We start from the raw sequence: 72089 nt of genomic DNA, 5'->3' as shown, positions 1-72089 counted from the left end.
ATTCTTGCTGATAGTGTGCCTGCTGAGCACTATAAGCAAGCTCTGATGGAGAGTCGTCGGTTGAGGGAGAAGGAGCAAGACACTCAGATGGAGTTGTACAAAGCTCAGGCTGATAAGCTGCACTTGGCCCATCAACTCAGGGAGGTGCAAGGAGAGGATGCTAGCAGAGCAAGAGGTAAGAAGAGGTCATATGAGGAGATGGAGTCTATGTTAGATGCGGAGCATAGGGAATGTCTGAGGCTGCAGAGAGCAGAAGCCAGTTATCAGAAGAAGATCAGAGACTTGGAGAAGCAACTCAGAGATAAAGACATCCAGTTGAAGAAGAAAGAGATGGAGTTGAGACAGAAGTCAAAGGATTATCTTGAAGGAGAAGTCTTGGAGCTGAGAAGACAGTTGAAAGAGAAGATCACTCCTTTACCAGATTGCTCAGAATGTTCGCTGTTGATAGACCAGTGTCATTACTTGAAGACCCTCATTCCGGAGGACCGTCTGCTATAGACTGTATCCTTGATTGTATTTTGTTGAGAATCACCTCCAGGCTTGTTGGATAGGATTCATTTGCGTGTAAGCCATCTCTTGGATCTTTTTGTTGAGAATCACCTCCAGGCTTGTTGGATGGGATTCTTTTTCTTTGTATGTTGTTTATTCAGATTTTCTGTTGACATTGGTTGTATGCCTTTTATCCTTATGTATATATAAGGATGTCAGCATTTCCTTGTATCTGTTTGTTCTCTTGTTGCTGCAGGTTGCCATCTTTTCAGGATGGGTCAGGCTCTTTGAATGCCTGAGAAATGAGCATATCATGTGCATCATACGCATCATTAGCATCATACTCATATCATTTTGCATAACAGGTGTTCTTGGTCGTGACTTCTCACTCTTGGTTCCTGTTCAGGCAGGATAGCTGATCAACGTCCGCACCGCTACTCAACAAGACTGAATCAACAGAGAAGTATGGATCAATTTCAAGCTGAGTTGGCTGAGATGAAGGCTAGCATGGCCCAGTTTATGAATATGATGCAAGGGGTTGCGCAAGGTCAAGAAGAACTTCGAGCTATGGTTCAGAGACAAGAGGCTGCAAATCCACCGGTCAACCATGCTCCGCCAGAGGGAGGCCCGGTCAATGATAACAATGTTGCTGCTGCTGTACCCGTCAACAACTATGCTGTAGGTGATGAGTTGGGAGGTATTCGAATCAACGGTCAACCTATTGTTCCAGATGCCGCTAATGCCAGAGTAGTCCGTGCTCCGGCCCGTAATCCTGTTCCGATTGTTGACAGACAAGAGGATATGTTCTCTCTGCTCAGTGAAGACGAAGACGCTCTGGGAAGGGTTAATGAGAGGGACCGTAAAGTTGAGGCTCTTGCTGAAAAAATCCGTGCTATGGAAAGTCAGAATTCTCTCGGTTTTGATGTTACTAATATGGGGTTGGTTGAAGGTTTGAGAATCCCTCACAAGTTCAAAGCACCGTCCTTCGACAAATACAACGGTACTTCTTGCCCTCGCACCCATGTGCAGGCTTATTATCGAAAGATCTCTGCGTATACCGATGATGAAAAGATGTGGATGTATTTTTTCCAAGATAGTCTATCTGGGGCTTCTTTGGACTGGTACATGGAATTGAAGAGAGATTCGATCCGATGCTGGAGAGATCTAGGTGAGGCCTTCTTGAGGCAGTACAAACATAACATGGACATGGCACCGAGCCGGACTCAGCTGCAGAGTCTATGTCAGAAATCCAATGAAAGCTTCAAGGAGTACGCTCAGAGGTGGCGTGAACTGGCTGCTAGAGTTCAACCCCCTATGCTGGAGAGGGAGTTGACAGATATGTTTATCGGTACTCTTCAAGGTGTGTTTATGGACCGGATGGGGAGCTGCCCATTCGGTAGTTTTTCTGATGTTGTCATTTGTGGAGAGAGGACGGAGAGTTTGATCAAAACTGGGAAGATTCAAGATGCTGGTTCCTCTTCTTCTAGGAAGCCGTTTGTTGGGGCACCTCGTCGAAGGGAGGGTGAAACTAATGCTGTTCAACACCGCAGAGATCAGAACAGAATTGAATACCGTCAAGCTGCTGCAGTGACCATTCCGGCACCTCAACCTCGTCAGCAACAACAACAAAGAGTTCAACAACCGCAACAACAACAACAACAGCAACGTCCTTTCCAGCCTAGGCAGAAGTTACAGGCTGATAGAAGATTTGATCCTCTGCCTATGTCTTACGCAGAGCTACTACCCGAACTACTCCGGTTGGGGATGATTGAGTTGCGTACAATGGCTCCGCCTACAGTATTGCCTCCTGGATACGACGCCAACGCCCGTTGTGACTTTCACTCTGGGGCACCAGGCCACCATACTGAGAAGTGTCGAGCTCTCCAGCACAAGGTTCAAGATTTGATCGATGCCAAGGCGATCAACTTCGCTCCAGTGCCTAATGTCGTAAACAACCCTATGCCTCAGCATGGTGGGCATAGAGTGAACAATATTGAAGGGAAAGAAGCTGAAGATCTGGTTGTTAATGTTGATGATGTTCAGACTTCTCTGCTAGTTGTGAAGTGCCGTCTGCTAAAGGGGGGTGTCTACCCGGGCTGTGATGAGAATTGTTTGGGCTGTGCAGAAGCTGAGAATGGTTGTGACCAGTTAAGGGCCGGTATACAGGGTATGATGGATGAAGGTTGTTTGCAATTCAGTAGGGCTGTAAAAGATCGTGGAACAGCATCAACTGTCACCATTTACTTTAAACCGTCTGAAGAACGTGGACAAAGGGTCGTCAGTACACCTGCAGCAAATGGTACCCCAGTTACCATTCCCGTGCCTGTAACCATCAGTGTTCCAACTACTATCGTTGCGTCTGAAAGAAGGGCTGTTGAGAATAGTAGAGCTGTGCCGTGGAAGTATGATAATGCTCACCGCAGTTACAGAAGGGCTGAAAGTCAGACGAGACCAGTGAATCAAACTCCAGTGACAATTGGTTTACCGAATAGAGTTCCTGCAACTGTTGGTCCGGCTGTGGATAATGTAGGGGGTCCAGGAGGTTTTACCAGAAGCGGTCGTCTGTTCGCACCGCAGCCTTTGAGGGACAATAATGCTGAAGCTCTCGCCAAAGCAAAGGGTAAGCAAGCTGTGGTTGAGGAAGAACCTGTTCAGAAGGAGGCGCCCGAGGGGTCATTTGAGAAGGACGTGGAGGAGTTTATGAAGATAATCAAGAAAAGTGACTACAAGATTGTAGACCAGTTGAATCAAACTCCGTCCAAGATTTCTATACTTTCACTGTTGATGTGCTCTGAGGCACACCGTAATGCCTTGCTGAAGATGTTGAATCTGGCTTACGTGCCTCAGGAGATTTCTGTCAATCAACTGGAGGGTGTGATGGCCAATGTGAGCACCAGGCATGGTGTAGGTTTCACCAACCTGGACTTACCGCCTGAAGGGCGAAACCATAACAAAGCCTTGCACATCACCATGGAGTGCAAGGGGGCAGTGTTGTCTCACGTATTGGTAGACACCGGGTCGTCGCTGAATGTGTTGCCTAAGCAGATTCTGAGGAAGATTGATGCGGAAGGGTTTGTGCTTAATCCCAGTGACCTGATCGTTCGTGCTTTCGACGGATCCAAACGTTCTGTGTGTGGGGAAGTTACCTTGCCTGTGAAGATAGGTCCTGAGGTTTTTGATATCATCTTCTATGTTATGGACATCCAGCCCGCCTATAGTTGTTTATTGGGGCGTCCATGGATTCATGCAGCAGGGGCAGTCTCGTCGACTCTCCATCAAAAGCTCAAGTATGTCTGGAACGGTCAGATTGTGACTGTGTGCGGTGAAGAAGAGATTCTGGTGAGTCATCTATCCTCGTTCAAATATGTTGAGGTGGATGGCGAGATCCACGAAACCTTATGCCAGGCGTTTGAGACTGTGGCTCTTGAGAAAGTGGCGTACGCTGAGCAGAGGAAGCCAGGTGTTTCAATCACTTCTTACAAGCAGGCTAAGGAGGTTGTTGATTCTGGAAAAGCTGAAGGCTGGGGCAAGATGGTGGATTTGCCGGTTAAAGAAGACAAATTTGGTGTTGGTTATGAGCCTCTCCAAGCAGAGCAGAATGGTCAAGCGGGTCCGAGTACCTTTACCAGCGCTGGGCTGATGAATCATGGCGACGTCTCTGCAACCGGTAGTGAAGACTGTGACAGCGATTGTGATTTGGACAACTGGGTTCGCCCGTGTGCACCAGGGGGGTCTATCAACAACTGGACGGCTGAAGAAGTGGTTCAAGTTACTCTTCTGACAGAGTAATTTTCTGTTGTTTTGTCATTTTGCATGAAAATCCTACGTTCTGCCCAAGGCGTAGTGATTCATTTTTGTAGGGCCTCATCATGTTTTAATGATTATCATTAATGAAGGACATTTTTTGCAATCAAACTTCGTGATCCCTGTCTTTCTATTTTTTTTGTTTTTTTTTTTTTCATCTTTTTTCAAAACAATAAAAATGGCAATGTTTTTGTTTTTTGTGACTTTTTTCGAACTCTTTTTCTAAAACAAAGCATTAAACATGCAGAAGCGATCTTATGGCATTCACTATGAACAGTTCTGTTATGGCTCAGTATGATTTCGATAATCCCATCTACCAAGCTGAAGAGGAGAGTGAGGAAGACTGTGAACTCCCTGCAGAATTGGCCAGATTGCTGAAGCAGGAGGAAAGGGTCATCCAACCTCATCAGGAGGAGTTGGAAACTATTAATTTGGGTACTGAGGACGCCAAAAGAGAAATCAAGATTGGGGCTGCTTTAGAGGACTCTGTCAAGAGGAGGCTGATTGAGATGCTGAGAGAATATGTGGAAGTGTTCGCCTGGTCGTATCAAGATATGCCTGGTTTGGATACAGACATTGTGATGCATCGATTACCTCTTAGGGAAGGATGTCCTTCGGTCAAGCAGAAGCTTCGTAGAACGAGTCCTGACATGGCAACTAAGATCAAGGAAGAGGTTCAGAAGCAGTGGGATGCGGGTTTTCTGGCTGTCACCAGTTATCCACCATGGGTGGCCAACATCGTTCCTGTGCCGAAGAAGGATGGTAAAGTTAGAATGTGTGTCGATTACCGGGATTTGAACAGAGCGAGTCCGAAAGATGATTTCCCATTACCTCACATTGATGTATTGGTTGATAATACGGCTCAATCCTCGGTATTCTCTTTCATGGATGGTTTCTCCGGATATAATCAGATCAAGATGGCGCCAGAGGACATGGAAAAGACGACATTCATTACACCTTGGGGCACGTTCTGCTATAAGGTGATGCCATTTGGGCTAAAGAATGCTGGTGCTACCTATCAGAGGGCAATGACGACTCTCTTCCATGACATGATGCACAAAGAAATTGAAGTGTACGTGGATGATATGATTGCGAAGTCGCAGACAGAAGAGGAGCACCTGGTTAATTTGCAGAAGCTGTTCGACCGGTTGAGAAAGTTCAGACTGAGGTTGAATCCGAACAAGTGCACGTTTGGAGTGAGATCCGGGAAGCTCTTAGGCTTCATTGTCAGTGAGAAAGGGATTGAGGTTGATCCAGCTAAAGTCAAAGCTATTCAAGAGATGCCTGAACCGAAAACGGAGAAGCAAGTCCGTGGGTTTTTAGGGAGGTTGAACTACATTGCAAGGTTCATATCTCATCTAACTGCTACATGTGAACCAATTTTCAAACTGCTCAGAAAGAATCAAGCGATCAAGTGGAATGATGATTGTCAGAAAGCTTTTGACAAAATCAAGGAGTATTTACAGAAACCTCCAATCCTTATACCTCCAGTTCCAGGGAGACCTCTGATAATGTACCTGTCAGTGACTGAGAACTCGATGGGGTGTGTATTGGGACAGCATGACGAGTCTGGTCGAAAAGAGCATGCCATATACTACCTTAGCAAAAAGTTTACCGACTGTGAAACAAGATATTCACTGCTCGAGAAAACTTGCTGTGCTTTGGCCTGGGCTGCTCGCCGACTAAGACAGTATATGTTGAACCATACTACCTTATTGATTTCTAAGATGGATCCAGTAAAGTACATCTTTGAGAAACCAGCTCTCACCGGACGCGTCGCCCGTTGGCAGATGATTCTAACAGAATATGACATTCAGTACACGTCACAGAAGGCCATCAAAGGTAGTATTCTGTCAGACTACCTTGCCGAACAACCGATTGAAGATTATCAGCCTATGATGTTTGAATTCCCTGATGAAGACATCATGTATCTGAAGATGAAAGATTGCGAAGAGCCTCTTGTCGAGGAAGGACCGGACCCGGATGACAAATGGACACTGATGTTTGATGGGGCTGTGAATATGAATGGTAATGGTGTTGGGGCAGTATTGATCAATCCTAAAGGTGCTCATATACCTTTTTCTGCCAGATTGACGTTTGACGTCACCAACAACGAAGCTGAGTATGAGGCTTGTATCATGGGGATAGAAGAAGCCATTGATCTGAGGATCAAAACACTTGATATATTTGGAGATTCAGCTCTAGTGGTCAATCAAGTCAATGGAGATTGGAATACGAATCAGCCGCATTTGATTCCGTATAGAGATTACACCAGAAGAATACTGACGTTCTTCAAGAAAGTGAAGTTGTATCATGTCCCCCGGGATGAGAATCAGATGGCTGATGCCTTGCTACTTTGTCATCTATGATCAAAGTTCATTGGTGGAATCATGTGCCACATGTTGCGGTGAATCGACTTGAGAGGCCTGCGTATGTGTTTGCAGCCGAGTCTGTTGTGATGGATGAGAAGCCGTGGTATTATGACATCAAGAATTTCCTCAAGACTCAGGAGTATCCTGAAGGTGCGTCGAAGAATGACAAGAAAACCCTGAGGAGGCTAGCTGGAAGCTTCTATTTGAATCAGGATGATGTGTTGTATAAGAGAAACTTTGACATGGTCTTGCTCAGATGCGTGGACAGACCCGAGGCGGACATGTTAATGCAGGAAGTTCATGAAGGTTCCTTCGGTACTCATGCCGGCGGACATGCAATGGCTAAGAAATTGTTGAGAGCGGGTTATTACTGGATGACTATGGAATCCGATTGTTTCAAGTATGCTCGGAAATGCCATAAGTGTCAAATCTATGCTGATAAGGTGCACGTACCACCAAGCCCTCTGAATATCATGAATTCGCCCTGGCCGTTTGCCATGTGGGGCATTGATATGATTGGGAAGATTGAGCCTACTGCTTCTAATGGACATCGCTTCATCTTGGTTGCGATTGACTATTTCACCAAATGGGTGGAAGCAGCTTCCTATGCTAACGTTACCAAACAAGTGGTTACCCGGTTCATCAAGAAAGAAATCATATGTCGTTATGGAGTTCCTGAGAGAATCATCACTGACAATGGTTCGAATCTCAACAACAAGATGATGAAGGAGCTTGTAAAGATTTCAAGATTGAACATCACAATTCTTCTCCCTACAGACCGAAGATGAATGGTGCTGTGGAAGCGGCAAACAAGAATATCAAGAAGATTGTGCAGAAGATGGTCGTTACGTACAAGGATTGGCATGAGATGCTGCCTTTCGCTTTGCATGGGTACCGTACCTCAGTACGTACGTCGACCGGGGCAACCCCTTACTCCCTTGTGTATGGTATGGAAGCTGTCCTACCTGTTGAAGTGGAGATTCCTTCTCTGAGAGTTTTATTGGATGTCAAGCTGGACGAAGCCGAGTGGATTCGAACAAGGTTTAACGAGTTGAGCCTTATCGAGGAGAGACGGCTAGCAGCTGTATGTCATGGACAGTTGTATCAGCGAAGGATGAAGCGAGCCTTTGATCAGAAAGTGCGTCCTCGAAGCTATCAGGTTGGTGATCTAGTTTTGAAAAGGATCCTCCCTCCCGGTGCAGATAACAGGGGCAAGTGGACTCCTAATTATGAAGGTCCGTATGTTGTGAAGAAGGTCTTCTCCGGTGGAGCCTTGATGCTTACAACTATGGATGGTGAAGATTTTCCGTCTCCTGTTAACTCAGATGTAGTCAAAAAATACTTCGCATAAATTGACCCGCTGGACAAAAAAAAAAGAGTCCAGGCAAAAATGGGCATCCCGGCGAACCAAAAAACAGAAAAAAGGTTCGGGCAAAAATTAGGGATAAAATAGAAAAAAATTGTACACCCGGTAAGTCGAAAACCCGCAAGGGCGGCTTAGGCAAAAATGGGTATCCCGGTGGATTGAAAACCCGAAAGGGCGATCCAGGCAAAAGTTAGGGATTAAAGCGAAGACTACAGTCTGAGTCGTCTGTACTTCATCAAGCTTTGTCGTCTGCCATCTCGAAAGATGTGATCCGTCCAGTCATTCTTCTCAGAAAGCAAGGAGTTGGGAGGAAAACTGATGATCTGTGAGTTATAACAGAATTGGGAAATAGTGGATGCCGTGTTCACATTGCCATTAGGATAGATTTTTCCTTTTGTGCGCAATTACCTCTTTCTAGGAATTGCTTCCCAATGTATTTGCCTCTTCAGGCACATTTTCAATCAATAAAAGTCGTTATTCAGATAAATAGCTCTTTTGTTTTTACTTTTACTGTTTTTGTTTGCAAAAATGTCCGAATTCTTGATAAGCATTGCATATAAAAAACATGAAGGCTACACAACAATGTGCAGAATGATAAAACATTTGAAAATCATTTTGAATGTTGAGGACACTTGAGCGTATCTTGTCCATGTACCCCCTGGGGGCATTTTGTTGTGCTGTTTTTCAGATTGGCATCTGTGAGGACGTTTCCTCAACAGATATTTTCCCCAAGCAAGTTTGGAAGCTACCAGAGCTATGTTCCCCTGCAGAGACATCCGTGGATAGTGCCTTCTATTCCCCAACAGATCTAAGGATTGCCTATCCCCAGCCGGCCTGTATTTGCCATTTCCTCCCCGAGTGAGGCAGGTTCATTGAAATTTATCTCCAGCATTTATTCTACCCGTGGATTGAAGGATATCCCCAGCGGAGTTTACCTTTTTCCAGCAGCAGTGCTATTCTTCAATATGAGTGTGAAGTCGCTTTACCATTCCTCAAGCAGAGTTCCCCGCAGAGTATTTCCCCAAGAGGAGTCTCCCCACAGAGTCAGAGTATCTGATCATTTCGGCTCCCTAGCCAGGGTTCATTCGCATTTTGCATGTAGTAATCATCGCATCCTCAAAAATTGCGTAGCATTCCCATTCAATATGGAGCATTACGCCATAGAAAAATTCAAACATATGCATTCATGTGTTAACTTCACCAGACCGTATCCCCGGCAGAGGCGGATCATTTCATTCAACATCAGCACAGCAAGACTGCTACAGTTGCTCTTGACAGCATTCAGAATTGTTTATCCCCACAGAGGTCTATTTCCTCACCCGATGGTGACAGAGGTTTATTTCCTCACCCGATGGTGACAGAGGTTTATTTCCTCACCCGATGGTGACAGAGGTTTATTTCCTCACCCGATGGTGACAGAGGTTTATTTCCTCACCCGATGGTGACAGAAAGTTTGTTTCTCCTCAGTGAGACCCCCAGCAAGTGGTCAACCTTGCCTTGACATATCTAAGATGTCGTTCTTGTGATACCAGTAGGTGTCATGTCAGCACCCGCATGTGTCTTCTCTTTTTGATGTCGGTAAACATCATCTTTCGGTGTCGGTAAACATCGAGTCTCACCCAGTCATCGGTAAATGTCTGGTCATTTTTTTTGGTATCGGTAAACACCATTGTTTCGGTGTCTGTAAACATCGAGTATTCTCCCCAGTCATCGGTAAATGTCTGGTCATTTTTTTGATGTCGGTAAACATCATCTTTCGATGTCGGTAAACATCGAGTCTCTCCAGTCATCAGTAAATGTCTGGTCATTTTTGGTGTCGGTAAACGCCATTGCTTCGGTGTCGGTAAACATCGAGTCCTTTTCGTCAGTCATCGGTAAATGTCTGATAATTCCTCAGCTAGAAATCCCCAGTAGAGTCATCTGTAAATGTCCTATCTGGTTTCCAGTTGCGAATATTTGTTTGTCTCTCACCAATAAATTTCTCATCCCAGTCATCAGTAAATGTCTGGTCATTCTTTTTGGTGTCGGTAAACGCCATTGTTTCGGTGTCGGTAAACATCGAGTCTCATTCCCAGTCATCGGTAAATGTCCGGTCATTTCTTTGGATGTCGGTAAACATCATCTTTCGATGTCGGTAAACATCGAGTCTCATCCCAGTCATCGGTAAATGTCTGGTCAATAAAATCAAAATCCCCAGAAGTCGTAGGTAAACGTCTTGTCTGGATACACCACAAAGATTTTGTTCCTCCCCAAGTGGAGATGCCATCGGTAAATGGCCCAGTTTGCTTCGATATCGGTAAATATCGGACCCCCAGTTGCAGTAGCCATCGGTAAATGGCCAGGTTGAAGTTGACATCGGTAAATGTCAAGTTTCTTTGAAGCCACCATCGGTAAATGGTTTTGTTTCCTTTCTACATCAAACCTGTTTCCCAGCAGCCATCGGTAAATGGTCTAGCTGAAGTTGATATCGGTAAATATCAAGGTCTAACCATCGGTAAATGGTTTTGCTTTTCAGAAGTTTGTTTTCCCCAGTCGCCATCGGTAAATGGTCGTGCTGAAGTTGATATCGGTAAATATAAAGTTTCCAGTTTCTAACCATCGGTAAATGGTCTAGCTGAAGTTGATATCGGTAAATATCAAGGTCTAACCATCGGTAAATGGTTTTGCTTTTCAGCAATCTGTTTTCCCAACAGCCATCGGTAAATGGTCGTGCTGAAGTTGATATCGGTAAATATCAAGTTTCCAGTTTCTAACCATCGGTAAATGGTTTTGCTTTTTCTGAAGCTGTCATACAGTTTTGTCATCGGTAAATGACGTGGTTCTTCTTGTATCATATCCAGTACTGTGCAAATTCTACGGTTCTTTGGTATTCAATCCCTGTTTACCCTGAAAGTCTGACAGCCGTTGCTATCATCCGTTCGGGTTCCCAGCTGATTGAATAGGGGCAGCTGTAGCACCTCAAATTTGCACCTATCATTATGCATACATTTTCATAATAGGTCATAGCATATCATGATCCATTGCATAGCATTTGCATTGTCCCTCAGTTGCCTCAAGAGCAAGCAATCAGAAATTAGGTCAAACTAATCTCCTGATCAGTCAACCAAGCAAGCAAAAGAATTTCTCATTGAATCAAGGCCTTGGGGTTTGTCCAACAAGTTCACATGACTTGGAGGTCTATTTGAAGTATTTTGGTCAAGGGTTAAGGGCTCAGAGGTCAGCAGTTCATGCCCAGACAGTCAAAAACCCTAAAAAAGTCAACTGTCAGTCAAGGCAATGGTTGGTGGTCATTCTTGTGGAATTTGGGCACCATGGTTAATAATCAAGAGTTCATACAACTTGGGACATCATTTGAAGTCAAGTTCTCAAGGAGTTAGGGTTTGGAAGTCATCAGTCAATGCATAATCAGTCAGAAACCCTAAAAGTCAACTGTTGGTCAACTGTCCATTTAATCAGTGATTTGATGATTGGAATTGGTTTGTGAGAGTTCATTCATGTCCAAATAGTCATCATATATCATGCCAAACACCATCATGGAAGAATTTGAAGCCAGATCATGAATTTCCCAAAATGGAAACTGGGCCTGTAACTGAAACTTACTAAAAATGGAAAGTTTTGATCCTCAAACTTACATCATGATACAAGCCTCAAATGAATTTTTGCCCAACATGAAAGTTGAAGATCTTGTTCTCCCATTTCCAAAAAGTCCTAGAACTCTCAATTCCCATGTGTGGTTGGCAAGTTATGATCGAATCGATTTCAGAAAATCTTGAACTTCAAAGGGCCATATCTCTCAAACCGTTTGGCCAATTTTGGTGGGGTTTTTTCCTACAAGCCACATTTGATCCCCTCTTTCCAAAAATATAAATTTCATGAGCCAAAACTTCACCAATCAAAATGGCATATTTTGACCTTTTTCATTTAAATGCAAGTTTGACCAAGAGTTGACTTTTTGATTTAAACATTTTTTCAACATTTGGCCAATTGGAACAACTCATAAATGTCATTTAGAATGTGTTTGCAAAGTCAAAATATGCAGCACATGTGAATCTACACTTGGTTGCTTGAATTATAAGAAAGGTACAAATGCACCATACTTGTCCATGCTTCCACAACCATGCCTTGTACCAGCATCATTATGCAGCATTCTTGATCATTCTTCTGCCACTTTTGAGGCCTTGTAGTGCAGCCATACTCCAATAGTACATATGGCCATGTTTGCTTACTTGAATTTTGGAAGAAAAGTACAAAGCAACCATCCATCCATGCTTCCACACCTTAATTTGTACTGTCACAACATCCTGCAGCAAGGGAAACACCTTGGCAATTGCTCAAAACCACACCTTGCTGTGCAATTCAAAAATAACCAATACCATGCCATGTACCAAGCAGCAGAATTCAGGCAATTTTTCTGTCATGGGAAAACAGTAATAGCAGCAAAATTGGACTTCATTTTTCTGTCAAAGAAAGTGAACAAGTAGCAGTAAAAGACCATACCCTCTCACACCTCGTCCTGCTGTACAATTCAAAAAAAACCATACCTCTTGCAACCTTGCCTTGTACCACACACATAGCAGAAAACCAACACATTCTCTCAAAAACTAACCTAGCTGTTAACTTCATTTGATTTTTTCCTGTCATCAAATAAAAAGAACAAGCCACTGCAGCAGAAAAATCATGATTCCTCCTTGCCTTCACTTTGATATTCTTCTGTGCAAACACAACAAACCAACCTTGCCATGCTTCTAACAGTAGATGAAATACCATCCCTTGTCATCAAAACTAGTAGCAGCAGCATGACCTAACCCTGCTATTTTGCATCCCACATCTTCTGTCCAAAACACAACAGAACCTGGCCTTGACACCATATCTTCCTCACTTTTTTCTGGCATGGCATTGGGGGCAGCTTCTAAAAACTGCATACAACTCATATGATAAACTGCATACTGCTAAGCAACAAGGCTTTACATTACCACTGGCCAATCTCCAAACCAGCAAGAAAAACACCACACCCCTGTCATGAAAAAACCTGCAGCATCCAATCACAACCAACTCACACATACACAAATACTCACTCTCCAAAGACTGTATCCAAGCACCATGGTTAAAACCTAACTAGCATCCACCAACCAAGATCAACCACTGACCTTACTTGCACTTTAGACAAACTGTCAAAAAACTCAATGACCTCAAAAAGACCAACATAACACTGCAGCAGAAGATTTGATTCGCCTTGCCCTCACCTTGCTTTTTTCTGTCAAAACATAAAAAACTAAGCCTGGCTTGAAAAAAGAGATCCTGCATCATGTTCCTACCACTGATAGACAACAACATCCATCAAGAGAAAAATAGATTGGCACAGGGAAATGGATTCTGCTCACTAACCCTGCTATGTGCATCTCACCTTTTCTGTCCAAGCTTACACTAACCTGTCCATTGCCACTTCCCAACCTACTCACCATTTTGAAACTAACAGCCACAAAACCGACACACTCTCACCTGTTCATGGCAGCCACAAGCAAAAAGGGACATTGCAGCAGAAGATGATATGATCCACCTGGCTTTGGCATTCAAAATTGTCTGTCAAACTCCACAGTAGGAAGACACTGCCCTGCCAACAAAGAGCAAAAAAAGAACTGGACTGATCAAAAAAGATTTTGACCTCACTTTGGCCATTTTCAAGAAAAAAGAACTGTCAAGGGAAAGAGGGCAAAGGCAAAACACCAGACCTTGTGCATTTTCTGCTGTCACTTTGGAAATGCAATAGCCTACATCACACAATCACCTTACACTCATTCTAACCACATCTTGGCATTCACTAAAAGTCTGTTAACACAGCCAACTGCTCAGCATTCTCAAACCTGCATTCCACCACCATCCAACTGCATTGTGAACCACTGTAATCACCTTCTTTTCCACTTGAAGAGGCTCCTTCCAGTACTGTTTTCAAGAGAGCATTAGCCATGGCAATTCAAGTTTGAAGCATCCACAAGTCACAAGAACTTCATCATTCATCATCTGGGACTCTAAGGAGCAACTGTTGCACTTCACTAACATCAAACAACATCAAGAACACAACTGCCCTTCAAAAATAGGTATGAATTCGACCTCTCTCTTTTGGCAAATTGACATATACTTTGGAAAGGTTTTTCAATGCTGAGTATCATGATGCTTTCCTTTTTGAAAATGATTGCTTATCCATGAAGATATATGGTTTTGAAGTTTGATGTTAGAATATGTTTTTGCTCGATTCTTGACCTTTGTATGGTTTTAATGAAAATCAATGGTAGATTCATGTTGACCTTGCCATGCTGATCATTTCCATGTATTCAATTTTTATTTTTGGGCAAGATTGTGAAATCATGATTTTTGGACATGAACCCTAATCCCAATTTGCCCAGATTTCCTTCATTCTCACGTGTTACTGTGCCATCCCCCCACTAGCCAATGAAAATATTTCATTTTCTGGACCAAAACACGGTCGTTTTGATAAGTGGCAGGGTTATTTACAAAAACGCCATTCTTTCAATTTTATTTCAATTTATCTCTTCATGTTATTTCATTTTGATAACCAATCTTCCAAAAATCATAACTTGCTCATTTTTGATCAAAATTCAATGGGATTTTTTGTGTTGTGTTCATCATGATCTCTACTTTTTTATCATTATTTTTCCAGAATTTTTGGATGAGTGGTTTTTAAATGGCCTTAGGGTTTGTGACATGTGACCAAATTTTGTACACTTTGCCAAATCAATTGTGAAATGATGAGAATGTATCCAATGGCTCCCAAATTTTTTGTGCTTAAACTAGACACATTCATGGTGATTTTGGTATAAAGTTTGTGAATTTATCATTTGTGGTTTGTGAGATATGATTTTTTGATTTAGGGTGTGACAATTTGTGTCACACCATTGATGACCAACTTCATGATTTTCATTGCCATGCTTATTGACCTCCATTTGATCCAATTTTTTGCATGAACCTACTCTTGTATGTCTAGTTGACTTGTGAATTTTCTTGGATTTAATTAAACTATTTTCCATTTGTTTGAGATTTTTCTTCCCTGCCTAGTTAATTGTTGACTTTGTGTGACACTTGTCCCCATTTCATTTGTGAAATTCTCATACTTTATTGGATGGACATGAAATTTTACATGAGATAACTAGACATCCTCATCTTTGCCATGGTTTTAGTCCCATTCATTTATCATACACCATTCTTGACTTATGATTTTTCTAAGTTGATGCATGTTTGGTTGACTTCTATGAGCATGTTCAAAAGTGCTTTGACTTTCTGATTTTCATTGACTGCCTTCCACTTGCCCAAATGGGATGAAATTTGACATGCTTACCATGCTAAGTGTTAGGTTTGATCATGATTTATTTGGTGATTTTTTGGAAAATGTTTAGATTGCTTTTGATGCAAGTCTTGCTGTTGACTCCTATGAGCTTCTGTTTGCCATACTTTGACCTAAATGGTTCATGAAATGATGATGATGATTGATATGAATGTGAACCCAATTGGTTTTGTTTCTTAGTTGTTTGAACATGATTTGGGATGCTTGCCCTTTGCTGTTTAAACTTTCTCATTCACTTTTGACCCTAGGCTAGCCCTAGTGGTCCTGCTACTCACCTTTGAGTTTGTGATTTCAGGTTGACCATCAAATGGCCATTAAGACCAATTCTTTTGATTGAGCTTACTCAAGTATCATTGTCTAACCTCTTTGTTTTGTAGGTGGCTTGGCTCACATGCCATAAGCCTTGTACCCTGCACATCCATGTGCCTCTAATGGACTGTTGTTGTCTGTTTCTGTTTGTTTTGTTTGAAGTTGTATACTAACATCTGCTTGACTGTTTCAGGTGCTTTAGTTGCTTAGTTCCTTGTGAACTTTTTGCTTTGCTTTGCTTGTATAAGCAATTTGCATTGAGGTATGTCTCTTTTACTTCATGTAGTCTGGAAGACCTGGCCTGTTACTTGGCCAGGCAACTGTCTGAAGTCCTCCTTAAGAGGCAATGTTTGTGGATGTTTAACTTTGTCCTTGCATAGAGTCAAAGTCCTCCTAAGTGAAGAGGCAATTGGTGGAAGGTAGGGATATGCAATCTATCCCCCACTATTCAGTGTGTCATCTGCCTTGCTCACACCACTGTGTTGATGCATTGCAGATACAAACCCAAGATCTTGTACAACTGTACAGTTGAGTCAGTTTTAATGTGTAGAAGGGTTCCCACTTTCTGAACCCACACATTCTTGTCTTGAGCTCTCCCAGGCCAGGGATAAGAGCTGTGAGGTCTCATCCTCACTTCATCCTTTCATCTGCTTCACCTTAGCCCCTCAATGGCAAGGTTAAGAGCACATTCACCCCATTCCAGAGGTTTGTTTGTTGAGGTTGATATGACCCCTTGACTAAAACCTAACCCTTGTTTGAGCCACTTGTTTGTGTATAGCGTGTGCTATCTGTGCTTGTAGGATTGTTTGACTTGCTTCCTGTGCAAGATAGGATTGTTTGACTTGCTTCCTGTGCAAGTTAGGATTAGTTTAGACTTGCTTCCTGTGCAAGTTAGGTTTTGCTTGGCTTGCTTCCTGTGCAAGTTAAGTATGTGCGTGGCTTGCTTCCTGTGTGAGCCATACTTAGGATAGGTTGGCCCTTGTGCCATTTAGCTAGAAACCATAACTTAGGGTTGATTTTGCATGACAACATCTAGGCTCGAGTCGTAGTCTCCCTAGAGTTGTGTCTCCCTCTGTTATCTGGTTAGGCTAGTCCTTTATCCCTGCGTAGGGGAACTACATCGCCCTGATCTTCATACCAGATGAAGTATGTAGGCAGGAGATTGAGCTGATCTCTCCGGGCGCCCTTTTTCTTTTTGTGTGTGTTGTTTGGCAGTTGCTAGGCTCGAGTGCCTGACTCCTTAGCAATTTGTTGTCTGTTTGTTTGAGTGTGTGCCTGACAGTTATAGGCTGAGTCCCCGACTCCCTATCTATCTGTTGTGTTGTTTTGGTTCGGATGCTGACATAAGTCCAGCGATTGGCAGTCAGGCTCCACGTTTGCCTCCTTGTGTTTGTTTTGGTTCGGATGCTGACATAAGTCCAGTGATTGGCAGTCGGGCTCCACGTTTGCCTGTGTTTTGTTTGTTTGTGTGCGTGTCAGTTGAGCTACGAATGCTCTGATTCTTCTCTCGTCCGAGAAGATACGTATGCATAGGATGCGATATCCTAGCGAGCATGTGTCGTTTCCCCAGTCCGAACTACTTCGACTCTGATGTCTATACCTGATAGACTAAGTAGGCCCAGGATGCGATATCCTGCCGAGTTCAGTTTCAGTCAGTTTCTTTTGTCTCTTTTCAGCCAGTGTGTGTGAGTATTCGAGCAGTGTTTAGCAACCAATTTTCCTTCCTTTTGTGCGTGGATCCCGTAGAGTACTACGGATGCGTAGGGGTGCTAATACCTTCCCTTCGCATAACCGACTCCCGAACCCATTCTCTTTGGTCGCGAGACCATGTTCTTTCCTAGGTTTACTCTGAGCGTTTCCTTTCCCTCTTTTGGGATAAATAACGCACGGTGGCGGCTCTGTTGTTCTTTCTTTCCCGCCGGTTTTTCGCGTGATGCAACAACAAGTTGCTCTTATCACACGTGTTTAAGAAAAAAAATACTTTGAGACTTTGAAGTTGGGGGAAAGTGGAGTAATTCACCTCGATAACAATAAGGCTTGCAAGGTTCATGATATTGGTACAGTCAAACTTGCAATGTTCAATGATTGTGAGTTTCTTTTTCACAACGTGAGATACACTCTAGAGCTTAGGTGAAATTTGATTATCCATATACATGTTTGATTATTTAGGCTATTGCACTAGAGTTGAACACAAGGTGTTGAAGGTTTCACTTGGTGAAGTGATCATAGATAAAAGGTCTAAAATATGCGGCTTAAATATTTTTAGAAGATTTCAATGTTATTGCTCATTCATCAACAACTAGTGAAGACTTTCATGAAAAAACAAGTTATGATATTTAAAGTCAATACATGGTGGATGCCTGAAGGTTGTTTCAGAGCACTCTAATGAGTTTTGAAAAAGATAAGAGACAAAAACACATTATACCTTTGAGTTGTTATGGAGTTTATGAGGTAAGGGTGGTTCCAAAACAACTTAATTGATCGCCAGACATTCAGACATTCATTTATAGGAATAAACTTCCAAACACTCATGGAGATTTGAAAAAGGAAAACTATAACCTATTTTGTTTTGAAGGTCGTCAAAACTTTGCTTATTAATAAAGTCAAGCTAATTAGGCTTGATGATAAAGTTGTGGATTATGTCTTCAGTGGTCATCCAAAATGTAGGAATGACTATGAGTTGTTGGGAGTATGGATGATAGTGGAAAGAGTTTGAGACGAGTACTATAGTACGTGTCCCTGCACACTCTTTTTGGAATAATCCTCATAACCGTGTTCATACTTGTGTGGGAACCATTGTTCATACTCGTATTCGTGCTCTATGAGTACCTAAGTACCCATACTGGTACCCTTTACCCGCATTTCTAGTAAAAATAAATTGATCAATTTAAAATATCATGTCATTTTAAGTTTTTAACAATACTGGTACCCTACTCATTGAGTAGTTTTTGCTAGTATCCATAGGGTATGAGTCAAATTTCCAGCCCTAGTTGTGAGTGGAAGCTAGAGGTTCGAAGTTCATCAATCACAGATATATTAACTTTAGTGAGTCTTGTCAGGAGAAGAAGGGTAAAGAATTGAAAATTAAAGTTTTAGAAACTATGGTGAAGAAGACTTAACTTGGGATGGAGGTTCCTACTATGGATACTAGTAGTACTGAGGAAATGATTATAAAGATATATGATTATCATTTGATTCGTAATAAAGTAAGTAGAGAAATTGTATCATCTCAAAGGGACAATTATACAGACCTGAAGGGTGCGTTTGTTTTGGGGATATAAAAAACAATCCTTGAAATTAATTATTCATATATTTGGTACATGGAAATAGAAAAATAAACCTATGAATAAATAGTACCCAGAAAAGACAAATACCCACGTTCTCACGATTTTGTCTTTTTTATTCTCGTGAGATGGAGGTGGGAAAGTTTTATTCCCAAGAACCATAAATCCACTATCTCATTTGAAAACTCATTTCTATCCTTTTATTTACCCGCCTAATCTTCCCTCTAAAACGTTCTCAATGTTCCATAAATTTTTGTTTTGCTCAATATCTAATTGCTTTTCTTTCTTTCTATGAGCTTTGAATTTCCCAATCTTGTTCAAGGTATATTCTTAATCTTTTTTAATCTTCCACTTTTATTTAAGATTTCACCATCAAATTCTTTTGGTGTTTGGATGCTTTTTAGTGTGCTTGGTACTTAATTGCCTTCAAGTTGTTTGTTAAAAGTCCACTACGTTATGACAATGCTATTTGACAAAAAAAATGGTTGTTAATTCACTATATGAGATGAATTATTTGTTATTGTTACTTAAGAATATCATGGTTGTGTTTATCTATGGTTTAGCTTGGAATTAGATAGTTTTGTTTCTACACATGGGCAAGGGAAGGGTATGATTAGAGTGTTAGAACTTGATAAGAACTACAACAAAAAAATCAATTTGAAATAGTAGTTAGCTTTATATTGTAGTGTGATAACATTACTCCACGAGTCAAATTGATCTATATTGTAGTGTGATAACATTACTCCATGAGTCAAATTGTTAAGAATTTGATAAGAGCTTCAACAAATATCAAATTAAAATAGGCAAAGTAGTTAGATTTATATTGCACACCGTGATGCCATTACTCCATAAATCTTTATTGTTACTATGATTATTACTAATAAAAACAAATAATATGCATATGATATTTTTATATCTGTCATAATTCTTATCAGTAAGTTAATTAATTCAATTCTATTTCCAGATATATCATATATACTCTCATTATTTTCTTGATCATGACACAATTGATGGAAGTGTGTGAAATAAAAAAAAATCATAACAATGTTTGTCATTTATATGGAGATGTTGAATTACTTTATGTTGACGATAATTGTGTTATGCTATCTTATTTTAAGTAAACACTCAAAAAAGAGAAAAAAAAGTCATGGGGTTGTTACGAAAGATATCTAATTAGAAAAGTTCATTTTCATATAATTATTTACATGAGTGATTTAGTTAGTATTGAGAATACAAGGATAAATAAGACTACTTTTCATAAATTATGTGACATGTTGACAATTATCGGTGGACTATTTCCTATGCGACATATGTTTCTTGAGGAGTCGGTGACCATATTTTTACGCATTTTGACGCATCACGTTAAGAATAGAATGATTAGAATACAATTTGTGAGGTCCAATTTAAATGGTCATATTAATGGACCACAATAAAATTGGTTTTTATTATTAATAATTATTGTTATTAAAAGTTTAAAAAAAAAAACGTTACATTATCTCACTTGGTCCATAGAACTGATTATTGGCATAAATGAGTCGTGAAAACTTCCTCAAAAAATAAATATGGGAATCATAGATATAGTTCCTCTTAAATCGAGTATTATCATCTATGTATTACAACATATCTATTTTTCAAGTATATATGTGTAATATGGTAACTAAACTTGATAAATAAACCAATGTTTACTCTTGGTCCAGATGTAACATATTTTCTCAAACTGATGTGCGCATGAAAACAAGAAAACATCAGAATATAAGAGTTCTATTAATAAACAGTATGTATACAATCATACGATGGACCCAAGTCCCATGTTCTCTACATGATCCTTGAATTTTATTAGTGGTACGCCCTTAGTCAAAGGATCAACGATCATTAAATCAGTACTAATATGATCAATAAATACTATTTCATCTTTAACTCTTTCTTTTATGGCTAAATACTCCATGTCGTTGTGTTTGCTTCGACTTACTTTTATTGTTCTTAGCCATAAAGACAGTAGCTGAATTATCGCAAAAAATCTTCAGAGGTCTAGAGATAGAATCCATGATTCTAAGGCCATAAATAAAACTCTTAAGCCATACACCATGAGAAGTAGCCTCAAAATAGGAGAAAAACTCGGCTTCCATAATAAAGTAGCAACTAAAGTTTGCTTAGTACTTCTCCATGAAATAGCTCCATCAATCATCATAAAAATTATCCTGATGTTGATTTGCGAGAGTCAACACAACCTAGGAATAAATAGTACCCAGGAAAGACAAATACCCACGTTCTCACGATTCTGTCTGTTTTATTCCCGTGAGATGGAGGTGGAAAAGTTTTATTCCCAAGAACTATAAATCCACTATCTCATTTGAAAACTCATTTCTACCCTTTTATTTACCCGCCTAATCTTCCCTCTAAAACGTTCTCAATGTTCCATAAATTTGTGTTTTGCTCAATATCTAATCGCTTTTCTTTCTTTCTATGAGCTTTGAATTTCCCAATCTTGTTCAAGGTATATTCTTAATCTTTTTTAATCTTCCACTTTTATTTAAGATTTCACCATCAAATTCTTTTGGTGTTTGGATGCTTTTTAGTGTGCTTGGTACTTAATTGCCTTGAAGTTTGTTAAAATTCCACTACGTTATGACACTCCTATTTGACCAAAAAATGGTTGTTAATTCACTATATGAGATGAATTATTTGTTATTGTTACTTAAGAATATCATGGTTGTGTTTATCTATGGTTTGACTTGGAATTAGATAGTTTTGTTTCTACACATGGGGCAAGGGAAGGGTATGATTAGAGTGTTAGAACTTGATAAGAACTACAACAAAAAAATCAATTTGAAATAGCCAAAGTAGTTAGCTTTATATTGTAGTGTGATAACATTACTCCACGAGTCAAATTGATCTATAGTGTAGTGTGATAACATTACTCCATGAGTCAAATTGTTAAGAATTTGATAAGAGCTTCAACAAATATCAAATTAAAATAGACAAAGTAGTTAGATTTATATTGCACACCGTGATGCCATTACTCCATAAATCTTTATTGTTACTATGATTATTACTAATAAAAACAAATAATATGCATATGATATTTTTATATCTGTCATAATTCTTATCAGTAAGTTAATTAATTCAATTCTATTTCCAGATATATCAGATATACTCTCATTATTTTTTTTATCATGACGTGATTGATGGAAGTGCGTGAAATAAAAAAGAATCATAACAATGTTTGTTATTTATATGGAGATGTTGAATTACTTTATGTTGACGATAATTGTGTTATGCTATCTTGTTTTAAGTAAACACTCAAAAAAAAAGAAAAAAGTTATGGGATTGTTACGAAAGAAGTCTAATTAGAGAAGTTCATTTTCATAGAATTATTTACATGAGTGATTTAGCTAGTATTGAGAATACAAGGATAGATAAGGTTACTTTTCATAAATTATGTGACATGTTAACAACTACCGGTGGACTACTTCCTATTCAACATATGTTTCTTAAGGAGTTGGTGACCATGTTTTTACACATTTTGGCACATCACGTTAAGAATAGAATGATTAGAATATAATTTGTGAGGTCCAGTGAAACGATAAGTAGGCATTTTATAAATGTATTATTGGCGGTTTTGAGGTGTCACAAAGAATTTTTTAAAACAACCTCAGTCAATTTTGGTGAGTAAAACAGATGAAAGATGAAAATACTTTAAGAATTGTTTAGGAAATCTTTATGGAACTTACATTAAGGTCAATGTGTCTAAAGCGGACAAAAGTAGATACAAAAAAAGGAAATGTGAGATAACTACAAATGTGTTAGGTGTATGCTCGTCTGACTTACAATTTATATATGTTTTTCTCGGTTGGGAGGGATCGACTGCTGACTCAAGAGTCCTTAGAGATTCTATTTCTCGATCAAAGGTTTAAAGGTTCCTCAAGGTTTTAATAGTATAAATTCGTATAAATAACACGTTTTGCATAGTTTATATATATTAAATTTATTTTTATTTATGATAAGATTTTATTATTTATGTGATGTCGGTTATATGAATGGAGAAGAATTTATCACTCCTTAAAGAGTTCAAAGGTATCACCTTAGTAAGTGGAGGAATGTGTTACAACCATCTACCGCTAAATAACTTTTCAATATAAAACATTCTTCAGCTAAAAATGTAATAGAAAGATGTTTTGGATTCTTGAAAGGATGTTGGACTATATTGAAAGATAAATTCCTTTAAAAACTCAAGGAAGAATAATAATGAGCTGTAGTATTATTGTCAAGCTGTCTGTTAGCATTCATTGTGACAGATTGTGACAATGATTTAGAGTTAATTTGTCAAGGTCTAGAATGATTTTCTTCCTAAAATAGAATCCATTTGTCTCTTTGTATAGTTATATAATGATTGTAAATTATGCAGAATATTCAATACATAGAAACATTTTACAAAGTTTCTGTTATTTCATTATGGCATCAGAGCGAAGTTCTGATTCAGATAATGAAAGTGTGGAGAAGAATGATACCTCCAGCAACACAAAATCGACTTCCGTTGTCACAAACACATCACCATATTACCTTGGTCCCTCTGATAATCCAGGAACGCCGCTCGTAGCTACAACGCTCAAAGGCGAGAATCACCGCAATTGGGCGCGCTCCATGAGGACGGCATTACGGGCGAAAAGCAAGTTAGGTTTCATTGATGGATCAATCAAGAAACCTGCAAAAACCAGTCCAGACTTTTACAGTTGGGAGAAGGCTGATTCAATGGTCATGGCATGGATCATCAATGCTGTAGATCCAGTTTTGCACGGCAGCATCTCGCACGCATCAACTGCGAGAGATATTTGGGAAGATCTGGAGGAGCGATTTGCTCAAACAAATGCTCCGAGAATCCATCAGTTGTGGCGCATGTTATGTCTGATGGAGCATGAATCAGACATGACTGTGACAGAATATTATACCAAATTTAAGGGTCTCCTAGATGAACTAGGAGAGCTGCAACCACTTCCAGAATGCACATGTGGTGCATCTAAAGAAATTCTGCAGAGAGAAGGAGATCAGCAAGTACATCTTTTTCTCGGAAGCCTTAACAATGAGCGATTTGAACATGTTAAGGCGACAGTGCTGAACACCGAACCTTTGCCTTCGCTTCGACGCGTTTTCAACCATGTTCTCAGAGAAGAAGCTCGAATCATGGGTGAAAAAGGAAAGATTACTGCAACTAAAAGAGAATCCAGTGGATCTGCTTTTTATGCATCTAAACAAAATGAACAAAGGAGAAGAGTGTTGGTGTAAGCCCTAGAGGCCAATACTTTTGGTACTTGTATCGAATTATTTATTAATAATAAAAGGCATTTTTCTTTATTATGTTTGTTTAATAAAGTCCCTGGAATAGATAGTCCATTTAATGTATCAAGTATGACTTAATCATGAGATCACATTAAACATAAGGACATTATTCTTAAAGTGTCCGTAGTCAAGCTTTATTATGAAATGGGATAACATTAAAGCATGGAGACTATTATGTTTGTAGACTGATGATCACGTCTCATGGATCATGGATAAAGAGTTATCAAGTCTTAAACATAGGTATGAATATTAAGAGTAATATTCATACTGGATTGACCCGCTATGAGAATACTATATAGAAAGTTATGCAAAGTGTCATAAGTTATTCTCATGGTGATAATAGTGTATACCACTCTTCGACCTGAAACCACTATGGATCCTAGATGTAGAGCCGAGTGCTTTATTGTTGATCCAACGTTGTCCGTAACTGGATAACCATAAAGACAGTTGATGGGTACTCCACGAAGCATGCTGAGGGACATGAGTGTCCTAGATGGAATTTGCCAATCCTGCTTAACAGGATAAATGTCTATGGGCCCAATATTGAACTGGACAAGGGTGACATGGTCTATACCTTGTGTTCAATATAGACATAAGGGCAAAGGGGTAATTATACACATAATTATTATCACAGGAGGTTTTGTCAGATCACATGACATTTTCGTGACTTGGGTAGCAGTGATGTGTTGCTAGATACCGCTCATTGTTTATTATGTTAAATGCGTGATTTAATATAATTGTCAGCGTCGTGAAAACCTATAGGGTCACACACAAAGGAAGGATTGATGAGAGATAGAATAATTAAGGAACATCGTAAGGTACGGTGTACTTAAGCTGAATACGAAATATGGTAAGGTACCAAATACTTAAGTGATTTGGGCATATTATGAGATATAGGCCAAAATGCACTTAAGTGGGCTTTTTGGCTTGAAGCCCACACAAGTAGTTCTATAAATAGAGCTCTTGTGCAGAAGCTTTGAAAGGAGAATACAACACAACTGAAGAGTTGGAATTTCGTATCTCTCTTTCCCTCACTCAAAGCCTTCATTCACAAACAGCTAGCACTGCGATTGAAGGAATCCGTTCGTGTGGACTGAGTAGAGACGTTGTCATCATTCAACGTTCGTGATCCCCCGTGGATTTGCTTCAAAGGATTCGATCATTATCAGAGATCTGCACCAAAGGTTTGAATCGCCACAAGAGGTAACGATTCTATCACTGATCATGCTCATTCGTAAGGATCACTAATGGAGAAATTTTTAAATTCCGCTGCGCCTTGGATGGCAATTTTCCTTCAGTGGTATCAGAGCCACTTACGAAACCATGAATCTGATAACTGTTTTTGTTCTGTAATAATATGATTAAAGACAGTATGAATCAAAGGTTAAATTGAGATCGATCAAGTTACATATATGTGATATATGTAATCCTGATGCAAAATACATTATATATGATATAGTGTTCTTGTTTCGTTCATTCAAACCCTCGATGATTGTTTTCCTTTGAGCGATCAATGGTCATTTGCTTCTTGATCCGACATTAGTATGGTGAAGCAATGACATGTTGATCAATCATACTGAATTAACAATCGAGATGTGTTTGACGGTCTGAAATTGGTGCATCAGGGTTAGTGACGACACAAGGGTTGTGTTGTTAGAGAGTTATGCGATTGGGGTTTGATTGCACAAGAGTTGTGCGTCCTAAACACTTTTCCGAACAGTGTTAACCGGTTAACGCGTATGGTTAACCGGTTAACGTAATACGATTTTTTTTTTTTAATTTTTGGAACAGTGTTAACCGGTTAACGCATATGGTTAACCGGTTAACGGAATGCGAAATAAAATTTTGAGATTTTCAAACAGTGTTAACCGGTTAACGCATTTGGTTAACCGGTTAACGCAAGGCAGAAAAGAGTTTTCTAAAAGTTTTCTAAAAGTTTTCAAACAGTGTTAACCGGTTAACGCATATGGTTAACCGGTTAACGCAAGGAAAAATTCACCCGTTCGGCTAGAAAAAGTGTTTTGAAGTATCAAGTGTTGATACGAAAAACGACGTCAATTTTAAATGAATTGTTCATTAAAATTTTCGAGCAGGGGCGCTGCCCCCTTGACCCCTGTCCGCTGACCGGGCAGCGGAACACCCGTTCCCGCTGTCCGGGCAGCGGACCCCCGGCTAACTCTGCGTAGTGTGATCGGTCGTTGAAATTTAATTTGATTTTAATTAATTAAAGGAATTAATAATAATAATAAAGTGTTTATTATTGTCTTGTGGTGATCGGTTATGGCCTTAGTTTTCCTTTGTTTTGTTTTGGATTTTAAAATACGACCTGCGTGTCGTGCCTCTCTCTTAATCTCCCAAATGTAACTTCTTTTCTCATCTCACTCCCTCGTATGTAAAACGAGTTTCTTTCATGTAATGTAATGATATGAAGAAAGCAAAGAAGTCAGTGCCAAAGGAGGACAACCTTGAAGATCTTGCTTGGAGAAGCTTAGATCGTTGTAGGTTAGCTTAGGTTCTCTCATTGGCTTGGGAGAACAATTGCGCTAGGGGCCATAACTGTTTCATTTTGTTTGTATGTATGTTGATGCATGTGAATGTATGTTGATGCATGTGAGAGACGGTTTATATGATAAACAAGCCGGTGAGATCAGAAAAATTGCAATTCCCTCAAATTAAATATTAAGTTTATGCTTTCCAAGTTTTAACACTCATCAAGACTAGTAATGGATAATGTAGGTTTCGCCTACGCGAGGTGCATGATCTATATATTAGTAAGGTGCAATGGGATAATTGTAATATCCAACTGTTAAAACAATGGGTCAAACTTAACTAAACAAATTATAATAAGATTATATATATGTTTAGAAGCAAGAGTTGGGAATAATCCATATGATGGATTGGAATAAGGAGTTATTCACCCAATTGAAATTTTCGAGAGTTGTATGAGATACAATTGGAAGGAGTTCCTACCTAAATAACCTAGTTTTGTGTAATCCGCCTACGCGGACTTAGAACGAAGTGAAATATGGATCTCAACCCACTAGAAAATCTTCCAACGGGATTTTCCGAATCAGATGATGAGGGTCATTTGTTTTGAGTAAAATAGTGGGAGCATGTTTAATTAAAGGCCTAATTAAATATGCCAATGATACTTATATTTTCATTATTTCTTATGTAGATTACCATGACAACAAACACCTCTAACAACATTTTGCGATCGATCCTTGACAAGGAAAAATTGTCTGGGACAAATTTTCTGGTTTGGCACCGAAACCTGAGGATTGTCCTCAAACATGATAAAAAGCTGTATGTCTTGGAGACACCTGTTCCTGAAGAGGAACCTCCCAGTTCTGCACCTAAGGCAGAAAGAGATGCTTATAAGAAGCATGTCGATGATGCCAATGAAACTGCTTGTCTCATGCTAGCTACCATGAACTCAGAATTGCAAAAGCAACATGAGAACATGTCAGCATTCGATATGATCGAACACCTGAAGCTGCTCTATCAAGAGCAAGCAAGGCATGAGAGGTTTGAAGTTTCAAAAGCCCTTTTTCAAGGCAAGTTAGCTGAGGGAGCCTCTGTAGGTCCCCATGTACTCAAGATGATTGGGTATGTGGAAAACCTTGACAGACTGGGTTTTCCCCTCGGAAAGGAACTTGCGACTGATTTGATCTTGCAATCGTTGCCAGATAGATTCAGTCAGTTTGTCCTAAATTTCAATATGAATGATATGGACAAATCGCTTCCTGAGCTGCTAGCCATGTTAAGAACGGCTGAGCAGAATCTGAAGTCAAAAGGGAAGTCCATTCTGATGATCGGAAATGGAAAGAGACAGAACAAAAGGCCCATCAAGCAGGGTGATAAAGGGAAAGGCAAGGAAGTTGTCAAACCCAAACCCACCGTTGCTGCTTTGAAGCCTAGTGGAGGCATAGCAAAAGCAGGCACCTGCTTCCATTGCGGTAAAACCGGACACTGGAAGAGAAACTGCCCAAAGTACCTGGAAGATAAGAAGAATGGAGTAGAGACTTCAACTTCAGGTATTTTTGTTATTGAAATTAATTTATCTACTTCTGTGACATGGGTATTAGATACTGGATGTGGTTCTCACATTTGTACAAATGTGCAGGGACTAAAAAGGAGTAGAAAATTGGCAAAAGGTGAAGTCGACCTACGAGTTGGCAATGGAGCAAAGGTTGCTGCTTTAGCCGTAGGAACTTATGGATTGACTTTACCTAGTGGTTTAATAATTCAGTTAGAGAACTGTTATTATGTACCTGCAATTAGCAGGAATATTATTTCCGTTTCTTGTTTGGACAAGTTTGGTTTTTCATTTATAATAAAGAACAATTGTTGCTCAATTTATTTGAATGATATATTCTATGCTACTGCACAGATGAACAATGGACTATATGTCCTTGATCTTGAAATGCCTATTTATAACATTAATACTAAAAGGATGAAACCAAATGAGTTAAATCCAACTTACCTTTGGCATTGTCGTTTACGCCACATAAATGAGAAACGCATTTCCAAACTCCATAAAGATGGACTCTTGGACTCTTTTGATTATGAATCATATGAGACATGCAGATCTTGTTTAATTGGAAAGATGACAAAGTCCCCATTCATAGGAAAAAGTGAAAGAGCTAATGATCTTTTGGCCCTCATACATACTGATGTATGCGGACCACTGAACATACCAGCCAGAGGAGGTTTTCAATACTTCATCACATTTACTGATGATTTCAGTAGATATGGTTATGTGTATTTAATGAAACACAAATCAGAGTCCTTTGAAAAGTTCAAGGAATTCAAGAATGAAGTACAAAACCAACTAGGTAAGAATATTAAAACTCTTCGATCAGATCGAGGTGGTGAGTATTTAAGCCTAGAGTTTGATGACCATCTAAAAGAGTGTGGGATACTATCCCAACTTACTCCTCCTGGAACACCCCAATGGAATGGTGTATCTGAGAGAAGAAATCGAACCCTGTTGGACATGGTCCGATCCATGATGAGTCACGCCGATCTTCCAAACTCCTTTTGGGGACATGCGCTATTGACAGCAGCTTACACACTTAACCGTGTTCCATCCAAAAAGGTTGATAAAACACCATATGAGATATGGAGTGGTAAGAGACCACATATGTCTTACATGAAGATTTGGGGTTGCGAAGTTTATGTGAAACGACAAATTTCAACTAAGCTTGAGCCCAAATCTGACCAATGCTTATTTGTGGGGTATCCTAAAGAAACAAGAGGATATTACTTCTACAATCCTTCTGAGGGCAAAGTGTTTGTCGCTCGAACTGGAGTTTTCCTAGAAAAGGATTTTATTTCCAAAGGAACCAGTGGGAGGAAAGTAGAGCTTGAAGAAATTCAAGAATCGCAAAGCATTGATACACCTATGGAGGAATTAGAGCAGGAAACACAAGTAGTTGTGGAAGAACAACCTGCTCAAGTAGAACAAGACCAGCGTAGGTCAAGCAGGATACGTCACCTACCTGAAAGATATGGATATCTCATAACAGATCAAGGTGATGTATTACTCATGGATCAAGATGAGCCTGTGACCTACCAAGAGGCCATAACTGGTCCCGAGTCTGAGAAGTGGCTAGAGGCCATGAAATCCGAAATAGATTCCATGTACACGAACCAAGTTTGGAACTTGGTAGAACCTCCTGTAGGAGTTAATCCTATAGGATGCAAGTGGGTCTTCAAAAAGAAGACTGACATGGATGGTAAGGTACATACCTATAAGGCAAGACTGGTTGCAAAAGGATATAAACAAATTCATGGTGTTGACTATGATGAAACCTTTTCACCAGTTGCAATGCTTAAATCTATTCGAATTTTACTTGCTATCGCTGCATATCATGATTATGAAATATGGCAAATGGATGTCAAAACTGCTTTCCTTAATGGGAATCTTCTTGAGGATGTGTACATGACACAGCCTGAAGGATTTGACATACCAGAAGAAGCCCATAAGATATGTAAGCTACAAAGATCAATCTATGGATTGAAGCAAGCTTCCAGAAGCTGGAATCTTCGTTTTGATGAAACGGTAAAACAATATGGATTCATTAAGAACGAAGATGAGCCTTGTGTCTACAAGAAGGTTAGTGGGAGCATGATCGTGTTCCTGGTATTATATGTAGATGACATATTACTCATTGGAAACGATGTCCCTACCCTGCAACAAGTAAAGACTTGGTTGGGGAAATGCTTTTCTATGAAGGACCTAGGTGAAGCAGCCTATATATTAGGAATCAGAATCTATAGAGATAGATCACAAAAACTGCTTGGCCTAAGTCAGAGTACATACATAGACAAAGTGTTGAGACGCTTTAATATGCATGATTCCAAGACAGGATTCATACCTATGCAACATGGCATGTGTCTATCAAAAACACAATCCCCTTCAACTAAGGAAGAAAGGGAACGCATGAATAAGATTCCATATGCATCTGCAATAGGATCTATCATGTATGCCATGTTATGTACTCGACCAGATGTCTCGTATGCTTTAAGTGCAACGAGTAAATACCAATCTGATCCTGGTGATGCCCATTGGATAACTGTTAAGAATATCCTTAAGTACTTGAGAAGGACTAAAGACTCATTCTTGATATATGGAGGTCAGGAAGAATTGGCTGTAATTGGTTACACCGATGCTAGCTTCCAGACAGACAAGGATGACTTTAGATCGCAATCTGGTTATGTGTTTTGCTTAAACGGTGGCGCTGTGAGCTGGAAAAGTTCAAAGCAAGATACAGTTGCTGATTCTACAACCGAGGCCGAGTATATTGCTGCCTCAAGTGCAGCAAAGGAAGCTGTTTGGATCAAAAAGTTCGTTAGTGAACTTGACATAGTTCCTAGCATTGTGGATCCCATTGGTCTCTATTGTGATAACAATGGTGCTATCGCACAAGCTAAGGAGCCTAGATCTCACCAACGATCCAAACACATACTTAGGCGTTATCACCTCATTCGAGAGATAATAGATAGAGGAGATGTGAAAATATGTAGAGTACCTACACTCGACAATATTGCTGACCCACTGACAAAGCCTCTTGCGCAGCAGAAGCATGATGGCCATACTAGATCTATGGGCATTAGGGATATGTCTAATTGGCTCTAGTGCTAGTGGGAGATTGTTGGTGTAAGCCCTAGAGGCCAATACTTTTGGTACTTGTATCGAATTATTTATTAATAATAAAAGGCATTTTTCTTTATTATGTTTGTTTAATAAAGTCCCTGGAATAGATAGTCCATTTAATGTATCAAGTATGACTTAATCATGAGATCACATTAAACATAAGGACACTATTCTTAAAGTGTCCGTAGTCAAGCTTTATTATGAAATGGGATAACATTAAAGCATGAAGACTATTATGTTTGTAGACTGATGATCACGTCTCATGGATCATGGATAAAGAGTTATCAAGTCTTAAACATAGGTATGAATATTAAGAGTAATATTCATACTGGATTGACCCGCTATGAGAATACTATATAGAAAGTTATGCAAAGTGTCATAAGTTATTCTCATGGTGATAATAGTGTATACCACTCTTCGACCTGAAACCACTATGGATCCTAGATGTAGAGTCGAGTGCTTTATTGCTGATCCAACGTTGTCCGTAACTGGATAACCATAAAGAAAGTTGATGGGTACTCCACGAAGCATGCTGAGGGACATGAGTGTCCTAGATGGAATTTGCCAATCCTGCTTAACAGGATAAATGTCTATGGGCCCAATATTGAACTGGACAAGGGTGACATGGTCTATACCTTGTTTTCAATATAGACATAAGGGCAAAGGGGTAATTATACACATAATTATTATCACAGGAGGTTTTGTCAGATCACATGACATTTTCGTGACTTGGGTAGCAGTGATGTGTTGCTAGATACTGCTCACTGTTTATTATGTTAAATGCGTGATTTAATATAATTGCCAGCGTCGCGAAAACCTATAGGGTCACACACAAAGGACGGATTAATGAGAGATAGAATAATTAAGGAACATCGTAAGGTACGGTGTACTTAAGCTGAATACGAAATATGGTAAGGTACCAAATACTTAAGTGATTTTGGCATATTATGAGATATAGGCCAAAATGCACTTAAGTGGGTTTTTTGGCTTGAAGCCCACACAAGTAGTTCTATAAATAGAGCTCTTGTGCAGAAGCTTTGAAAGGAGAATACAACACAACTGAAGAGTTGGAATTTCGTATCTCTCTTTCCCTCACTCAAAGCCTTCATTCACAAACAGCTAGCACTGTGATTGAAGGAATCCGTTCGTGTGGACTGAGTAGAGACGTTGTCATCATTCAACGTTCGTGATCGCCCCGTGGATTTGCTTCAAAGGATTCGATCATTATCAGAGATCTGCACCAAAGGTTTGAATCGCCACAAGAGGTAACGATTCTATCACTGATCATGCTCATTCGTAAGGATCACTAATGGATAAATTTTTAAATTCCGCTGCGCCTTGGATGGCAATTTTCCTTCAAAGAGATGGTTCAAACTCAAAGTGCGATCACTGCGGCAAGACTGGCCACATTAAAGCAAGATGTTTTGAGATTGTAGGATACCCAGAGAATTGGAACACACGAAGGACACAACACCGCTCAAGAGATGGTGGAGGACAATCTAGTGCTCATCATACACATGCGACTGAAGAAATAATGCAGGGGCGTGCATTCCATGGTTCTCGTGTGATGAAGCATGATTTTTGTGAATCCGGTAAAAATACATCTTGTAAAGATCTAAAATGGGTCTTGGACAGTGGTGCATCACACCACATGACACCTCTCTTATCCTTAATGAGAGGGGTAACCAAGATTGAGAAACCTTTCTATGTCACTATTCCTACAGGGAACACAGTGCTAGTAGAAATGATGGGGACCATTGATCTTAGCAAAGACATTACTTTACAAAATGTTTTACTTGTTCCTAAGTTTGATTGCAATTTAATTTCAATCTGTCAATTGACTCGTGATTTAAATTGCTTTGTGACTTATCATCCTAGTTATTGTATGATACAGGACTTTGCCACGAAGAAGAAGATTGGCTTAGGTGATGTACATGGTGGGGTTTATGTGTTGAAGCAACAAGGTCATGGGTCTGCTTTCACAGCACATCGTGAAGACAACACTGTTCTTTGGCACGCACGCATGGGACATCCCTCTCCTCAAGTTATGCAACGCATATCTCAGCTAGTGAATTTTAATTTCTGTTCAAATAAACTTCGCTGTTGTGACATATGTCATAGATCAAAGCAATGTAGACTTCCCTTTCATATTAGTTATAATAAAGCTGAGAATCCTTTTGATCTTATACATTGCGATCTGTGGGGAAGATATCGTACTAGCTCTCATAGTGGCTGTCACTATTTCCTTACGATTGTTGATGATTATTCGCGTGGAACATGGGTTTACTTGTTAAAAGAAAAAACAGAAGTTCTGAAAATTTTAACAAATTTTATCAACATGGTAAAGACACAGTTTAATGTAAAGATCAAGAGGTTGCGGAGTGACAATGGGACAGAATTTACCAATCATGCGTTTCAAGGAATCTTACAGCAAGAGGCAATCCTACATGAAACTTCATGTGTTGGAACACCTCAACAAAATGCAAGGGTAGAGAGAAAACATAGGCATATACTCAATGTGGCACGAGCTTTGAGATTCCAAGCTAACTTACCCATATCATTTTGGGGGGAGTGTGTCTTGACAGCAACATACCTCATTAATAGAACCCCTACCATGATTAATGATGGGTTGACCCCATATGAGAAGCTATTGGGAAAACCTTCATCATATGAGCACATTAAGACTTTCGGATGCTTATGTTATGTGAAAAATTCAAACAAGCAGCGAGATAAATTTGATTCAAGAGCAGAAAAATGTGTATTCGTGGGATATCCTAAAGGCCAAAAAGGTTGGACAGTGTACAACCTAAAGACTCAAGAGATCTATGTATCAAGAGATGTGGTGTTCTATGAAGAAATTTTTCCGTATGCACCACATGAAAAGGACAGTAGTGAAGAAAATACTTCGCCAACATTTGCTCTGGATGTTTGTTCTGTTGAAGAAGATATCACGTCTAGCAACGATGGGCAGCAAGACCAGATCATAATTTCTAATGAACCAAGAGAAAAACAAGTTGAAACAAATTCTGATGTGATCATTGAAGTAGAAGAGCCTCAGAATAAGGGGGAGAGTGAAATCATGACAAACATAGACATGGGGCCAAGGAACAGACTGCCACCAAAAAGACTTGATGATTATTATTGCTACTCAGCTGAGAAAACCCACACATGTACACCGCCAAAGCCGTCAACTTCTTCAGGTATAATTTATCCTATATCAAACTATGTAAATTATGATGAGTTTTCACAAAAACATCAAGCTTATCTTGCAGCGGTTGAAAGCATTGAAGAACCTCAATCATACAAGCAAGCCATTCACAAACAAGAATGGAGAGAAGCCATGTCACGAGAACTTAAAGCCTTGGAAGAAAATAAAACATGGGAAATATCAAGGCTCCCTAAAGGAAAGAAGGCAGTGGGTTGTAGATGGGTATACAAGGTTAAATACAAATCGACCGGTGAAGTTGAGAAATACAAAGCGCGACTCATGGCGAAAGGATACACACAAGTTGAAGGGGATGACTTCAACGAAACCTTTGCACCAGTTGCCAAAATGACAACTGTGAGGTGTTTACTTACTGTTGCGGTAGCCAAAGGATGGATACTTCACCAAATGGATGTGAGTAATGCGTTCCTACATGGAGAATTAGATGAGGAAGTATATATGGAGATCCCTCCAGGTTACAAAGTTCTTGATAAAGAGATGGTGTGTCGCCTAAGAAAGTCACTATATGGTCTTAGGCAAGCCTCACGCAATTGGTACTCAAAATTATCCCAAGCATTGGTGAAGTATGGTTTCCAGGAATGTGAAGCTGATCATAGTTTGTTTACATATTCACATGGTTCAATTTTCATAGCTGTATTAATTTATGTTGATGACCTGGTTGTGACTGGGAATGATGCAAAGTCATGTGAAAAATTCAAGCAATACCTCAGTAAGTGTTTTCACATGAAGGATTTGGGAGAGTTGAGATATTTTCTTGGTCTAGAGTTAGCTCGCGGTTCTTCCGGATTATTCATTTGTCAAAGAAAATATGCCTTGGACATTCTAAATGAATGTGGGATGCTAGCTTGCAAACCTTCTTCTATCCCACTTGAACCAAACCATAAATTAGCATTGGATTCAAGTCCTTTATATGAGAATTCTTCACAGTACCGTAGGTTGGTGGGACGACTCATTTATCTCACAATCACTAGACCGGAATTAACATATTCTGTCCATATTCTGAGTCAATTTATGCAGGAACCTCACCAGGGGCACTGGGACGCAACCATGCATGTTTTGAGGTACTTGAAGTCTTCACCGGGGCAAGGAATTATCATACCAAGAGATAATGACCTCAGACTAGTTGCATATTGTGATTCAGATTATGCGTCATGTCCACTAACCAGAAGATCAATATCAGGTTATGTCATGAAGTTAGGAACAACTCCCATTTCTTGGAAAACCAAGAAGCAAACTACCGTATCAAGGTCCTCGAGTGAAGCAGAGTATAGAGCAATGGCCCACGCCACAAGTGAAGTCATATGGTTACGAAGATTACTTGCACACTTACAAGTAAAATGTGATTCTCCTACAGTTCTACATTGCGACAACCGTGCTGCTATTCATTTAGCTTCGAATCCGGTTTTCCACAAAAGAACGAAACACATTGAAGTCGATTGTCACTTCATTCGAGAATTTCTTGTTAAGGGAATTATAGCTACTGTCCACATACCAACTAAGTCACAACAAGCAGACATTTTCACAAAGTCTTTGGGAACAAAACAATTTCGAGAACTATCAGGCAAGCTGGGATCTCATCATCCTCAATCTCCAACTTGAGGGGGAGTAATGAGCTGTAGTATTATTGTCAAGCTGTCTGTTAGCATTCATTGTGACAGATTGTGACAATGATTTAGAGTTAATTTGTCAAGGTCTAGAATGATTTTCTTCCTAAAATAGAATCCATTTGTCTCTTTGTATAGTTATATAATGATTGTAAATTATGCAGAATATTCAATACATAGAAACATTTTACAAAGTTTCTGTTATTTCATTAAATAATAATTGTTTGTTGTCTTCTACATAATCATATTATAAAGAAATGGTTTTGGATCCTTTAGAAAGGAATTTCGGATATGATGAGTTCTCGGATGAATTCATGGTTGGTGACATGATAACAAGAGTAGAGCCAAATACTCAATGAAATCAACGGAGAGATAATTTTTCACTTGAAATATTTAATACGTGGAGAGATGGAAATCAATGAGAAATACACAACGGAAAGAAGGAATCAAATTGTCTTCATATTGAAAGAAATAGAAGGGTTGACCAGAGTAGATGTTGTGAGAGTTGTTATGCTTATTACTAAAGATAACAATCTTTGTGACTGTTTTTTCTCTATGGATACTCCTGAATTGAAAAAGGAATTTGTTCATATTATTTTAAGTAACAATTGATCTTAATATCATTTTGAGTAGTTAATATTTTGAAATTAGTAGAAAGAAAACTCATGTAGGATTTCTTTTTGGTGAGTTTTATTATTTACTTGTATTTGTCTTTATTTAACTTATTACATTTAATTTTGATGGATTTTGAAATTATTTTTGTATGAAAAAATTTAATTTTGAGTATAGCTGTGATGTGTTATTTGATTAGTTTAGTACCATTGATGCGTTCAATTTGTTTGCGCTGCAACATTATTTTCATACTGCTATTTCATTAAAAATGCATATTTTTTAATATAAAAGTCAAGTGTGATAAGCCCTTATATCTATATTTAATGCATTAGTCAAGTTTCATCAACCATGGTATTTGTTTATATTTGTAACTTCAAAAGTTTTCTATTGGATATGTGAAGTCATTATATGAGAAAGTTGTTAGAATAAAATTTATATCGATCTTCAGTAAATTATATGCGAAAATCGAAATTTATCTCCGGTCATTGTTGCAGTGATATGAATGAATTGTCTTTAACTCTTCCAAGCCCTTACTCACTAATATGGATGGTGTATTTCTGAAAGCGACGAGAGAAAATTTTGGGACCAAAAACTATTTATAGGCTTGATTCTCCCACCCAATTTAAATGGTCATATTAATGGACCACAATAAAATTGGTTTTTATTATTAATAATTATTGTTATTAAAATTTTAAAAAAACGTTACATTATCTCACTTGGTCCATAGAACTGATTATTGACATAAATGAGTAGTGAAAACTTCCTCAAAAATAAATATGGGAATCATAGATATAGTTCCTCTTAAATCGAGTATTATCATCTATGTATTACAACATGTCTATTTTTCAAGTATATATGTGTAATATGGTAACTAAACTTGATAAATAAACCAATGTTTACTCTTGGTCCAGATGTAACATATTTTCTCAAACTGATGTGCGCATGAAAACAAGAAAACATCAGAATATAAGAGTTCTATTAATAAACAGTATGTATACAATCATACGATGGACCCAAGTCCCATGTTCTCTACATGATCCTTGAATTTTATTAGTGGTACGCCCTTAGTCAAAAGATCAACGATCATTAAATCAGTACTAATATGATCAATAACTACTATTTCATCTTTAACTCTTTCTTTTATGGCTAAATACTTCATGTCGTTGTGTTTGCTTCGACTTTCACTTTTATTGTTCTTAGCCATAAAGACAGTAGCTGAATTATCGCAAAAAATCTTCAGAGGTCTAGAGATAGAATCCATGATTCTAAGCCCATAAATAAAACTCTTAAGCCATACACCATGAGAAGTAGCCTCAAAATAGGAGACAAACGCGGCTTCCATAGTAGAAGTAGCAACTAAAGTTTGCTTAGTACTTCTCCATGAAATAGCTCCATCAGTCATCATAAAAATGTATCCTGATGTTGATTTGCGAGAATCAACACAACCTGCAAAGTTAGAATCTGAATAGTCGACCACTTCTAGATTGTCTGTCTTCCTATACATAAGCATATAATCTTTTGTTCCTTTAAGGTATCTCAACACCTTCTTTATAGCTTTCCAGTGGTTCATACCTGGATTACTCTGATATCTTCCCAAGATTCCCACAGCAAATGCAATGTCGAGCCTTGTGCATACATGAGCATACATAAGACTTCAAACAACAGAAGCATATGGAACATTCTTGATTTGTTCCTGCTCAAAATCATTCTCAGGGCATTGGTTTAAATTAAATTTATCACCCTTGATAATGGGGGCAACACTTGGTGAACAATCCTTCATTCAAAATGTGTCCAAAACTTTGTTGATATAGGTTTCTTGTGATAGGCCCAAAATTCCTTGAGGTCTATCTCTATGGATCTTAATGCCAATGACATAAGACGCCTCACCCATATCCTTCATATCAAAGTTTTTAGAGAGGAATTGTTTTACCTCATGTAGCAAACTCATGTTATTGGTTGCAAGTAGTAATATCATCCACATACAAAATGAGGAAACAAATTTTCCTCCCACTGACCTTCTGGTATATGCATTGATCCATGGAATTTTCAACAAATCTAAATGAAGATATTGTTTCATAGAATTTAAGATACCATTGACGAGAGGCTTGTTTTAAACCATATATGGATTTCTTAAGCTTACAAACTAAATGCTCACCATTATTGATGCAACTCAAGGTCAAAGTGTGAAATTATGGCTAAGATGACACGAAGATAATCTTTCTTAGATACAGGATAAAAAGTATCAGTGTAATCGATTCCCTCCTTTTGAGTAAATCCTTTAGCAACGAGTCTGACCTTGTATCTCTCAATGTTACTTAATGAATCTTTCTTAGTTTTAAAAACCCGCTTACAACCAATGGCCTTTTCCCCATTATGTAACTCTACAAGATCCCATACGTCGTTGTTTTTCATGGAATTCATGGCATCATACCACAAATTTGACTATTTGTAACTCATGGCTTGTCTAAAGCTATCAGGATCATTCTCAGCTCCAACGTTATAGTCAGATTCTTATAGATACACAATGTAATCATTAGAAATAGCTGATTTTCTTGTCCTAGTAGACCTCCTTAATGTTTGATCAACATTTTCTTGTGGATCTTGTTGTTCAACTAATTGTTCATCATTTTGATGACCAACTTGATCTACTAGATTATTAGCAGCTTGTAGAGTCTCAATGATTGGTTGATCAACATCCATTTGAACTTGAGGGATATTGTGAATAGTAACCAATCTATCACTTGAAGTGGAAGGTTCATGCTCCATATGATCATGCATATAAATTGAATCTTTGATTTGATCGCTCCCACTAATCAAATTATTTTCAAGAAACTTTGCATTTCTTGACTCCACAATCCTAGTTGTGTGAGATGGACAATAAAATCTATAACCTTTAGACCTTTCGGCATATCCAATGAAATGCCCACTAATGGTCATAGGATCTAGTTTCTTTTCTTGTGTGCTATAAACCCTCACCTCAGACAGACATCCCCAAACGCGCATATATCGTAAACTCGGCTTCCATCCTTTAAAAAACTCAAATGGCGTCTTTGGGACAACCTTGGATGGAACCCGGTTTAGAATATACACAGTCGTCTTTAGTGCTTCATTCCATAATGATTTAGGAAGGTTAGAGTTGCTAAGCATGCTTCGCACGATGTCCAATAATGTTCGATTTCTTCTTTTTGTAACACCATTTTGGTTCGGAGAACCGGGCATAGTGTATTGGGAAACAATCCCATGTTCTTGAAAAAACTTAGCAAATGGACCAGGTGCTTGTCCATTCTCAGTGTATCTACCATAGTATTCACCACCCCAATCTGATCTCACTACTTTTATTGCTTTCTACATTGGTTCTCAACTTCATCCTTAAAGACTTTGAAGGAATCCAATGCTTCATATTTTTTATTAAGCAAATAAATATTCATATATCGTGAGTAATCATCTATGAAAGTGATGAAATATTTATGACCATGTGCATCCATATCTGGACAACATATGTCTGTATGAGTTATTTCTAATATACCTGAACTCCTATTGGCACCTTTTATAGACGTGTTGGTCTACTTTCCCTTAATGCAGTCAACACAAGTTTCAAAGTCAGCAAAATCTAGGGTATTAAGTACCCCATATTTTACTAACCTTTTAATTCTCTCTATGGAGATATGTCATAATCTTCGATGCCATAACATAGAAGAATTCTCATTAATATTACAACTCTTAGTGTCAGGTTGAACATGCATTGAACTATAAATGGATTCAATTTATAAATTGATACGATAAAGACCATCAGACAATATACCATTCCCAACACATTCTGAATTATAAAATAATTCAAAAAATGTGTCTTTAAAATTACAGGAATATCCAAAAGGTATAAGTCTAGAAACTGAAATCAAATTTCGTGAGAAACGTGGTACATAAAAGGTCCTTTCTAATTTCAAAACAAAACCATTATTCAAAATTAAATTGCAAGTTCCAATAGGTTCTACATGTGATCCCATTATGCTTCCTGATAGGACAATCTACTCACTTCCCACTGGCTTCCTTAGGTTTTGCATACCCTCTAAGGAATTTGTTATATGGATTGTTGATCCAGAATCAATCCACCAGGTGTTAATATCAACATCAGTCATATTAGATTCATAACAAACAAATGAGAATAAGTTACCTTTCTTCTCAAGCCATTATTTGAATCCAAGGCATTCTTTCTTCATGTGTCATCCCTTTTAACAAAAGTAACACTTTGTTTATTTTTTGATATCACCTTGCGGTGGTATTTTGAATTTCCCTTTGGCTTGAGACTTGTCAGTTTTGGCAGCTTTATTCTTCCCGCGGGTGCTTGTCAGGAATGCACTCTCACTATGTTCCATTACAAGCCTTTCTTCTTCCTAAACACACATGGTCGTTAACTCATTGATTGACCATTTGTCCTTATGTGTATTGTAGAAAATCTTGAAAGGCCCATACTCAGACGAAAGAGAGTTCAGAATTTAGTGCACCAGGAAGAACTCAGACATATCAACCTCAAGTTTCTTAAGTTGAGCTGAAATGTCACCATATTTTCATTATGTGCTCACACACACCTTTCACACTGGTGAGTCGGTAGGAAGAAAATTTCATAATTAAAGTGCTTGCCAAAGTCTTTTCAGAAGTGACGAACTGATCGTCCGTGACTTTCAGGAAATCACGGACATTCTCATGTTGATCGACGAAACCACGTATTCCACCTGTGACCTTAGTCTTAATGAACATCACACTGAGTCGGTTGGATCTTTCCCAATGCTCATATAGTGCGATTGCAGTTGGAGTACTTTCATCTGTAATTACAGGTGGTTCGTCTTTCCTAATAGCATAATCTATGTCCATCCATCCTAGATAGAGGAGAATTCTTTCCTTCCACACCTTATAGTTATCTCCTATGAGCTTGGGAATATCACATCGGATATCAGAAAAATTGTCAGGTTGAGAAGCTAAAAATAAACAAAAAAATTATGTCAAAATTTGAGGCGTAAATATTATCTAAATTGTATGTGTTATCAATATGCACATACCATAGAATAAATCTTGCAACATAAAAATTGCTTGTGGGCTAAATTTTAATATAATAAGATTTATTTAATTTTGCGATAGATTTTTCAAACATCATACACAACCTCATACTTTATGTGCATGAAATAATTTGCTTTTCTATCCAAAAACTCAATACTTCATGACAAAACTATCAAATTATGTATCGATTCATAATTCCTATGGACAAGTTATAAAAATAATTTGACATTTTATCCAAATTAATCCATTATACCACACATAATTAATTACAATTTCATGTCCAATCATTTATGAGATCTCAAAAATTTAGAAATAATCTCAATTAATTTAAAGGATGTTGTGGCTAATCCAAACTAATCAAAATTATAACGATCACTTGACATAACAACTAAATTATATAAGAGAACATAACTAAATAAATAAACAAACAAGATTTCACATACAATTGCTTAACAAAATAATTATAATAACATTATAAATCAATTTCAATTTATACACAAATTTAATTCAAAATTAAATGAATAAATAAGGCACAATTAATCAGTAAAATAACATTATATTTATATGAACAAAACGAGGATAGATGAGAAATAACAAACAATCAAGTGGTAACAGTCATGAATAGAAAAATAACAGGTTGCGGTTTAAAACCCTGGTAAAGTGAAAGTTCCATCTTTTTGTTACTATTCATTTCGGCTACTATTCATTCCGGTTAGTGTTCATCTTCAGAAATTAAATTAATTATAGATTTTTAAAAAAGATTTTGAAACATAACGCTCTGAAATCAAAACACAACCATTCGCAAAAATACCGAATATGGAAGAACCAATATAAAATAAGGCAGAGGCAGCTGAAAGCTCTGATACCAAATGTTAGAACAAAATTTATATCGATCATTTATTCTTAATAACAAAAGAATAACAAGATCAATAAACTATATGCGGAAATTGAAATTGAAATTTAACTCTAGCCATTGTTGCAGTGATATGAATATACTGTCTTTGATTCTTCCAAGCTCTTACTCGCTAATATGGGACCAAAGACTATTTATAAGCTTAATTCTACCATCAAGAATTTAAAGACATTAAAACTCATTACCATCCAATTTAAATGGTCATATTAATTTCATTAAAACCATAAAAATCATACTCTTTTCATAACCAAAATTCCACAAGGCTATGGACCACAATAAAATTAATTTTTATTATTAATAATTATTGTTATTAAAATTAAAAAAAAAAGTTACAAAAGTTAGATATGAATTAATGAATAAAATTATATGAATTATTTATCTAATGGATTATATGAGAAAGTTAAGTATGAATTAATGAATAGATATATATTTTATTGTTTTAGATTCAATAGAGATTTTTTTTAGAGAATTCAATTCATTATAAATTATAAATACATGATCAATTGTATAAATTAATTGATACTAATGATATAAACAATCAATTTGACTACTTTATGGATACATAAGGGTAATTTTATAATTCTAACATTAATTCCCTGGAATATACATGTTTTAATTATTCCACGAATTTTGTAAAAATATTTTTAAGGAATTATACTTTTAACCAAACACATTTTATTACATTTGTCAAGGAAGGAAAGTTAATCCCATGAAAATTTTCCCGTGAATGCTAATATCATAATTTTTTTTATAACATCCAAATAAACACACCCTAAGTGTTATGCTTTGAATATGGTTGAGGGGTTGCAAAACTCAGAAACAAGGATCTTCACTGAGGCATTTGAAAACAGGTGGAGTCAAAGATGGCTACAATGACATACTTGTGGATTTTTTAGATTAATGAGATAGAAAAAGGTGGTTGAGAGCAAGTGGATGCAAGGGACAAGATCAAGGTTTAAATAAGGCTTAATCTTGATAAAAAAATGTTCAAAAAATATTTAATTGGCAGAGAGCAGCAAAATGGTTGATGAGTAAGTTAACATCACCATAATTTAAAGTCTAAACGAATATTGTTGAAGTATGTCTTAAAATCGTAAGTGATGAAGAGAAAGAAAATTTATTTCGAGATGACAAAATTTAGATATCCAAAGAAAAAAGAAGCCTAGAAGTCAACGAAGACGGTGGCACGCAAAAGGTTGGTGACATCATCTTTTGATGATGATAACTAATGAAGTAACAAGCTTAAAGATATTAAACCCATAAGACAAATTGATTGTGGAAGTTTAGAGTTCTCAGTGACAGAGAAAGTTGATTTCAACTGTCAAAGTAAAGCTTATGATGATACTCCTAATCAAGAAGATATCTCAAACCTCACTAGTGAGAAGATTCATGTTTCAGTTGAAGTGATAAGTCTTTCTTGTATCATACGGTGGATCTTGAAGTCTGAGAGAGATAAGTGTGAAAGCTCGTCTGATCCTGCACTTAGCGTCTTAGAGTGATTAACTTAAATATAAAAAGTCAAAAGTAAGTCTCGACAATCACACAATATAAAAAGTCAAAAGTAAGTCTCGACAATCACACATACATAAAAAAGTTTTCAAAACCCTATTTAATTTCATAAAACTTTTTAAAATCCTATTAAGGTTTTATCAAATTAATTAACAAGTATTTTCAATTAAATGAAAAAAGAAATTACACTGCCCAATCGATTAAGGACAAGGTCTAATTAATTATAGGAAGATGAATTATTTCTGAATCAATTAAAAAACTTTTAATTAATTAAACCATATAATCGTTTTAATTTTCCTTTTTTTAATCAGGATTGCCATATTTTGAAAGTTTTCAATCGATTATCAATTAAGATTAATTGACTAGTCTTACATTTTCATAATAAAATTATTTTATTTATTTTATTTTATTGATAACACTTTTATTAATTTTATATTATAAAAAATATGATATGTTAGTAAAAGTTAGAGTAGTATTTATCACTTACATTTAGAATAAAAATAAGTTTTGGTAAAAAAGTAGAAATATAGTTTAACTTTTCCTCCCTTTTTGTTTTGAATAAATTTAATTCTCTCTCACTCAAATTATATAAATATTTTTTGTTGAATAGAAGATAAATTTTTGTTAATTATTATTTTGTAAAAATTCAAAAAAATAAAAGAACTTATCATTACTTTATCGGTTTGACCTTTTTTATGCGTTTTTTTTAAAATAACCACAAATTTTAAAATAATCATTTAAAAAAAAAATCAAAATAACCACCTTTAAAAACAGATGCGCCAGATGAACTGACGCATCTATTTTCCATCAAGGGGAGGCGCCAATGCCTAAGAAGCCTGCATTGGAAGCCTCATGAGGAGGCGCCAAAGCCTATGGCGTTACATGTCTTGACATGTTAGCGTCCAGCCTCTTGGCGCATGTATTTTATATCTCCTCTCTATAAATACCTCGCCCTCTATGCAATATTTTTCACACAAAATCTTCCCCTACTACCATATTTTATTTCATTCAACTCCACCCTCCTTCAAGTTTTTGAGTTTTAACCATGTTTGAATACATTCACAAATGAAATGCCAATTTAATATTTTCCGTCGTTGCGTCTCCGATAAAGATTCGACTCTGGAATATAGATTTGTTTGAACGTCTTAATCGGACGTTGAACAGTTGGTTAGATGGAGAAATTGGAGATGGTGAAAAATTAGAAGAATCCAATGGCTTGTGTTCACATTCAACCAAAATGGAGAAGTGCGTGAATGTGTGGATATTAAGACTGACCGAGACGTTCGTAGGATGATGCATTACATGTTCAAAATTGTTTTGATGGTTGTAATCGCATAATTATTGTATTACAGTTGTTTTAATTGTTTATGTTATTGTTTATGTAATGGTATTTTTCTCACAAACTTATAATATGAAATAAATTTAGTTTTTCATATTGCAATAGAGGTACATGTGAATTTATCTGGTTGTGCTCGTTTCAACACTAGGACAGTTAGTACGTAGTACGATTGTGAACCTTTGAACATGCCGCAATGACATGGGAGCAGGGCGTACGAAAGACTTTGAACTTTCCGCAGTCGGACCAACCTCTATCTAGTTCCACTCTGTATAGTCCCATCGGCATGCCCTCATTGTGATCCATGGACTCGGCAACACTATACCAACCTTTAGTACGGTAAAACACTGTGACCACGTGTGTGTTTGCTTTGGCAGCTTCATGTCTAATGAATTTCATTGAAACATCACTGAACAACTGCCCAAATTGCAACATTGAACTCCATTTTGAACGTCTGGTCTCAAACAGCGCCCTTAGCCTGAAACATGTTGCATGCACTAAAGCGGTTATAGGTAGGTTACAAATGCCTTTGAAGACATAGTTCATTGATTCCACAAGATTTGTTGCCATGTGGCCCCAACGTCGACCGTTGTCGTATGCCCTAGTCCACTTCTCTAATGAAATACTGTCGATCCACCGTATTGCAGCTGCGTTTGACAATCTTATTTCTTCGCGGTAGTGTTTGAAAGAAGGTTCTGATAATGCGTAACTTGCGTTGACAACCTTATTTCTTAGGGTTTAGGGTGACCGGGTAAAACTGCAATTCGACATACAACAACAGATTCCAGAACCTCCGACGTGTTTGGGGAATTGACATAAAAAAAGAGTTGATACCCAATGAGATTATTCCGACCGGAGAGACTTTGCAAAAGAGATGTGTCGTCAATGGAGGAATCGACGACAACACATCTTAAACGAACCAGTCATCCATGGTACAAGACCAACTCAACAATATATGACATGATTTAGGTCGGTAACAAGGGTGTATGCGCCAGATGAATTGGCGCATACATTACATGTAATAAGCAGTCGCCTCCTCATGAGACACAATGCAAGCGTCATAGGCATTGGCGCCTCCTGATGAGGCTTCCAATGCATGCGTCTTAGGCCTTGACGCATCCTCTTGATGGAAAATGGATGCCCCAGTTTATCTGGCGCATCTGTTTTTAAAGATGGTTATTTTATTTTTTTTTAAAAAAAACAATTATTTATAATTTATTTTAAAAATTGTGATTATTTTTTAAAAAATTTGTTTATGCAATAGTCAGATATTTGAACCACAAACCAAAAAATTTAATGGCTTTGTATCGGTTCGATTTTATCCACCAAAAATTTAAAGGCTTCTCTTTTGTCCATTTATAACAAACAGTCATTCAAAGTATGTTCTTTTGGAATTTCATATGCAGCTATGATGAAAATCAAAGTTAGTGACAATGTCTTAGAAGAAAGCATGTAAGCACCACACTCATGGTGGATTTGGTCTGAGCTCTCTTTCGTTCTTAAAAGAAGTCACTAATTTGAAGCTTGATTGGAACATGCTTAAATGTGAAAAGCCCTGGGGTAAATTATTTTGCTAATTTAGACCTCACCTCTACCTATTTTAGATATTTTATTAGATTCCTTTAAACATTAGAAATGACTTTATAAAAATAGGTTTACAATACTTTTTTTTCCAATTTATTTTGTTTTGAGTAGTCTTCTCATTTTTTTAATCTTTTTTCTCTTTTAATATATTTGAATCCTTATAAAATAAATCATATTATATAATATTTATGAAAATATTTTTAACATAAGAAATATTTTTACTGAAACATCTTAATCATAGGTGTAGTTATTTTTATCATAAATCTAAAATAAAATATATTAAATAATAAATGATATAACTACTACTAAATTTCATAATATCTATTACCTCAGTTTAATAATTCTTATTTATGTATCTTAATTGTTGTATCCATTTAATAATATATTTTTTTTATCACGAACCAATATATCAACTATATTGATAAATTAAAGATTACAAACTTCAGTTTTCAGCATTAATATTTTTTTTTATTTTTTCGATACAAAAATAACGTATTCATTAATTTGTATATTTATATTAAAAAAACACTTTTCACCGATCAATCCAACAAATTATAGTGAAATGTGGTGTTTATTTTTTCAATCTCAATGAATTTAGTTTTCACATATTCAAAGAGAATTTAGTTTTCACGAAAATATAGTTTATTTTTTACAACACATTTTTTTAATTCTTATATACACATTGTGTGCAATATTCTCATTCATTTTTTCTATATCTTACAAATTTTGACATTAAAGATCAATGTTAAGATTCAAACATATCGTTTACTGTGAATCTTAACATTAATCTTTAAAATGAGTTTTTCAATATAGTGTATTAACTTTTGAAAAATGGAACATGCTGCACGTTGAAAGCAAAATGAATTAACTTCAATAAAAAATTGAGACACATTTGTTCTCTTTTATAAAAAAATCTCTAAATAATTTTTCCCAGATTATTAAAGAAAATCGTGGTAATATGTATAATATATATGCATGATAACGAGGCGGGTCGAAGACGGTTTTTACCTCCCTAAACCCAAATTCGAATCCCCAAATAATCCATGTTCCCCGCCCCAAACCCAAACAGGGATGAAGAATCAAAATCAAAATCCGTCCCAAACGGGTTCGGGTATCCCCGCCCCGTCACCATTCATTTAGTGAAATCAATTTTTTTAATAGAAATATTTATTTTTTACAAAATAAAATTACATTACAAATAATAAAATAAAACAATCTAAAAAAATTCCATACATACATTTCAAATATTTCAAATAATAAATTCAAATTAAAATATCAAAACATTGACCACGTATTTAATATTCTAAATTATCAAAAATAAATAATAATGTACATAATAAAATTAACGGGACGGGTTCGAAATGGGTACTAGTGTCCCAATTACCCGATTCGTCCCCATATTTTATAATCGAGAAAAATCCAAATCTGAACTCAAATCCAAACCCAATCAAAACGGGTTTTCCCCGTCAACTTCGGGGAGAATTCGGGTGGGTATCTGCTGGTACGAGATATGTTGTCATGCCTAATAATATATCACTACGATCATTTTTGACAACCATGGTGAAAAGTATTTCTAAAAATTACAATATCACACGTTTTAGTTTATTTCCTTCATAACACAAGTGCCCTAGCGAAAGAATAGAAGAAAGCGATAGCAGAGACCAACCAATCTCCATCATTTCAGGTTCAAATCAAGGAGTCGAAAGATGAAACATCAAAAAACGTACACGAAAAACATTTATTTGCCTCTTCCTCTTCTCCACAGTCACATTAGTTATCTATTTCATCACCATTCATGTTTAGTTTTAGGTTTTTGCTATTTGTTGAGATATTTATAGGTTTTGTTGTTATTTAATGTTATATGTTATTTTGATTCAATGAGATTGAAATTTTTTTGAGCTGTTGAGATTGTTATATATTGTTGTTGTAGTTGTTTCATTCTTATTGTGTTATTGTATTGAAATTGTTATGATGTTGTTGACAATATTGTTGTTGTATTGTTGTATTATGGTATATATTGTTGTTGTAGTTGTTGAAAATTTATTTAGTAATTTGTTGTATTGAGAATGTTGTTGATGCGTTGTTGTATTGTTAAATGATTTTACAATCTTTTGATATAAATTTCATGGTGTATTATGGACCGTAGTTGGATGAAAGGTGATAGATTATGTCCGGTGTATGAGAAAAGAATTCTTGAATTCCTTAAATACGCGTAACAAAATCTTTCTGACAATAATGAAATATTTTATTGTCGTTGTGTTATATGCGAGAATATTAAAAAGTTTCCAAAGAAAAAATATTCCATCACCTATGTTGTGATGAGATTTGTCAAAATTATACAATATGGACGTGGCATGGTCAAGTAGAAAAAAAATAAATTGCAACGTCACAAAGACATGAAATTGATGTAGATATGGGTGATCGACTATAAGATATGATGTGTGATATTAGAGAATATAGTTTTAGTAAAACCCATTTGATCGCCCGAGTTGTCCCATACTCATAGATATCAATCACATCGTAACTCCCTTATGATTTTGCTGGCATGGACATCTTGTGACCGTCCGGGACCGGGCTCTAGTTGCTACTACGATGAGACATCTAACATGAGACTTTTACAACGATGAGACACCTGATATGGGGCGGTCATGGTGGCATATGTGCAGAGATATCTCTCAGATGTGATTCTTTTTGTCTTTGTCCATATTCGTGATGAATTCGAGTTCAGATACGAGGAGATCTATCCGAGGACTTCTTCGGTAGTTATAGTCCCAAAATGTTGCTCGACTGGAGGCACAATGGAACTTGATCGATCATAGCTCCGCAGACCTTAATCTATATCAGAGGAGATTTAAAATAAAGAGAGGAGAAAGTAGGATGATATCTCTTTGATTTCTAAAAAAATGATATATTTTAACATGAAATAAAAGAAAATTTTTATACAACTAAAATTACAATTATTACATATATTTAATAATTTATATTACTATTCTAAATTCACATTTTAAAAGAACATTACTATTATAAATTGACTTTATGCACATTATTTTTTCAAGTTGATATTCTAGATATAAATATTTCAAAATAATAATAAAACATGTGTTTTATATTATTCTAGAATAATTAAAATTTTCTAATTTCTTATAATATTCAACACTCTTATTAAAAGAATCTCAAATAAAAAAAAAAGAAACAAATATAATTAGAATTAGTTAAAAGAACTAACTTCACTCTTCAGTCCAGTCACATGGTTTTCCTGTTCCCAAAGCTCTTGTTACCAGTGCCATTTCACAGATCCAAATCTCAATCTTCACCTAAATTAAATCCTCAACAATTCCCCCTTTTCGCTGAGAAAAATCTCAATCTTCTGTTTTCCATGGCAAATGCATGGAAAAGAGATAAACCCTTTCGCCTCCTCTCTCCAAAGTTGCTTTTTTTACTCTTCTCTTCCACTCTCCTCTTGCTCTTCCTATTCTTCTCTTTCCTCACTCCTCGTCCTTCAAACCCTAACCCTAACTTCCTCACTCTCAACACCAATCTCCTCTCAACTTCAATTCCCCCTTTCGACTGCATCAAATCTCCGCAAGCTCACCCGGTAGTTGCGAGCGTCGTTGAAGGTGTTCGTTACCCGTTTCTCTATTCGCTTTCCGATTTTGGAAAGCTACCTGATAAGCCACATAAGAACATTGTGAGGTTGCTTAAAGGGAAAGCTTTTCGGAAACCGGATATCTCTGTCACTATTCAAGAGATTCTTGAGGAGGCTAAAGGTGAGGGGACTAATGGGTTTGTTGTAGATGTTGGTGCTAATGTTGGTATGGCGAGTTTTGCTGCTGCGGCTATGGGGTTCCGTGTTTTGGCTTTTGAGCCTGTTTTTGAGAATTTGCAGAAGATCTGTGAAGGGATTTACTTTAATAGAGTTGCGGATTTGGTTACTCTGTTTGAGGCTGCAGCTTCAGATGGTATTGGTAACATTACCATTCATAAGGTGATATTTCTTTTTTCTTTTTACTAAACTTTTTGCTGTTGTTTTGTTGTGCTTGAATCGAATTTTGGTTCCTATAGTTTGTGGTGATTGTGTGAATTGAGCTGTAGTGAGGGAGGGACTGTGGAAGAAACTTGGGTTAGTGTGTAGTTGGATTCTTCTATAGTAATCTAATGAGCTCAGAAGAAAAGAATCCTTTAGGCTATGTTTGAATATTGTAAACGAATGGAGCGGAGTGGAATGAATTCTTCTATAGTGAGGGGATTGCTTTGATGGAGCAACAAAAAAAGAGAATTATATATAGTCACAGAGAAACTATTTCCTTGATTTTCAAGTGTAGTAGTTATTGATTCCATATCTTAATACCTATTTCCTTGATATTTCCTTTCTGATTGTACATTCTATATCTTAATCCTACTTTGCAAGATTGACCATAATGCTATATTTCTATTTTAAGAAAAGTTTTATGCCGAGAACACTTGGCTGAGTTTTACACATTTATTTCTTGCCATTTTTTCCCCTATATCTGGGCAATCTTGCACAAGATCTTCACTTCTATGTGAATGTAGTTGATTAGAATATTCATAGAGTTCTTTTTAGTTCAAGTGTAGTGTTAAGAATCTGTTAGTATTGGTATTGAATTTATTACTTACCTTATTGTGTACAACTCACATGACTATAAATGAACACTCAGCGTGAACTCATTTGACTCAACATTACATAGAAATACAATTTCTATATATAGCAAGCACTAGAGATGTTTCAAGTCTAGTCTCGTTAGTTCATTTTGGAAAAGATTCACTGTTACTAATAAGGTATTATATTAATTAGTAGAAGTGATTAACATGCTAAACAGAATAGACCCAGTGTGCTACTGCATTCAGGATATTTGCATACTCAGTCTTGCGGTAAAAGTCATCTTTTTTAGGTTAATCAGTGGGCTGTGCAGATTTATTTGCAAAACACAACCTTAGTGAAGATCGATTGGATATTTAGCTACTAGCTGCACCTTCTTCACGGGATTTTCCTTTTCTAGCCATCTTACATTACAATTATGTGGCTAGCTTCCTGCGCTACTTTTTCTGATATCTTCATTTGTTTCTTTTTTTTTAATGACCAATGTTAATAATTAGTTGTCAGATCACCGGGTTAGTTTTTCATATCATCACTTTTTTACTTGGTAGATTTGTTGTTAGCTTTGCATTTGAAGTCACGTTGAAGCTTTCAGGACATGTTTTCTAAAGAACCAGTTGAAAATAATCATGGCTGTTGGATTTTGACAGACCTGGTTAGCTAAGATGGGGATATGGATTCCATGCATTAACAAATATACAAATTTATACACATTAATCTAACTTGACCATTGATTTGAAAAAACATATTTTGAACAATGATACAGTGATTCATTAAAGAGCCAACTGGTCTGCTTCCATTGTAAAAACTAGGATGAATGTAAGTTTCAATATTCTCCTCTTAGGGCGACAAGTTGAAAATGTGGTCTTCATATTTTAATGTGCCACCAACGATAATCACTTTCCATAGCATCTTAAGAATAATGCACAAAATGGAATGTGCTCCGCGGTTATGAAAATGTTTTAATAGTTTGAAACTTGAGAAATATGCAACAAATTTTGGTTTTGATTATAGTTGTTGTCTAGTCTCTACCATGAAAATTTATGTTTCTTGAAATGGTTATGGGGTGGAAATTTGTAACACTAGATTTACTGGCGAGAATATGTACCCTTATGGCAAGGTCCTCATTTTTTCGGACATGCAAAGTAAATGAACAGAAAATCGAACCATTTATCATGCAATGCTAATACTGCTTGTCATTCATGTGCTGATGTTGCTTTTCTTTTCTTTTTTGGGTCTTAATATACCAGTTGGTTGGTAGGCTGGACAATAGTGCGGTATCCGCCACAGGAGCAAAGTTGGCATTTAAGTCAAATGAAGAAGTAGCTTTTAAAGTACGTACTGTTCCACTTGATGAAGTGATTCCAACATCAGAGCGTGTGCTTCTGCTCAAAATAGACGTTCAGGGCTGGGAGTATCACGTTCTCAAAGGAGCTACAAAGTTACTCTCAAGGAAGGGAAGCCAAGCTCCCTATCTCATATATGAGGAAGATGAGCGTTTGTTGCATGCGAGTAATAGCAGCACTAAGGAAATTCGAGACTTCCTCCATAGTGTGGGTTATCATGATTGCACACAACATGGCACAGATGCACACTGTACCAAGAAGGATTGATTGGAATTTTGGTTTGGTTTTGCAGCTCCTTGATGGAAAATCAAGGCATTCGTTGTTTCTGTCTACACTTTCCAGTTGACTAACACCACCGCATGTCAGCAAATTGTTGAGCAGTGAACAATTAGATGAATTGGTTACAGGTGATGATGATGATGATGGGAACCATTGAGATGTGCAACAACTGCCCCGCTAACAGCAAGCTGCTAAACAACATCATGCAAAAGTATCTAATGGACATGTACATTACATTCAACATGATTCTTGTGTAGATGTCTTTGGGATTTACTGAGGTTTTGTATACAAGCTTTTTAGTTGTAGGCATTCACTAAATGCACATCTTAAGTTTCCAATTACGTTTGTGTATCAGACATATACAGAATACAAAAGCTTCTCATGTTTGATTTGTAGTAACCAATATGAAGTTTGAAACATATAGGAGATTATATCATCTCCGGAAGAAACCATGATTCGAATAATTTATAAATGGGTACTGTGAAATTATAAAGTAAATAACTAGCCAGTTCAAATAAATAGAATGTGCTACTTATGTGCTAGCAATACTAAATAATAATAAATGAATTGTTATTGTGCTTCAACTTGTATGCAACTTGAAACATCTGAGAGCACTGCATCATCTTCCACTAGCCACAAGCAACAACCCAAACTTGAGAAACCTCCTTGCAGGATTCCCAAGATATCCATGGTTTCAAAACTGTAATTCTGTAAAAACGTGAGCATTTTAAGAAGCTTCAGAATCATTGTATTCTAAGTCCCTTCTTGTGGTACAGAATTAAGGATAGACATAAAGTCTCAAAACTACACCAAAGCAAGGATCCCAGAAGACAACCATAAATTTACAGCCTAAAAATGCTCAAACAATGTTCAAATAGAAGATAGTTATGTCAATTACCGAAACAATTACTCCCTAGAGACATCGATTCCTGAGGCTCAAGCCACACAACTAAGTCTTTAGGATTCTTTTGGAGCACTAGTTTTTGAAGAACCAGCTCTTTCCACCATAACATCATAAAGCTGCTTTCCATTCTGTTTGACAAAAATAAATCAGCAAGAAATAATGAAGAAAATGTTAAAGCCTACTATCTGCAACTCTAGCAAGTATGATATTTAATATCTAAACAATTTCCTATTTGTATATTTACTTTACTTGCTTCCAAATTACTTACAAAGATTATTGGAAAGAAGTGAATTTGTCCTTCAGGCTTTGTTTGTGTTTCCTTGAAGTAAACCAAGATAGGGAAGTTTGGCCACCAGAATTCCCAATTCACGAAGGTTGAGTACCTACAACAGATAAACATGTTATTTAGTCCTACACTGCTGTAAAGGTCTAGTCAGCGGTGAAACAAAACAGGATATACTTACTTCCAGCGATTTTTTCCACCGACAAAAGCATTCTCACCCGATTCGTCGAGCTGATCGCCTATCTTTACCTCCTAAAACACATTATGCATGTAACTCTAATATGAATAACTAAAGTTAACAGAATACACAACACACTAAAATGGCAAAAACTAAATAAACATTTACATCAAGACATGCAGATAAAGTTATAGATTAGAGTGGTAAGAAGGAACAAACCAAAGCCTCATCATCAAAGACAAATCTCACTCTAGTTGTCTGTGGAAATAAAAAAAACAAACAAACAATAATCAGAGAAAATGCCAGCCGCGCTGAAAAGGAATGCAAATAAAATACAGATTGTATCAAACAGTGAAGAATCAGCAGTAAAAATATTGTTCTTGCATTTTCTTGATTACACTTTCTTCTACTAATAATTACCTGGAACAACAGAAGCAATCCGAGGAGACCAACAGGGACACCAGGCACTAGATTATCTGTGTAAACCAACCCACCGGCAAAACCTGATAAAACAATTTTAAGTTGTCAATAATTTAGGCAATAGATAGTTAACAGGGAAACTTGTTTTTCAGATGAATCAAACTAAGTCTTTTGAAAGAGTGTAACTGGCCCAATTATATGATAGTAAGCTTAGAATCATGTGAAGAGAGAATGAGTAACCACCAAGTAGTACAATCGGAATCCTATAATCTGGTTCAGGAATCACAGTCTCTCTGATCACTCTACTCTTGGCCTTCTTTCCAATTCCAAACTGTCAACAAAGAAATTCACATTCACATTTACAACTCATAGTACTAGTAACCTACGAAACACTGACGCATACACCAAACATGACATTAACACTTAAACATCGCATCCGTGTCAGACACTAGATTGAAGTGTGAGTGCTCCATGAGTAATGAAAGATACTCATACAACACAAGCTCAACACAATTTGTAAGCAACCATAAAACAAAAAACACATAGAACCACTTGAAGTTGTAAATTACCAGTGAGTTAACAACAAAACGGTTTCCATGGCTTCCTGTTATCTGTCTCCCAGGGAAATTTGGATTGAGCACAACTTGTCCACACAATGAAGTCCTGATTCCACTCAAGTATCCAATGTTTTCCCTCCCTGAAACAACCAATCACATCAAAACTCCACAACTAATATCAAACTAAATAGAACACCTATGAATCATAGATACCAAACGAAATTACTTGCAAATTTGCTTACTTTGGGAGGGAAGAAAGCGGTGTACGGACAACAAAGTGCTCGCCATTTGTTTCTGATTAACAAAATCCATGTCCTTGTTTTGTGTGGTAGAACAATAAGATTGATATTACGGTTATGCCCATAATTTTGTGACATCAAAGGTATAGTCTTTAGAAAGTATCTAAGGGTATTACAGTAATAAAAAGTGTGAACATTAGTTAACCACGGATTCATGGGTCTTATCTTTTCCACAACTCCTTTATTACAACACTTTACTCCTTCAGTTCACTTCAACAAAGCTTAGCTATCCTTTTGATAATGGCGCACTCTTTGTCTTTTGCTCCTATCTGTTCCTTGAAATCTTCAAACACACCTGGTATTGTTAACTCTTTTTATGTTGTCTTATCTTTGTCTGTTTTTTTTTTTTAATGTTTTGAATGAGAAATTTGTTTGACTTTTAATAGGAACTCTTATCGGTAATTCGGTTGCCCGAAAGGCTTTTTTGAAGAAGGACGTTTGTCTGAATTCTAAAGTTAGAAACTTTGAGTCTTTGGAAGTTAAGGTGAGATTGATTTTATAGTATCCCAATTCACAAATAAGGTATTCTTTGTTCATTCTCTTATGTAAAAATTGTGTTCTAAGAAATGATATTTGGATATCTATTTTCAATTGGTGAGTGGAATAAGCTAGAATAGAATGAAATGGAGGGTGAATCAGGTTTTGATTTTGATTTAATGCAGGCTACAACAGGAGATAGTACTCCAGCTACAAAAGTTAGGAGCATTGTCTGTCCTGATTGTGATGGAAATGGTAAGTCAAAATGTAGATTTCAGCTTACTTTTTATGCTTATACTTTGGAAATCAGCTTTAGATTTGAGTTAAGCAGATATTTCACCAAATACTTGTGTCACTTAAACAATATGGTCGTTGAGGCCGAAGTCGAAGATTTGTGGTGATTACATTTAGAACATAATGTGTTTGTTAGTTGGTTAAAGTTTAGTTTGTTTCTTCAGGTGCAATATTATGTACTCAATGTGAAGGTGGTGGAGTTAATTTGATTGATCACTATAATGGACGATTTAAAGCTGGTGGATTATGCTGGCTATGCAGGTAATTAACAAACAATGTTCTAAACAAACACTTGAGTATAATTTTGAAGACTATAGTTTATGTTCTAAACAAACACTTTTGTATTAGTAGTAGCAGAATGTGTAATCCTAATTTGTAGCATGTATGTATGTATGTTTGTTTGTTTCAGAGGTAAAAAGGATATTTTGTGTGGAAGCTGTAATGGAGCTGGCTTTATTGGTGGATTCATGAGCACATTTGATGAATAGAACAAGATTTTGGCTAGATTGAATGTTGAAGATTGTTCTTAGCTTTGAGGAACAAAGAGAAAAGGAAGTGGAAATTCACTTGTTCATGTGTTGTTAGTCTTTTTTGTAATGCGTATTATTCATTTATGTATTCTGAGCTATTGTGGCAATAAGATTTTGTATGAGTTTATAACTTTTTTTTGGGACTGTACCTGAATTTATAATGGTTTAGTGGATGAGTGTAAACCTGCTATATTTTGTGTTTTTTGTTTTTATTTTTTATTTTATAAATATTTTGTTTGATCGGTTCAAGCTCAACTAACTATTGTTGTGACTTTTTAAAAAATATCAATTGAATACAACAAGTAAATCTTATCCATTAAGTGGAGTGAGCTACACGAATCAACTCTTGTTATAATGTTTTATTGAAGATCATATTTTTATCCAAATCGTTAATTTTAAGATTTTCTTTAATAATTTATCTTATTGTTTTTCTAGGTCTTCTTTTATCACTAGCTGTTTGACTCTTCTTCATCTGATCTATTTACCACAAAATTTACAGTTTTTTTTTCCATACCCAAACCACCTAAGTTTTTTCCATCATCTTTTTTTACTATAGGTGGTATCCCAACTCTCTCTCTAATATTGTCATTTCTAATCTTATCATGTTTAGTCTTGTTACACATCCAATAGAACATTCTCATCTCTGTTATACTTACTTTATTCTTATGATGATTCTTAATCGCCCAACATTCAGTCACGTATAACATTGCAGGTCTTACCGTAGTTTGATAAAATTATCCTTTCAGCTAGAGTGGTACTTTTCTATCACATAAAATTCTTCAACCTTCCTCTATTTCAGTCTTATGATTGGACCAAGGATTTCTAGAAAGCTTTTGACAGTATCAAAGAATATCTGCTTGAGCCTCCGATTCTGTCTCCCCCTGTAGAAGGAATACCATTGATCATGTATTTGACTGTGCTTGAAGAGAGTATGGGTTGTGTTCTTGGTCAGCAAAATGAAACTGGAAAGAAAGAATATGCAATTTACTACCTCATTAAAAAGTTCACCGATTGTGAGACTCGGTATTCTATGCTAGAGAAGACTTGTTACACATTGGCTTGGGCTGCTAAACGTCTGCGTCAGTATATGTTAAATCATACCACTTGGTTGATATCCAAAATGGATCCAATCAAGTATATTTTTGAGAAGCCTTCTTTAAATGGGAGGATTGCCCGTTGGCATATGTTGTTATCCGAGTATGATATTGAATACCAATCTCAAAAAGCTATCAAAGGTAGTATCTTGGCTGACCATTTGGCTCACCAACCAATTGAAGATTATCATTCAGTGCAATATGATTTTCCTGATGAAGAGATTTTGTACTTGAAGATGAAAGATTGTGATGAACCATTGCTTGAAGAAGGGCCGAAACCTGGTTCCCGTTGGGGCATGGTATTTGATGGAGCTGTTAATCAGTATGGTAATGGCATTGGGGCAACGATTATTACTCCTCAAGGCACTCATTTTCCGTTCACAACTAGATTGAATTTCAAGTGTACAAATAATATGGCTGAGTATGAAGCTTGCATTATGGGGCTCAAAGAGTCCATTGATCTCAGAATCAAATATCTTGACGTCTATGGAGATTCAACTTTGGTTGTGAATCAGATCAAGGGTGAATGAGAGACGAATCAGCCAGGTTTGATACCATATAGAGACTATGCGAGGAGGATTTCAACTTTCTTTACAAAGATTGAGTTTCATCATATCCCTCGAGATGAAAACCGGATGGCAGATGCTCTTGCAACATTGACTTCAATGATTATGGTGAAATTCAGGAATGAAGTTTCCAATTTAACTGTGATGTGTCTTGATAGGCTAACTCATATGTTTGCTGTTGAAGAGGTCAAAGATGAAAAACTGTAGTATTATGATATCAAGTGTTTTCTCCAAAGTCAGATTTACCCGTCTGGGGCATCTTTGAAAGATAAGAAGACTTTGAGAATGTTAGCTGGCAACTTCTACCTGAATGGTGATGTGTTGTACAAGAGAAACTTCGATATGGTTCTGCTCAGATGCCTGATAGACACGAAGCAGACTTATTAATGACAGAAGTCCATGAAGGTTCCTTTGGTACTCATTCCAATGGACATGCTATGGCTAAGAAGATGTTAAGAGTAGGTTACTATTGGCTGACAATGGAATCTGACTGTTGTAAGTTTGTGAAGAAATGCCACAAGTGTCAAATATATGCAGATAAAATTCATGTTCCTTCAACACTGTTGAATATCATTTCCTCTCTATGGCCTTTCTCCATGTGGGGAATTGATATGATTGGCATGATTGAGCCCAAAGCTTTGAACGAACATCATTTTATTTTGGTGGCTATTGACTACTTCACAAAGTGGGTTGAAGCGGCATAGTATGTGAATGTAACCAAGCAAGTTGTTGTGAGGTTTATCAAGAATCAGATTATATGCTGGCATGGTCTGCCAAGTAAGATCATTATTGATAATGGATCTAACTTGAACAATAATATGGTGGAAGCTCTTTGTAAAGACTTCAAGATTGCACATTATAATTCTTCTCCCTACAGACCTAAGATGAATGGGGCTGTTAAAGCTGCAAACAAGAATTTCAAAAAGATCATACAAAAGATGGTTGTAACGTACAAGGATTGGCATGAGATGCTCCCATTTGCTCTGCATGGGTACCGTACATCCGTCCGCACTTCAACAAGGGAAACCCCTTTCTCTCTTATATATGGCATGGAAGTTGTGCTCCCGGTAGAGGTTGAGATCCCATCATTGTGTGTCTTGATGGAAGCCAAGTTGACTGAAGCTGAATGGTGCCAGACCAGACTTGATCAGTTGAATTTGATTGAAGAGAAGAGGTTAACTGCCATGTGCCATGGTCAGCTATATCAATAGAGAATGAAGAAAGCATTTGACAAGAAGGTTAGACCTCGTGTGTTTAGAGAAGGTGACCTTGTGCTCAAGAATATTTTATCTTTCAAACTAGATTCTAGGGGCGAATGGACTCCTAATTATGAAGGCCCATATGTTGTTAAGAGATGTTTTTCAGGCGGTGCTTTGATTCTTACAACTATGGATGGTGAGGAGTTCACTCGTCCTGTGAATGCTGATGCAATCAAGAAATACTTCACCTAAAAAAGAAAAGAACAACTCGCTAAGTTGAAAACTCGGAAGGGAGGCTTAGGCAAAAATCAGCGTCTCGGTGGATTGAAACCCCGAAAGGGCGATCCAGGCAAAAGTTAGAGACATAAAATAGAAAAAAATTGATCACGATAAATTGAGTACCCCATCTTTGGGCAATTTATGCAAAAATTAGGGATTATGGCAAGTAACTGCATCCTGTTGATCTTAAGTCTTGAAAACATTCTTGAGCACATCATTTGGTTCTGATTCATCCTCAACCGAAGCCAAAAGCACATTGGATATCAAATTTGGTAGAAGAATTAATGATCATTGTATTCAATGTAGCCCTTTTCCATGTAAATTACTAATTTTCAACTTTTGTAAAAGATCTGTGGAGTCTTGTCATTTACAGACTACCATCCTATTAAATAAAATTGAGCTTTTTATCCAATTGTTTCTACTCTTATTTATCTTTCAGTCAAATATATTTAAATATTATGATGATCATTTTGAAATTAAATCTTAAATCAAAATCATGTTTTCTTGAATAATAAAAGCAGTTATTTTAAGAGCAATCAATTTCATTTAAGGAATGTAAACAACGATCTGAAAGAGGTAAGCCCTAAAATACGAAGCATTGTTGGTTTTCTCCAAGCAGTTAGAGTAAGCTATGTATCCTCTCCAGCAGCATTTCAGCATCACCAGCCGAGATTTTATTGGTTTCCCCAACTGAGTTTGTGATTGCCTCCCTTGAGTCATAGGCACGTTATCTCAACAGTTTGCATTAAATCCAGCACGAGAATCTTGTTCCCCCTCAAGTCTCCAACGAATTTCATTTCAGCAATGATTCTTGAGCAGTTGTATGATCCTCTGTAAGGTTGTCTCCCCATTTGATATGGTGTTGACCCAAAATTGCCTGCAGAGTTGGTGGTGCAGATCCTCGACAAATCTTACTCTCTTCCCTAGCCAGGGTTGAGCCTTTGAGCTAGATGATTCGCGTTCATCCTTTACCTCTCTTTCTCCACTTGGTTCCCACTGTGAAGATTGGTTGAGTGTTGTATCGATGACTCAGACCAGCGACATTTATATCCTTTGTGATCGTTTTGTCAACATAATTATCATATATACATATACACATACATTCATAGATTTCATCATTGCATTATTATCGCACTTTGTGATTCATTATTTCTCTGATCCTCTGCTATGGTGATATCCTTTCCCCCACACGCAGATTTGGTATGTCTGTCCTCTTTTAATTATTGAGTGTCAGCCCCCTTAAGCAGAAAGAATTTAACATTTCTCATTCCCCACTGAGTTATTTTCTCGTGGATGATCATTATTTCAGTTTCCTCCCCAGTTGATTGTCTGGATGGAACCACTCCCCCTGAGCTATATCCTCATTGAGTTGAGTCTTCGATTGACCGTTTCTTTCTAGATCTTACCTAGATATATGTTTTTGGTCCCCTGAGAGTCTATTACCCAATAATTGATAATATTCTTCTCAATTTTCAAGTATTTCACTTTTTCCCAATACCCGACAAAAGTAACCTATTATTCCCCAGCGGATTCATTTTCACGTTTCCCTAGGAAGTCTATTCTTGATATGTTCATCCTAACTGATGACAAATATTTTCTTCCCCTGCTTTGAGTTTATCCTTGATATGTTCATCTTAATTGATGACGGATATTCTTCCTTTGGTGTTCTACCTAGTAAAAAGGTAGTTATAATCCCTATTTCTTTCCCCAGAGGGTTAATCCTTGATATGCTCATCCTAACCGATGACAGGTTTCCATCTCTTTACGGTCTTCTACCCAGTAACCGGTAGTTGTAAACCTTGTTTCCCCTTGGAGTTTATCCTTGATATGTTCATCTTAACTGGTGATGGATCTTCTCTTTTCGGTATTCTATCCAGTAACTGATAGATGTAATCCCTACCTTTTTCCGGCAGTCTATCCTTGATATGTTCATCTTAAATGATGACGAATATTCTCCCCCTTTGGTCTTATGCCCAGTAACCGGTAGTTGTAAACCCTATTTTGCTTTTCCCCGACAGTTTATTCTTACCCAGTAACTGGTAATGAATACACCTCCTGGTTGCTCTCAACGAGTCATCCTTGATATGTTTACCCTAACCGGTAACAGATGTCCTCTCTGACAGATTTTTTTATCTCCTTACCCAGTAACCGGTAGTGGATAATACATTTATGTTACACTTGTGTTGGAGATTATCTCTCCCCCAGTTGAGTTTGAGTGCGTCTTTCTCAGTGAAATTGCCTTTCCCTGCTTGGTTCGAGTATTTCAGCTTTGATCTGATCTACATGTTTCCCTTGTAGATGTTCCTTTTATTCCTCGGTTGAGTCTTTCCATTGATTTATTTTATGGAATCCCTTATGTCCCCCATCAGTTTTAAGTCGTAGCCTAGCCTACACGTAACTTTTACCCTCCAAAGTCTCTGTCTCCCCAGTGAGTTTTTCTTACGGAATGCATTATGCTCCTGTGGACTTTCAGTCTCTCCGGATTCTTTCCCTTTATGGCAATATTTTCCTCACAAAGATTATTTTTAACATTCATCATATGCATCATAAGGTCTCTTCGGGACCAAAATTTATTTCTATATGTTGTTATTTAAGTCCATTCTACTGAGTCGATGCGAAGATTTTAACCTTCATCTCCTAAGCTAGAATGTCCTTAAATAGGGGCAGTTGTAAGACCCCAATTTTGACCCTAAGATCCCTCATGTCATCTCATCATATGCATTAGCACTGGGATCACACCTTGGCATTCTCCTTACCCCTCATTCATTGGGTTTGCATTAGGGGAGATCACCAAGCATATTTGATTGTATCATACTTCATTTTTCTTTGCTTACTAACCAAAATACCAAAAATATGTTATTGTATAATTTAACTCTTTTGTAGGTAGTGTGTATGTTCACCTATGCTCTATCAAGCTCATATTTAGGGTTTAAGACCCTCATTGAAAGGAGCTCAATCAAGAATTGGTCTACATAGGCTCTAAGTATCATATATGGATCCCCATGATCTTCACATGATATTTTGATCAAGACTTCATCAAGAGTTTGGAGTTGGTTTGCCTTGGAAACCCTAATTCATCTAGGCATCTTGTGTAACTTCTTCAATAAGTTTCTTCAACAATTGATCAAATATTTCAAGGGATACTTCACATTTCATCATCTTATGCATATACGATCCTCCATGAGTCCCAAAAGTCAAGAGAATGTAAAGCTAGCAAGATGGTTCATGGTGATTGACCAGAGGAAGTCAACTAGTCAAAATTGGGGTTCCCTAAACCCTATCTCCTACAATTTTTATCATATTAAAATGATTACAAGAGAAAGGTTAATCTAAATGACATCCCAAAAATTTTTCATGTTGAGGTCAAGAGCTAGTTTTGTTTGGAAAGTCATTTTTTATGGTGAAAGATTATAGGTCATTTTGCCTAAACCCTAGCTTGGAGGTTAACTTCCCAAGACCATAACTTGATCAATTTTTATGAGATGAAAGTAATTAAAATTGCATGATCAAATTCAAGATGTCTACTTCAATTTTTATTTTTGAAGTAAGTTCAAATTTAACTTGAAAATTCATATGCCAAGAGGAAACATTATAGGTCATTTTGGGCTAATACCATTGAACAAGTTATTTTCCTCAACTTCTAAAATGCATAACTCCTTCATGCCAAATCCAAATGAGGTCAAATTTGTGACTAAATTGAATCGGTTTGAAATAGATACAACTTTAATGAAGGAACTTTTCTCTTTTGAAGTCCATAGAAAAAGTTATTCAAGGTGGAAGAGGTGAACATTAAACTTGGGACTTAGAAAATTTTCAAATATGTTTGATTTCCCAAACTTCCAGCTCAAAATTCATCATGATCCAAGATTCAAATGAAAAAGTGTTCAAAATGAAAGTTGTTCCTCGTGATCGCACCTTTACAAAAAGTCCAAAATCATCTCATTTGGACAAAGTATGAGGTACTTGCGCATGGGTGAAAGTTGAAGCACCATTTGGATATTTTCAAGGTCCAATTTCCATACACACTTACACGAGCTTCCAAGATGATTTTAGTACATTGCACTTTGGATTATGGATCAGATGCTATCATATTATGGGCCTCATGTACGCCCATGCAACCATGCAAAGATGATTTTCAAACTTTTGCCAAAATTGGAAGTGTGCAAATATCATTCTCTATGGCTATAAATAAAACCTCTCATGCTCAGAATTGAGGACCTCATGCCCAAGCTTTGATTCGGAAACCCCAAACCCTCACCATTGAAGGATAAACATAAGGATTTTTTTTGAAAATCGAGTTTCAATTCTCCATCTATTTTGAGATTGAAACTCCAAGAGTCCATCCCTTTCTCTAATCTATTTCTCTTCCATCAAGCATCTGAAGCAAAGCCAAGCATAATTGGAAGCAGGATCGTGCCAATTTGAAGCTCCATTAAAGGTGAATTTTCAGATATTTCATCTCTTCAATTCTCACTCAATTCTCCACTATTCTTGTTGATTTTTGGTTGTATGAAGTCCTACCAATGTAGGCAAGAAGATTGCGTTGCTTTGAGGTCAAATCGAAGCAACTTAGTTCATGATCCTCAAAATTTAATTCCATGTATCTTTTCATATACTTGGAATTAGATAAAATTAAGGCTAGAATCGATCTCTTGAGCATTTTCCCTTCAAAATAGTGTACTCATTTTCCATTTTTCTTTGAGTTGAACTTGGACCAATCCGGTGGTCCTCACCGGAGAAGATGACCGGAGCCAGGGCTCCGATGGTGTGCTGGCTTGTCCAGAACCCTTTGATTTGAGTCCCACGTTCTAATCTCAACCATCCAAAGTGATTACCACGTGTGCATCTCATTTGACTAAGGATCACATAGAACGCGCACTTTGGACCATCTGATCTGCCACCTCAATTAATGAGGGAGATCAGATGGTCCATGTATTTTTGAATTTCAGAATTTTCATATTTATTCCTTTATTTTCATTAATTCATATTGTAGCGGTGTATTCGTCACTTTATGATTTATTGACTAAATCAAAAGCAAAGCATACAAAGAATCGAGTCGCCACCGCACTTTTATTTATCCAAAGGAATGGCCAAAAAACGAACAAAAGCCTAAGAAGTTTTACATAGAAAACTAATGAAAAGATCAGAGATCTGGGTAAGGGGTTAATTACGCAATGGGAAGGTGTTAGGCACCCAAAACGTCCTAGGTACTCCTAGGGAGCCCTTTTCACAACTTGTTGTATGAAATGTTATTTGTTTATGAAATATTTATTGTGCAAACATGGATTGAAGGGACGAGAGAAAGAATATACAATTTATTATTTTTGTGTTTGAACAGATGAACCCGTTGCCTACGTACCTTTCCATGGAAGGTAAGGATCAAAACGCCGTAGTTCGGCTAAAAGATTTCCAAAAGTAAGGGTGGATTGATTTTAAAACAAAAGCCCTAAGGTCTTTCGTTATCCACGGGAGAAAACTCAATCTTATACAAACAACAAGTCCACCATGTGAGAAAAGCTTCAACTTGCTAGTGAGGGGTTAACCCTATAATAAGCAAGGAAGTCTTACAATTCAATCACTAAGGACAAAAGCTGAGATTAACATCAACCAACTAGGATAAATCAAACCTATGGCTAATGTATGAAAAACTTATCAAGCAAGTGGACTTGAGCCACAAAATAATTGAATGAGTGGAATTAATCAATTAGAATTTATTCACAAAAGATGGTCAAAGTGTGATTAGAATTCAATTTAAAAGAAATATTGTAAAAATGAAGTTTGAAAAATCAAAGGCCTAAGGCCTAGGTTTCTAATTTGAAAAGAACAAATGAAAATGTTTGCACAATAGTTTTCAGGTTTTGGGTTAACATGCAAATGGAGGTTTAAAGCAACAAAAGGTGGGAGGTTAAGGGTGTTGGTGTAAGCCCTAGAGGCCAATACTTTTGGTACTTGTATCGAATTATTTATTAATAATAAAAGGCATTTTCTTTATTATGGTTGATTAATAAAGTCCCTAGAATAGATAGTCCATTTAATGTATTAAGTGTGACTTAATCATGAGAACACATTAAACATAAGGGCACTATTCTTAAAGTATCCGTAGTCGAGCTTTAATGTGAAGTGGGATAACATTAAAGCATTAAGACTATTATGTTTGTAGACTGATGATCACATCTCATGGATCATGGATAAAGAGTTATCAAGTCTTAAACATAGGTATGAATATTAGGAGTAATATTTATACCGGATTGACCCGCTATGAGAATACTATATAGAAAGTTATGCAAAGTGTCATAAGTTATTCTCATGGTGATAATAATGTATACCACTCTTTGACCTGAAACCACTATGGATCCTAAATGTAGAGTTGAGTGCTTTATTACTGATCCAACGTTATCCGTAACTAGATGACCATAAAGACAGTTGATGAGTACTCCACGAAGCATGCTGAGGGACATGAGTGTCCTAGATGGAATTTGCCAATCCTGCGTAACAGGATAAATGTCTATGGGCCCAATATTGAACTGGACAAGGGTGACACAGTTTATACCTTGTGTTCAATATAGACATAAGGGCAAAGGGGTAATTATACACATAATTATTATCATAGGAGGTTTTGTCAGATCACATGACATTTTCGTGACTTGGGTAACAGTGATGTGTTGCTAGATACCGCTCACTGTTTATTATGTTAAATGCATAATTTAATATAATTGTCAACGTCGGGAAAACCTATAGGGTCACACACAAAGGACGGATTGATGAGAGATAGAATAATTAAGGAACATCGTAAGGTACGGTGCACTTAAGTGGAAACGAAATATGGTAAGGTACCAAATACTTAAGTGATTTTGGCATATTATGAGATATGGGCAAAATACACTTAAGTGGGCCTTTTAGCTTGAAGCCCACACAAGTGGTTCTATAAATAGAACCCCTTGGGTAGAAGCATTGTGACTTCACTCCACTCAGACAAAAATTCAAGTAGAGACTTGGAATTTTGTTTCCCTCTTTCTCTCACTCAAAGCCTTCATTCATAACAGCTAGCACTGCGATTGAAGGAATTCGTTCGTGTGGACTGAGTAGAGACGTTGTCATCATTCAACGTTCGTGATCGCCCCGTGGATCTGTATCAAAGGTTTTGATCATTATCAGAGATCTGCACCAAAGGTTTGAATCGCCCTAAGAGGTAACGATTCTATCACTGATCATGCCCATTCGTAAGGATCACTAAATGGAGAAATTTTTAAATTCCGCTGCGCTTTGGATGGCAATTCTCCTACAAAGGGAGTAAAACTTCTTAGATGTTCACCTCTTGAGATCATATGTAGATGATTCAAGTGATTCCTTTGGAATAGGCAACAAGCAAATAACAGATGGATAAAGTAAATGGATACCGGATGCCAATCAATGGACTTATTCCAATCTCACAAAACAAAAAAATGGATACCGGATGCCAATCAATGGACTTATACCAATCTCCTAAAACAAAGAGAAACATGGATACCGGATGCCAATCAATGGACTTATACCAATCTCCTAAAACAAAATGGATACCGGATGCCAATCAATGGACTTATACCAATCTCCCAAAACAAAGAGAAACATGGATACCAGATGCCAATCTATGGACTTATACTAGTCTCCTAAAACAAAGAGAAACATGGATACCAGATGCCAATCAATGGACTTATACTAGTCTCCTACCATATCATGGGAAACAACTGCCAAGCAATGGACTTATGCTTGCCTCCTCCATGGACAAAACAAAATGTTACAAAGCAATGTTTATGAAATGATATACAAGTAATGATGACAAATGCACAAAAGCACACTCAAGCAAATATGCACAGATGAATCAAGTAAGCAAACACACAAGTCAATTAGCACACACTATATACAATCAATTAGGCTCAAGCAAGGTTAGGCTTTACAGCCAACTGGAATGGGGTATTTTGAGCTCTTAACCCTAACATTGAGAGTTAGGGTGAAGCAGATGAAAAGGAGATGAGGGGTGTGCCTCATAGCTCTTATCCCTGATCAGGGAGAGCTTTAAACAATGGAAAGTGTGAGAGTTCAGAAAGTTGGAACTCTTCTCCACAAATGGACTCTATAAGATCTTGGGTTATTATCCACCATGCATCAACACATGGTGTGAGCAAGGTGAATGACACACTGAGTAGCAGGAGATTGATTACACATCTCTTTTATCTGCCAATTGCCTCATAAGAGGACTTTTCCTGCTTGGCACAAAAATTAAACAATCACAAGCATTGCCTCTTAAGGAGGACTTCAGACATGTGCCTACCAATAACAGTAGGTCTCCCAGACTACATGAAGATTAGAGATTATACCTAAGTGGTTAAGCAACCAAGCAAAAGCAAAGTTCAAATGAACTTAAAGCAACTTAGGTACCTGTGGAAACAACTAAATAAATCAACACAATACTCAGACAAACAAATAACAATCAATAAGCAACAGATGATCTCAATGTGCAATGTATGTAAACCATAAAGCAAACTTAAATGAGTGAGCATCAACCTACAAAACACACAATGTTAGTAATCACAAGCAAACATCAATATTCACATCATGAAGCATCACCAATTATGGAACTTGATTGCTTAACCTGAAATCAAAGCTCAAACATAAGCAACAAACCACTAGGTCAAAGCCTAGGGTCAAAGATGGAGAAATTTTTTTGAAACAGGGGCTGAAATTTAACATGAAGTAACTTCAAACACTTATTGACATATTCCAAAAGGTCTCACATCAAAATCAATCATCAAATGCATTTCATGATCAAATGAAGTTCAAGGCAATTTCAAAGCTCATATGTGATCAACATGAATGAAAAATTCAAATCAAAACAGAAATGATTCAAATAAATCTGGAAAAATTCATGCACATTCAAGACATCTAACATGATCCACATACAAAAAAATCAGGAGAATCAGAGATCATTTGGCATGGAAATCACATTGTACAAGTTGAATCAATCAAAGGTGTGACACAAATTGTCACACCAACTTAGCACAAGCATAAAACAGAGATGATGCATATGAAAAATACCAAACCAAAACCAAAATGTCCAGCAATGAGTCTTGATTTAGCATGCAAAATTTCACATTCATTGGATAAGAAACAAGAATTTCACAAAGGAATAAGCAAGGCAAGGTCACCATGAGACATATGATCACATATCCTAGCATCAAATAAAATCCAGCCAAGCACAACTTTCCAATTTATGCTCATAAAAAACTAGACAACATGAGGAGAACATAGCAAAAAATTGGGATCAAATTGGTGCATTTTCCTATTTTATATGATTTTTCTAAGTTCATGAAATTTTTTGAAATCAAAATGTGAACTAGCATGGCCAAAGGAGGGAAAATGAATAAATGGTGAAGCATTTGAAAATTTTCACTCGCCAGGAATCGAAGCCAGTGTACATTCAAAAGTGCGCGCTCAACATGAAACGGTACCGTATTGGACTAAACCATAGCGCGCCAAAAAAATTGTAGCTAATTCAAAGTTTCGTAGCTAATTTGAAGCAAAATCCTAGCAGACTCTGGAAATGAAGAAGTTCATAGGTTGAAGATGAAGATCATGATGATCTTCATCTGGATTTTCCAGATTTTTCAAAATATGTCCAGAAATCACAATCAAGCACAACATTCGAATCATCATGTCATGTACATGCAAAATCCATAAATCATTCATGCAAAAACATCCAAACAAGCACGGATCGAAGAGAATAAAATTCATCGTCAAACTTTCAGTCATCCATAACTAACTCAAAATAGCACCAAATCACACGATTCAAAGCTCAAATTCATTAGCATGCTTAGATCTACAATAATATGGCCATGGATTTCAAAATTAAGAGATAAGAATTATGACCTCTTGAAGTGCAGATTCGGATTTGGCTTGTTTCAAGGCTTGTGATAGCTCCAATGTTCCTCTATGATGCTTAGTGAGATGATTAATGGAGAGAATGAAGTTCAAACACACTTGGATTGAGCAGATTTTGAAATCACCATGGATGCTTCAAGCTTCGAGTATGCTTCAATATGGCACGGTTTGCTTCAATTCCACGTCCAATCTTGCTCAACAATGCTTCATAATCATGAATCAACCAAGAGAAAGTGTTTTTGTGTGAAGAAATTGCAAAAATTTTTGAGAGAAAAGTTTGGAGATTTTTGGATCTAGATCTGAAATTCAATGTTAATGACCAAAACAGTTATGCTTAACCTTATATATGCCATGCTAATCATGCTGTAATCATGTTTAAGCCTAATGCAAAATGAGATTAATCACTTATGAGGTGCATGTGTAAAAATGGTTTTTCACCTCATGCATGGAATGCATGTGTGAACAGTGCACGAAACCTGATCCATTCTCACTTAAAATCAAATTTTAAAACCAATAGTAATGGCAAAAAGTTCAAACAATGGTTCATTTTTGAATTTTGTAATTTCCCTCCAAAAAGACCATGGATTAACAAGTGATCATGTGATGATAATTCATGTAATGTGATGCATGATTTGGAAATTAGAGGTCAAGAGGAGAATATTGCAAAAAGAACCACTCATTTTGGAGCTTTGGTTGAAAAGTTATGCTCATTTGAATTTTCAAGCACACTTTGCCATGATTTGATCATATCTCCTCAACCACACATTAGAAATCCATGATCTTGGACTTTTTGGAAATGGGAGAGAAAGATCTACAACTTTCATGTTCAACAAAATTTCATTTGAAGCTTTCTTGATGATGTAATATTAAGTTGAAGTTGGTCTAAAATCTTTCCATTTTTGGAAAGTTCAAATTATAGGTCACTTGCTATTTTTGGAAAGTCTTGACCTGACTTCAAATTCTTCAATGTGAGTGTTTGAAATGTCAAATGAGACTTGTTTGAACATGAATGAAGTATTTCCAATCACTTCCCACCTCCAACTCCATAGTTGACTTTGCAGTTGACTTTCTAGGTCTTCAGTTGACTTGAAAATGTTCTGATGAAATTCAAGCCTCTACCACTTGGGATTTTGCTTTAAAATGACATCATAACTCATATGAACTCTTGATAATGATTGTGGGGTCCAAATCTCAAGAATGACCACCATCTATTGCTCAATGAATGCCTTTGATTGCTTTGACCTGTTAATGCTTCATCTGCAAGACAAAGCTTAGATGACATATTTTTGTACTTTTGGTTAAAAGGAAAAGCAATGATATACAAATGCAAATAATGCTTGGTGATCAAGAATCACTCTCAAAAAGATGACCCACCCACAGGGAAGGAAACAAGGTGTCCAATGATCCTTGAGGCAATGCAATGATAGGATATGATGCCATGAGGGATCTTAGGGACAAAATTGGGGTCTTACAGATGCCCCTATTTTAGGTCATTCTAGCCGGAGAAGTGAAGGTTAAAATCTTCATCTCGACGCGGTAGA

At 37.1% G+C, this 72089-nt stretch overlaps 4 protein-coding genes across 6 annotated transcripts; 2 read left to right on the top strand and 2 right to left on the bottom strand.

The window, feature by feature from the left end:
• Window positions 1–40683: 40683 nt before the first annotated feature.
• On the bottom strand, window positions 40684–41995 carry LOC127136127 (uncharacterized). Its single transcript, XM_051062724.1, has 4 exons — window positions 41974–41995; window positions 41558–41892; window positions 41187–41310; window positions 40684–40736 (listed from the first exon to the last, which is right to left on the bottom strand). Exons 1-4 carry the CDS (start codon window positions 41993–41995, stop codon window positions 40684–40686), a joined length of 534 nt encoding a protein of 177 aa, XP_050918681.1.
• Window positions 41996–50535: 8540 nt separating this feature from the next.
• On the top strand, window positions 50536–54017 carry LOC127073558 (uncharacterized). The gene is made up of 2 exons (XM_051014733.1): window positions 50536–51298; window positions 53179–54017. The coding sequence occupies exons 1-2, from the start codon at window positions 50561–50563 to the stop codon at window positions 53539–53541; spliced, it is 1101 nt and encodes a 366-aa protein (XP_050870690.1). The 5' UTR covers window positions 50536–50560; the 3' UTR covers window positions 53542–54017.
• Window positions 53914–56285, bottom strand: LOC127073559 (uncharacterized). Of its 3 annotated transcripts, none has more exons than XR_007785796.1 (9): window positions 56138–56285; window positions 55908–56035; window positions 55582–55669; window positions 55339–55421; window positions 55138–55176; window positions 54922–54992; window positions 54726–54840; window positions 54452–54585; window positions 53914–54261 (listed from the first exon to the last, which is right to left on the bottom strand). XR_007785796.1 is itself a non-coding variant. In XM_051014734.1 (8 exons), the coding sequence occupies exons 1-8, from the start codon at window positions 56205–56207 to the stop codon at window positions 54511–54513; spliced, it is 669 nt and encodes a 222-aa protein (XP_050870691.1). In that variant the 5' UTR covers window positions 56208–56285; the 3' UTR covers window positions 54263–54510. The 3 variants fall into 3 exon arrangements, 1 of the variants encoding a protein (XP_050870691.1); XR_007785797.1 differs by having other exon boundaries at window positions 53914–54253; XM_051014734.1 differs by lacking the exon at window positions 53914–54261 and having other exon boundaries at window positions 54263–54585.
• Window positions 56286–56318: 33 nt separating this feature from the next.
• Window positions 56319–57685, top strand: LOC127073560 (protein BUNDLE SHEATH DEFECTIVE 2, chloroplastic). The gene is made up of 5 exons (XM_051014735.1): window positions 56319–56492; window positions 56581–56678; window positions 56857–56926; window positions 57130–57226; window positions 57375–57685. Exons 1-5 carry the CDS (start codon window positions 56435–56437, stop codon window positions 57451–57453), a joined length of 402 nt encoding a protein of 133 aa, XP_050870692.1. The 5' UTR covers window positions 56319–56434; the 3' UTR covers window positions 57454–57685.
• Window positions 57686–72089: the final 14404 nt, after the last annotated feature.

Source organism: Lathyrus oleraceus, chromosome 4 (genome assembly GCF_024323335.1).
Source record: "Lathyrus oleraceus cultivar Zhongwan6 chromosome 4, CAAS_Psat_ZW6_1.0, whole genome shotgun sequence".
Lineage (NCBI taxonomy): Eukaryota > Viridiplantae > Streptophyta > Magnoliopsida > Fabales > Fabaceae > Lathyrus > Lathyrus oleraceus.
Note: the sequence above shows the minus strand (reverse complement) of the source record. Positions and strands in the feature narration are given on the sequence as shown.

Excerpts from the sequence above, each read along its gene's own strand:
- LOC127073559 (XM_051014734.1), bottom strand. The coding sequence starts at position 56,207 with ATGGATTTTGTTAATCAGAAACAAATGGCGAGCACTTTGTTGTCCGTA. Across the intron at positions 55,422-55,581 it reads GATTCCGATTGTACTACTTG|GTTTTGCCGGTGGGTTGGTT; the intron begins GTGGTTACTCAT and ends TTGTTTTATCAG. Across the intron at positions 54,993-55,137 it reads TCTTTGATGATGAGGCTTTG|GAGGTAAAGATAGGCGATCA; the intron begins GTTTGTTCCTTC and ends AATGTGTTTTAG.
- LOC127136127 (XM_051062724.1), bottom strand. The coding sequence starts at position 41,995 with ATGTTGCAAGATTTATTCTATG. Across the intron at positions 41,893-41,973 it reads GTTGCAAGATTTATTCTATG|CTTCTCAACCTGACAATTTT; the intron begins GTATGTGCATAT and ends GTTTATTTTTAG. Across the intron at positions 41,311-41,557 it reads TCACTTCTGAAAAGACTTTG|GAAGAAGAAAGGCTTGTAAT; the intron begins GCAAGCACTTTA and ends ATGTGTGTTTAG.
- LOC127073560 (XM_051014735.1), top strand. The coding sequence starts at position 56,435 with ATGGCGCACTCTTTGTCTTTTGCTCCTATCTGTTCCTTGAAATCTTCA. Across the intron at positions 56,493-56,580 it reads GAAATCTTCAAACACACCTG|GAACTCTTATCGGTAATTCG; the intron begins GTATTGTTAACT and ends GACTTTTAATAG. Across the intron at positions 56,927-57,129 it reads TCCTGATTGTGATGGAAATG|GTGCAATATTATGTACTCAA; the intron begins GTAAGTCAAAAT and ends TTGTTTCTTCAG.
- LOC127073558 (XM_051014733.1), top strand. The coding sequence starts at position 50,561 with ATGGTTTTCCTGTTCCCAAAGCTCTTGTTACCAGTGCCATTTCACAGA. Across the intron at positions 51,299-53,178 it reads GTAACATTACCATTCATAAG|TTGGTTGGTAGGCTGGACAA; the intron begins GTGATATTTCTT and ends TTAATATACCAG.